Genomic DNA, 60637 nt, shown 5'->3' with positions numbered 1-60637 from the left:
TGTTGAGTCTACAAATCAAATTTGGAACAATTGACATTTTAACAATATTGAGTCTTCCACTCCGTCAGCATGGTATATCTCTCCATTTATTTAGAATTTCTTAGATTTTATTCACCGGTGTTTTGTAGTTTTTAGCCTACATATCTTGGACAAATTTTGTTAAGTTTATATTTAAATACATTTTTTGTTAGTCTGTTAATACAGTGGGGTTTTATGACAGATTTTTAAACATTAGACAAATTTTGTATTCCTGATGAACTCTACTTGCTTATGGTATATTATTTTCTTTAAATAGTGCTAGATTTTTTCTTTTATATTTTTATTGAATCAAATAATGTTAGATTTAATTATAAACATTTGCTTAGGGTTTCTGCACTGACACTCATAAGAGATATTTATCTGTAGTTTTCTTGTAATTTCTTAGTCTAGTTTGGTATTAGATTAATGCTGGCTAGTCTTATAAAATGAGTCGAGAAAATTTTCCTTTTTCTTCTATATTCTGGGAAACATTGTGTAGAATGGTGTTATTTCTTCATTACATATTTGGTAAAATTTTCCAGTGAAGCCACCTGTGCCTAAAATTCTCTTTCTTTTTTTTTTAAATCCTTTTAAATTTTATTTATTTATCTTTAGAGAGGAAGGGAAGGAGAGAAGGAGAGAAACATCAATGTGTGTTTGCCTCTCATGAGTCCCCTGCCAGGAACTGGCCTGCAACCCAGGCATGTGCCCTGACTGGGAATTGAACTGCAATCATGTGGTTCGCAGGGCCGTGCTCAACCCACTGAGCTATACCAGCCAGGGCTTAAAATTCTCTTTCTAAGGGAAATTTTAAATTATAAAGTAAATTTATTTAACAGATACAGGAGTTTGACATTATTTTTTCTTGAATGAGTTTTGATAGTTTATGCCTGTCAAGAAATTTATTTCCTCCATCAAATTATAGAATTTATGGACATGAAACTGTCTGTAATATCCCTTATTATCCTTTCAATGCCTGTGATGTCCCCTCTGTTATTTGCGATATTGGTAATTTGTGTCTTCTATTTTTTTCTTGGTTCATATGGCTATGGGATTATCGATTTTATTGACTTTTTCAAATAATTGGCCTTTAGTTTCATCAATTCTTCTTAGCTGTTTCTCTGTTTTCAATTGTATTGATTCCTGCTTTAATACCTGTAATTTTATTCCTTTTACACACTTTGGGTTTAATTTTATCTTCTTTTTCTAGTTTCTTAAAGTGGAAGATGAAATTATTAATATAAGACTTTTTAAATATATAAGTATTTAGCTGTAAATTTCCCTCAGTTACTGCTTTAGCAATTTTCTACAAATTTTTATATGTTACGTTTTCATTTTCATTCCATTCAAAATATATTTTTAATTTCTGTTGAGACTTCCTAATTGAACCATGGCTGATTTAGAGTATTTTGTTTAATTTCAAAATATTTGGAGGAGTTTCCCAACATCTTTCTGTTACTGTTTTTTAGTTTAATTACATTATGGTCTGAGAATATAGTTCTATGATTTGTACTCTTTTAAAACTTTTGAGGTTTATTTAATGGCTTAGAATGTGCTCAATCTTGGTGAATGTTCCGTGTACACTTGAAAATGTTATGTGGAGTGTTCTATTATGTCATTAGGTCTAGTTGTTTGATAGTGCTGTTTAGCCTCCCTCTCCTAACTGATTTTCCATCTACTTGTTCTGTAAATTATTGAGAAGGGGATAATTGAAGTCTCCAACTATAATTGCATACTTGTCTATTTTTCCCTCAGTTTAATCAGTTTTGCCTCATTTACTTGGAAGCTCTAGTGGTAGGAGCAGATATATTTAGAATTGTTATGTTTTCTTGAACAATTGAACCCTTTGTGATTATGTCATGTTCCTCTTTACCCCTTATACTCTCTTTTGTTCTGAAACCTGCCTTTCTGGATATTAATCTAACTATTCTTTTCAGCGATCTCATGAGTTTTCAGCAGAGGTACTAAGAATCTTCACTGAGGAACAAAAGTCTTTTTAAGAAATGGTGCTGGAACAACTGGATGGACACTGTCATTTCCTTAATGGCCAATGCTGCAGAACTTTATGAAAAATAAACTCTTGGGATGTGGCAACAGGCACCTTTCTTCCCTAAAATTTATTTGCACATTGTAACCCCCTCACCTTTGCATTATAGCCAGAGCTCCCACAGTGCCCCCCTAAGAATAAAAATTACACATTTATTGGGGAGGTGCAGTTGGGATAACAGAGTAGGATATGTTTCAGACAAGTTGAAAGTGTCAAGTGTTCTCAATTCCTCTAACTGTTCTTGGATATCCACATTCCAACTGTCAGATTGCTAGTTACAAAATTAGCACTGACCATAAAACACACTGCCTTTGGGGAAATGCACTCAGGCTGCAGTTGGACAATGTTCTGGACTGGTCATCGTTCTCCTGTTATAGCATTTCATGACAGGTCTATAGTTTCTTATTTACTTCCAGATGATCAGTATAGTACTGGAGTTTTCAATTGCACTTGGTGAAAAATAATCAACCCCCACCTCTCTGGATGCATTCTTTATTCCCCTGAAATTGTTCTAGGCAATAGTTATTGGGTTCATCAAAGGTTTGCCTTTGCTTGGTAGAAATATAATTCCAAAGACTGTAGGCAATAGCCAAATAGGGTACCTCATCACCACTTCCTCTTAGCTTATTGGCAATTTATCCCTGGATTTTCATTAACTCTATCCATGGCCAGTCAATAACCCAGATCAAATGCACCCCTAACTTCTTTATTTTGCCTCCTTTTTCTCTAGTTTAAAAGATATAGTTTTTAAAAATCAACTTATTAAGATAAAATATTTAAATAATAGAATGCACCTACTTTAAGTATACAATTTGATGAGTTCTAACAAATGTATATATCCTTGGACCCAGCACCACAACCAAGAAATAATCTATCTTCATCAACCCCAAAATTCACTTCTGCCCATTTCCAGTCATTCCCTCGTCCCATCTCTAGCTCCGGGCAACATCTGATCTGATTTCTATTGCTATAGATTAAATTTATCTTTTTAGAATTTGGGGGAGATCCAAGATGGTGGAGTAGGTAGAATTTACACTAACCTTCTCCCAAGACCAAACTAGAATTATAACTAAAATACAGAACAATCAACCTGAAAACTAACTGAAGACCAGCTGAACAGAAGTCTTATAACCAAGGATTTCCAAAAGAAGCTACATGGAGACTGGTAAGAATGGCAGAGCCCTGAAAAGGGCTGGCCTCCCACCCATGTGCAGTAGTTGAGAACCTGAAGGAAAAGCTCAGCTGCAAAGGTCCCCACCAAAGAGTATGGGGCCTCAACTCCAGGCTGGGCTCCCCAGCCCAGAGCACCACAGCTGGGAAGAGGAGCCCATGTAACATCTGGCTGTGAAAATTAGCAGGGATTCTGTCAACTAGGGAGAGATGAGAGTCTGGTAGAAACCCAGGCACCCTCTGAAAGGACCAGTGCACAAAATCTCATTTGCAGCCACTCACTCTGGGCTCCCTGGCAGAGGGAAGGTGGCTTGGAGTGGACTACAGTAATGGGTTGTATGGCTCCACGGAGAAAGCTGAAAGAACAACTTACAGGGTCCCTGTGCTGTGTCCCTCTCCCACATCATCATTCTTGGGTCAAGAACTCCCCTCCATACTGCATCAGCCTTGGGGAATGCAATAGCCCCACCTTCCCAACTCAATGTAGCCCCACCCTACTGAGCTCACACTGTCAGGAGTCAGCCGTTGGGCCCTCGGTGTACAGGTCCTTGGTATATCATGCTATCTGATATCAGACTATCCTACAAGGCCATAGTAATCAAAACAGCATGGTACTAGCATAAAAAGACACACAGATCAATGGAACAGAATAGGGAGCCCAAAAATACAGTGGAACCTTGGTTCTCAAACTTAATTCATTCTGGAAAACTGTTTGAGAAGTGATTTGTTCAAAAACCGAATCTCCTTTGTTCGTCACCTGAGAGACCCCTGACTGATCATACAGGTATCATCATGAAAGTGTTGTTGAGTCAAGAATCAAGACCTGAAATTTTGTCAGACAATCAAGACATTTTTGGTCAAGAACAAAATTGTTCAAGAACCAAGATGTTTGAGAACCGAGGTTTGACTGTAAACTCATACCCATATGGTCAATTAATATATGACAAAGGAAGCAAGAACACAAATTTGGTAAAGACAGGCTATTCAGTAAATAGTGTTGGGAAAATCAGACAAATGCCTGTCAAAAAAAAAGAAACTAGACCACCTCCTTACATCATATACAAGAATGAAATAGAAATGGATTAAAGACTTAAATGTAAGACTTGAAACCATAAAATTTCTACAAAAAAAACATAGGCAGTAAACTCTCTGACATCTGTCTTAGCAATATTTTCTCTGATATATCTCCTTGGGCAAGGAAAACAAAAAAATTAAAAATAAATGAATGGGACTATATCAAACTAAAAAGGTTTTGTGCAACAAAGGAAATGGTCAACAAAACAAAAAGACAACCTACTGAATGGGGGAAGATGTTCACCAATGATACATTGGATAAAGGGTTATTATTCAAAATTTATAAAGGACTCATATAACTCAACACCAAAAATTAAAAAATAAATAAATAAATAAATAAATAAATAACCCAATCTAATTCAAAATGGGCAAAGGACCTGAATAGGCACTTTTTCAAGGAGGACATACAGATGTCCAATAGACATATGAAAAGATGCACATCACTTATTGCTAGAGAAATGCAAATTAAAATCACAATGAGATTATCATCTCACACTTGTCAGAATGACTATCATCAATAAATTAACAAACAACAAATGTTGGTGAGGATGTGGATAAAAGGGAACACTTATGCATTGTTGATGGGAAAGCAGATTGGTGCAACCACTGTGGAAAACAGTATGGAGGGTCCTAAAATGTTAAAAATGGAACTGCCTTATGACCCAGTGACTCCACTTCTGGGTATGTATCCACAGAAACCCAAAACACTAATTCAAAAGAATATATGCATCCTTATGTTGATAGCAGCATTATATACAATTGCCAAGAAATAGAAGCAACTTAAGTGCCCATTAATAAACAAGTGGATAAAAGAGCAGTGGTACATATGTACAATGAAATATTACTTGGCCATAAAAAGGATTTGCAACAGCTTGGATGGACCTAGAGGGTACTAAGCTAAGTGAAGTAAGTCAGCCAGAGTAAGACAAATATCATATGATTTTACTTATATGTGGAATCTAGAGAACAAAGTATACAAACAAAACAGAAACAGACTCATAGATACGGAGAACAGACTGATGTTTGCCAGGACAGAGGCAGGTTGTAGCAATGGGTGAAAAGGGTGAAGGTGCTGAGAAGTAGAAATTGATAGTTACAAAATGAGGGTGAAAAGTACAGCATGGGAAATATAGTCAATAATATTGTAATGACTGTGGGTAGTGCCAGGTGGGTACTGGAAACATCAAAGAAAACACTTGGTAAAGTACCTAATTGTCTAACCACTATGCTGTGGGCCTAAAACTAATACAAAATATTATTGAATATAAACTATAATTTTTTTAAAATTAACAACATTGTGGTGATTCCAGGGTTTAGGGGACTCTAAAGGGCCTAAATGGTAATGGAAAAAGAAAGAGAAAAATTACAATAAATAAAATTATTCAAAAAATTTAAACCCAATTAAAAAAAGAGTTTCATGTAAGTGGAATCATAGTGTATGTGCTCTTTTGTGTCTGGATTCTGCTCAGTGTGTTTTTAACATCACCAGTCCCATTGCATGTATCAGTGCCTCATGCTTTTTAGTACAGGAATTATTTCATTGTATGGACATACATATTCATGTACTGGTTGATGGACATTTGGATTTTTCCAGTTTGGGACTATGGTAAATAAAGTTTACAAGAACAGTTTTATGTATGCATATGTGTGGAAATAAACTTTCATTTATGTTGGGAAATACCAGGGAGTGGAATTTCTGGGTCATTTGGTAGGTGTCCTTCACTGAAAAGTAACTCCGTCACTGCTTTCACAGCATAGCACTTGTACAAGCCCCATATTATCATTCAGATGCCCACGTGTTCACCATCACTTGGCATTATCAGTCTTTTTAATTCTAGCCATTCTAGTGAATGTGCAGTCATAGATCATTATGGTTTTCTTTGTACTTCCATGATAACTAATGATGCCAGGCGTCTTTCTAGGTGGCCATGGACCATTCATAGAGTATCATGTTTTCATAGTGTCTATTCAAATTTTCCTATTTTTTAAAAATATGTTTTTATTAATGAGTTATAGAATATATATATATACATATGTATACTACACACACACACATACATGCATGCTATTTTCTCCCAGTTTTTGGCTTCCCTTTACATTTTCTTAGTGATGTCATTTGAAGAGTTTTTAATTTTGATAAAGCCTAATTATCTTTATTTTCCTATTATGCATTGTGCTCTGCAGTTCTTAAGAACTCTTTGCCTACCTCAAGTTTTCAAAGATACACTTCATGTTTTCTTCTGGAACTTTTATTTTTATTATTTTTAAGTATTTTTTAAAGATTTTATTTATTTATCTTTAGAGGGGAAAGGAAGGAGATAGGGGGAGAAATATCAATGTATGGTTGCCTCTCATGTGTCCCCTGCTGGGAACTGGCCCGCAGGGAACTGGCCTGCAACCCAGGCATGTGCCCTGACTGGGAAACGAACCACGATACTCTGACTCGCAGGCCTGTGCTCAGTCCACTGAGCTACACCAGCCAGGGCTTCTTCTGGAACTTTTATAGTTTTAGTTTTTAATATTTAGGTTTATGATGCATTTTAAATTAATTTTTGTACATGGTCTGAGCTGAAGATCAAGTTTTACTTTTTTCTATATGAGTATCTGGAAAACCACATAGCATATGTCCTTCCAATTTTCCTCTTTTTAAAATCGTTCTGGCTCTTCCATGTCCTTTCCATTTCCATATAAATTTAGAATCAGCACTGCAGTTTCTACAGAAAATATCTGCTTGTATTTGATAGAGACTGCACTGATTCCATAGAGCAATTTGGGCACAGTGGACCTCTAAACCATGTTGAATCTTTCAACCATGGTTATGATTTCTCTCTCCATTTATTCAAGTCTCCTTTAACTTTTCTCAGCACTGTTTTATAGTTTGAGCATGTCTTGCATATAGTTTATTAAATTTATCACCAATTACTTTTTTTGATGCCATTACAAATGACATTTTAAAAATCTTTTAATTTCCAATGTTTACTTATTTTTGTATACAGAAGTAAAATAGATATTTTGTACAATGATTTTAAATATTGTTATCTTGCTAAACTCACTTATTAATTCTAGTAGCAATTTTAGGTTCCTTAGGATTTTTGACATATATGATCATACCATTTATGAATGACTTTTATCTATTCCTTTCCCAGATTCGTGCCTTTTCTTTCTTTTCTTGCCTTTTTCAGCTGGCTAGGATGTTCAGCATAACACTGAACAAAAGTGGTGAGAGAAGATAGGCCGCCTGCTTCCTCATCTTAAAGTAAGTAAAAGACATTCAGTTTTACACCATTAAATATGTTAGCTGCAGATTTCTCATAGATGACCTTTACCAAGCTGAGGATGTTATTTTCAATTTCCCATTTTGCGGAGAGACTTTAACATGAACTCTATTTTTGTGGAGTGTTTTGGTGAGTATAAAATTCTAGGCTAGGAAGATTTCTCTGTTAGCACCGCTAAGAAGTCGTCCCATAGTCTGTTGGCTTCCATAACTCCCACTGAAAAGACAGCTGTCAGTCCTATTGTTGCTACATTAAAAGAAAAATTTCTTACTTTGTGTGGCAATGTTTTAGTTTTTCCCTTTAACATTTGGTTTTCAGAAGTCTATCTCTGATGCAATGTGGATGTTTTTGTTTTTTGGTTTGGGATTTGCTGAGCTTCTTAAATCTGTAGGTTGACTGGTTTCGAAGATTTCTCAAACATTATCTCTGTACAAACAGTTTCTGCATCAATTCTTTTTCTCTTCTAGTTCTGGGACTTTATTTGCATGCATGTTAGAGCTTTTGAATGGGTATCACAATTACTTGTGCTCTTTTTAATTTCTAATTATTTTTCCTCTGTGATTCACTTTGGTTATTTTCTAAATCTGCCTTCCTTTCATTTATCTTTTCCTATTTGTACCCATCCAAAAAGTTCTTAAGTTCATGTACTATATTTTTCAGTTCTGAAATGTTCATTTGTTTTTTTATAGATTCCAGTTTCCTCGTGAAATTCTTCATTTCTTATATTTTGTCTATCTAGTCTGCTACTGGGGGAAGGGAGACTATATTCATCACAGTTAATTTAAGATCCCTGTCTGCTAATTGTGATATCTGAGTGATCCATGTCTCTGTTTCTACTCTTTTATTCCCTCCTCATTTGGTCTTACTTACCTTTTTAAACTTGGCCTCATACTTTTTAATTGGGTACTGGACATTGAAGATGAAAAAATTTCAAATTTCTCAATTATTTATCTTCCTCCAAGAAGGGCTGTATTCTTCTAGCAAACTGAATACCAGTGGACCATCCTTGTTGTGGCTTGGATGTAGGCTACATTATGCCTCATCTCCTCTTATTTGGTTCTTACATTTAGGGTTTAGCCGTTACTCCTTAGATCCTGGTATCTCCAGTGTCTCAACAGAAGTCCTAGGGGACTTATCAAGGTCCATCCACTTAGGTAGGGCCTGGATTCCAACCTCTGACTCTCCAGCATCATGTGGCTGCTCAAACCAGCAGCTCCGTAGCCTCCCAGTTGTTCTATTCTTCTAGGTTCTCCAAGTCTTTCCCCACACATGTACACTTAAGAGTTGGTCAATGACTTGAAGGAAACTTGTACACAGATTGTAAGGTTCTTTCTCTGCAATACTTCTCTCCAGGATTTTCCCTCTCAAGTGCCAGTCACCTTGGTTACCCAAAATTCCAGCCTCATATCTCCTCAGCCTAGGAAGACTTCTCTAATTCAGCTCTATTCTCCAGGCTTTCAAATTGGGAAATGCCCTCAAGTCAAAAGCCGGAATCCTGTGGAACTGACCTAACGAGCCTTCTTCCTCTCAGGACTGCAGTTCTTCAAGACCTGCCACTGGTTGCTCTCTGAAGCCTTCAAATGATGCTTTATATTTTGGCCAGCTTTTATATAGCTGTTTTCAGAGGGAAGTTTAGTTCCATCCTAGCTATTCTGTCACAGCCAAAACTTTAAAGTCCTCTGTGAATTTTTAAGGTAACATATCCCAGTAATAGAAGAATCACAGTGCTGGTGCTAGAAACTTCGAGTGCACCTATGCTTTTTCTGTAGACAACTGTTCTTCTTTTGAGAAGTAGTTCCTGGTCCTGGTGCAGACTGAATGCTTGGCCAGGGAACAGTTAGTGATTACGGCTCCTAAGCTATCCCTTATCTGTAGGGCATTAATTTGAACAAATAAAATATAAAATTGGATATGTACAGAAGTATCCCATCATCCATTGCAAGTAATAAGTGTTATATTAGGTCAAGCAGACCCTGAAGGCATAAGCACACTGCACGAGCAGTTGGCTCAGACTCCCCGGACACATGATCTTGCTACACTGACACTTTTCCATCAGCTCTAACATACATCCTCATGGGAAGTGTCCTATAACCAACTCCCTCAAGAAGAAAAAAATTACAAATAGTTTTTCAAAATATGCTGAGATCACCCAAAGTGGACTGCTGCTACTTTGCAGCCCCATTCAGGAAGGCCCTGTACAGCCAACAAGAAGGAAAATCTTGTCAGTGGGCAGAATCTTGGGCAGCGCATCTGGCTTTTGCCTGGTAGGTGCAGAAGGCAAAATGAAAGGAGGTATGAATCTACAGAGCTTATGGGCAACAGCTAATGATTTTGCTGGAATATGAAGGAACTTGGAGAGATCAAGCTAAGAGGATTGGTAAAGAAGAGAGATCTAGAGAAAAGTTAAGGTGTGAGATCTCTCAGAATGGGCACAAATTATAAGGACATTTGTGTCCCATGTAACTATTTCCCAGAGGGTATCCATGGTAGAAAAAACTCTCCCAAATCATCAAGAATAGGCAAAGTCAGTAGACAAGATGATCTGTCCCATGGGTATCAGTCAAATTCATAATGAGAATGAAGGCTACACCATTGGAGGAAAGTTCTGACCTCGTGAGGGCTGTTAATGATGCTCTCCTCATTTTCAGCAAAGCCTAGGGACATCCTCCTTCCCCCTTCACCTAAATGTACTCGCTTCAAGATGCCAGGGAGTTGAACCCTGGGGGGTGGGTGCAGTGCCCCATGGGAGCACCATCTTGAGAAAAATACCCCAGGAGGCCTCCCTGAAAGGAGATGTGGAAGGTTTAATGGGCCATGACTCAGCCTTCAACAAGGCCTTGCACAGAGACACCACAGGAAACACCAGCGTGGTCGAGGCTTAACAAGTAAGAAGGGCAAGGGATGGAGTGCCCAGAGATAGGCAGAGAAAGCTGGGGTAGGGGGACAGGGGCAGGGAGGCCAGAGCCTATAAAGCAGGGATCAAGGTGATGTACTGGGTGTGCACAAGACGCAGGCAACCAGGATCCAGGTGGGCTGTGCTTACATGGGCTGCGAGACCTCAGACCACTTATCCCAGCAAGTCATGGTAAGGAAGTGTACTCACAGGTAGGATTCAAATTGCCTTGGCCAAAGGCTTCCCACAGGAAAGCAAGGCTGATGACAATAGTAACCATTGGAAATGCTAGCAAACTTTGCACTCTTAACATGTTGCAGGTTCCTGTGTAAGCTTTGTCCAGCATTCTCTCTGTCCAGCAAGACTCACAAGACTCACTCACCCAGGAGGTGACAACAAGGGAAAAGAGCTCAAAGAGGGAAAAGTGACTTGCTCAAGATCACACAGCTGAAGGTAGGAGCTGGGATTGCAATCCAGTCCTTTCTGTCTCACAAGTCCACATGCTTAACCACTAAGGTCCACATAACATAATGTAAATAACCTGGCCGGCAGCAGGTGAGCACTAGGTGGGCTTTTCCTCTAAGCTCCTCCCTGAACTAATGGGAAAACCAAGGCTCAGGGGCCCAAAGTCACAGCAGCAAGTGGCAGAACTGGCCCAGGAGCCAGGATGTTCAGCTACCAGATGGAGCTCAGTCCCTTCCCTTACAGCAGGTCGGCTACAGAACAACCTCTGCTCTCACATCTCACCAGCCATGGCCTTGGACAACTGCCTGCCATTCTCTGATCCCCACTTTTCCATTTGTTGAAGGGGCATAGCCTCTCCTGGTAGGGCTGGGATACGAAATGATGATGGACCTAAAATATACAAAGTGGACATTTGGGTGATGGGTTTTTCTATCCTTCTCTGTCCCTACCAGCACTATAACTGGTTCACAGACAGTCCTGACAAGGAGGACCTTCTGGGGCCAGTTCTGTGCCCTGAGAAATAGCATGTTCCAGGACCTAAGCATAGGGCTGCCTCACTTGGGAGTAGTACATAATTCAAAATGCAACAAGAATGGTGCTTTCAAATATGAAATGTGAAATTCTTATAGGAAGTGTTTTTGGTGCCGCTGGCTTGTGGTGACTCAGCACATGCCTGGTCTACCTGGGTAGTCCAGCACCACCTGGCAGTGAAAAGCATGTGCCACCTCTCCAGCAGGGTCTCAGCATTGGGACACTGAGGCAGGAGAGGGGCAGCTGGACTTGATGGCCCCTAGGACTCCTCTGGCTTTGGGCCTCTGCATTTCTGCCCCTCAGATCCCTGACTCTGCCTCACCTGGGACCATCAGCTATGATTGCCTCTCTGAGAGCAGAAATGTCCAGGGCAGTGCAGTTTGAGCCCCTTCAGGTGTAAGTAAAACCTAGTGACTGAACTTTTTGGATGGGGTTTGGTTAGCTAAAGGATAACCCTCTCAATATGGGACAAAGCAGGTTTGCTCTTTTGCTAGGTCCTGGGGGCTGACTTCTGGATCATTATTTCAAATAAGCATTTCATTGCCAGGTACCAATTCCTAATGTAGTACTTACCTATACAGACTCAGATAAAAATCTGAAATATAGATTTGTCTCATGTTAGTAATGAAAAAAACAGAAAGGAAAATAGATAATCCAGATCCTAATATTTTCTCCCCTATAAACTTGAACTTCTGGATTCTCTAGGAATCATGGCATAGAAAAAAGAGTCCTGTCCTGAGAACAAAAGACCTGAGTTGGTGGTGACTCCACAACCAATGCCTGTGGCACCTGAGAAAGCCTCTGCTTGGTCTCTGGCCTTCAGGGGGAAACTAGTTGGCCTTGAAAATAAAAGCTTTTTCTAGTTTTTACATTGGTGGTTTTATGCATAAGGGATGTTGTGAGAAGAGAAAAAAATTAGAGGTGACTCTGGGGCATTCACAGGGACACTGCTCATGATGCCATCAGGATCAATGAGACAGTCCTACTGGTCTCAACATGAACTTGCCAGAGGGTGGGGGTAGGCAGGTCGCTTAGTCTGAGGGACAAGTCCAAAGTGGAGGGCACATCAGTACTTCCCCGAGCACAAACCCTCCCAGGTCACATGACAACTCTGACCAGGGACTAGGGGAGCCTGCTGGGTAGTGAGCACCCAATGGTTCAACAGAAGTACCTGCGAAGCTGCGGCAACCAGTAGGGGGGGGCGAGTTCCCTGGAGCAGCACAGACACTGTCTCAGATTCTTTGCTGCTGCCCAGCTGTGGGAGAATCCATATCTGTTCAGACTCCAGTCAGGAATGACTTCCCACCAAAAGCATGTCCAGTGCCACACCCTCCACTGTAACAAGACAAAGAGCCCCACACCCAGAGACAGGACGTGGAGTATTCAGTGTAGAGGGAGACAAGCAGAACCACAGCACCAAGCAAATAAGAGAAAGGAACCATTTTCTGACTAATAATTTCAGTGGGAAGACAACATGTTGCTATAAATCTTGGAGAAGTCAGCCCTCCCTGGCAACATGGTGACAAAGATGTCACTTTTTAAAGAACTTAAAGCAAATGCCAAAAGAGAAAGGCGTTTAGAGGCCTGGTTTAAGAAATCTGGTATCCCGGAAAGGGTCCTATGTGGAAGAGGAGCAGTGAACGTCCTTCCATCACACTTAACACAATTGCAATTAAATAATTATGTGATTTATTGCTTAATGTCTCTCTCTACCACTAAAATTTCAGCTCTGTGTGGTTGAAGACCTTCTCTGTCTTGTTCAGCGTGTCTGCTACATACCATGTATTATAGATAGTGTTATATATGTTTTGTATATCATAGGTATTTTGTCCATACTTGATTAAAAAAGGAAAGGGAATTCTGGAATAGGATAAAGACAGGGTTCGTCATCTTTCTTTTAAGGTCACAAATAAATGTGGTTACACTCACTATACAGTGATCATTATTTAATTCTCATTCCAGAATCACTGATTATTCTGGTCCCCAGATGTGCCTGGTTCCCACGTTTTCACTACTCACCTCCTGGGCATCCAGGTTAGCCCACCATGCAGCCTACAGCCTGTAATGGATCAGCGGATTCCTCGACCACCTTCTACCTTTTGGGCATCCCCTCTCTGCCAAAACCCCTCTTCCTTTCTATCTTCTTTGTCTTTCTCCTCCTCTACCTGCTCATCTTGGTGGGTAACACCCTGATCCTGGTGGCTGTGGTGGCAGAGCCCAGCCTCCACAAGCCCATGTATTTCTTCCTGATCAACCTCTCTGCTCTGGACATCCTTTTCACCACAACCACTGTCCCCAAGATGCTGTCCCTATTCCTGCTTGGGGACCACTTTCTCAGCTTCCCTGCCTGCTTCCTGCAGATGTACCTCTTCCAAAGCTTCACATGCTCTGAAGCCTTCATCCTGGTGGTCATGGCCTATGACCGCTATGTGGCCATCTGCCGCCCACTGCACTACCCTGTCCACATGACCCCACAGACCAATGTGACCCTGGCAGCCAGTGCCTGGCTCTCTGCCCTCCTCCTGCCCATCCCACCAGTGGTGCAGACATCTTACATGGCTTTTGATTCTGTGGCCCATGTCTACCACTGCTTCTGTGACCACTTGGCTGTGGTCCAGGCCTCCTGCTCTGACACCACACCCCAAACCCTCATGGGCTTCTGCATTGCCATGGTGGTGTCCTTCCTGCCCCTTCTCCTGGTGCTTCTCTCCTATGCCCACATCCTGGCCTCAGTGCTTCGCATCAGGTCCCGGGAAGGACGCTCAAAAGCCTTCTCCACTTGCAGCTCCCACCTCCTGGTGGTTGGTACCTACTACTCCTCCATTGCTCTAGCCTATGTGTCTTACAGGGCTGACCTGCCCCTGGACTTCCATGTCATGGGCAATGTGGTGTATGCTATCCTCACACCTGTCCTCAACCCTCTCATCTACACACTGAGGAACAAGGATGTCAAAGCAGCCATCACCAAAATGTCGTGTCCCCAGGGCCCAAAGGATTCTGGGAAACTCTGATTCAGATATATAACTTAATCTACTCCCAAATGCCAATAACAATAAAGGGGAAAGTGGACAATTCAAGCAGCCAGAAAGTTACAACAGTAATTCTCAAAATACAGTTTTAAGTATTCCTCCATTGTAATAAAATAATGACTTTCTTTCCTTAACTCACAGACAAAATGGAGTTTTCTGTTTAATTTTTTAAGCTGTGAATCCCCAATTGCACAAGAGTGTGAATACAATTATGATTGCATTTTCATTAATTCAAACTATTTTGAATCCAAGAGATTTCAAGTATTTGACCAGCAATAAATTTAGTCTTTTCCCTTGTATCCCTTCTTCCAGTATTTCTAAATGTCCCAGGATTGTTGGCACATGAATGTGAATCAGTCTTGCCCTTATTGCCAGAACAGTAACTTAGAAACTGCCTTCTAAGTTAGGGATAAAGCCTGACACTGCTACCATTTCAATTCTTATTGCCTAAAAATTCACTGCCACCAGTCACACAGGAAACCTACTTCTGGTATCTAGACCCTCGTGGAGTCATTGAAGAGCCTGCTCTTCCCCTAGCTTATGCTTAGGCAAGTGGATTCCCCTACCAAGCCTGTATGGGCACCAAGGCATTACAGTTCTCAGGCACACCAGCATTTCCCACCCATGACAACCAGGAGCTAAGTAGAGAAGTTTCTCCTTATCAGTAGGATCCTGTGTCCAGGACCTCTACTCTTTCTCAAACTACAGCCCTAAGAATTCCTCCTTCTGGCCTTAGTGGCCAGCCCAGGCTTCTATTCACTTCCCCTCTGCCATGTTTCCTCTTGAAGAACTGTCTGGTTTGTCTCTCCAGGGACATATAGAACATACATATAGTTAAAAGAATTTATGGGGGACCTGGGTGACAGATATCCTCATCTCGGACTCATTACAGATATTCCTATTCCAATTCCTAGGGTCCAAGTTTTTGCCAATCAAAGAATTAACTTTAACCATCTTCCCAATGCATGAACCCAATGTCAGTGAAAATTCAATTGATGGTGCAATTCAGCAAAGGGTAGGATTTGTGCCTGGACTCAGTTTTCAGCAGGCTTGGAGATCCTGCTGTGTTCAGAAAGGGCTTCCTAAAGCAGAATGACAGAAAGCCTCTAAGTTTTCTTGAGTACTGACCCTGGGCAACTGGAACTGGGACTCATGTTCTTCTATCCAAACCTTATTTAATCTGCAGCACTTCTAGTCTTCAATCCTTGAAGCTGACATGTAGACCTTAGTAGGACCACAATCCTCAAGGTCTAAAGGAGACCCTAATGAATTGCCTGTCTCTGGGTTCCTGAGCTACTAGAATTTAACCCAAGGACTTGAAGAGGAAATTTTTTGCTCTCTACTCCACTACCACCCAAGAAACAACTCCAAAAATTACCCCCGTGTTACCAAGTTCTGTTTTCTGTGACTTTTCTTTTGGTGTCAATTTCTGTTTCAGTTCAGGACTTTGGTTCCCTGTGTCCCTGGATGAGCTTCATGACATCCTTTTGTGTTCAGTTCCCCTTCTAGATGGAACAATGAATTAATCCCATGGAGAGTGGGTCATGGCAATATGGAATCCCAGACTAGTTCTACCCCCATCCACTATTCCCTTGTGGTTCCTCCTACACATTTCTCATGAGTGGACATGAAATAACAACAACAATAATGATGTTTTGCACCTGTAGCTTTACCTAATTGGCTCAGTCTCCCGTACTTCCTTACTAAAAAATAGTTTCAGCTTTCATGCATCAAAGGACACTATCAAGGGAGTGAGAAGAAACCACACAGAGTGGGAGAAAATATATCTGATATGTTTTCTTGTAAGCCATATATCTGATGAGGGATTATTATCCAGAATATATAAAGAACTCCTACAACTCAACAACAAGAATAACAAACAACCTGATTCCGAAAACGGGCAAAAGAATTGAATAGATATTTCTATGAAGAAGATACCCAAATGGCAAATAAGCACATGAAAAGATGCTCAACATCACTAGCCATCAGGAAAATCAAAACCATAAAGAGATACGACTTTACACCCATTAGAGTGGCTATTATAGAAAACATGAAGTAATGAGCATTGGTGAGGATGTGGAGAAATTGAAACCCTTGAAAAAATGGTGCAGCCACTGTGGAAAACAATATGGTGATTCCTCAAAAAATTAAATATCGAAATACCAAACGATCCATCAATTCCTCTTCCAGTATATATTCAAAAGAATTAAAAGCAGGATCCTAAGAGATATCTGTGCACCTATGTTTCTAGCAGCACTATTTACAATAGCCAAAAGGTGAAACAACCCAAATGCCCATCAACAAATGAACAAAATGTGGTATATCCACACTTGCTACAACATGGATAAATCACAGACACCATGCTAAATAAAATAAACCAGATACAAAAGGACAATATATGATTCCACTTAAGTGAGGTATGTGGAATAGTCAAATCATAAAGACAGAAAGGGCTCAGTGAGTTGGGCGTCATTCCGTAAAGCGAAAAGACAGAAAAGAAAACAATGGTTACCAGGGGTTGGGGGTGGAGAGGGAAAGGGGGAGTGATTGTTTTATGTGCAGAGTTTCTCTTTGGAACAATGACACACTTCTGGAAACAAACAGTGGCGAAGGCTGCATGACATTGCAAAGGGACTTAATGCCACTGTATGTTACACTTAAAATGGTTAATATGGTAAATTCTATATTATGTACATTTTGACACAATAAAAATATATTTTAAAAAGGGTTTCAGCAGGCCCTAGGTCACAGGTCCCTGAGTAGCCAAGGGCCTGGCTGGCCTTTTGTCAGATGCCCACCTCTGATCATTAAGCTGTGGCCAGAAGGAGATGCAGTATGTTGTTCAATCACATGGTTTCACACGGACACGAAAATCAGTGGAGCAGTTTGCCTTAAAAAGTGGGGAGGAGGGCAGGCATTTGACACCTGGTACACTGAGGGGAGTCCTCTTCCCATCTGTATCAGGTGATTGTTGTGAAGATTTGAGCAAGAGCAGGTAACTTTACGCCCCACATATCTGGAGACGACATCCACTCCTCTGCGTCCCCACTTCATCAACCCTGGTGCAGGTGGTACCGCCTTCTTTGTCCCGAATGAGCGCAGGAGTCTCCTCATGGGTCCTTCTGCGTGTGTGTCCAGCCTCCATCCCAGAAATGAGCAGAAAGGGCTCTCCGACATATAAATCTGGTGGCCTTGCCATCCTTAGCATAACTCAAAAGCTCTCTCTGATCTGGCCCAAAATGATCTCTCTGACCTCAAATCCCACATTGCTTCTCATGGCAATTCTGAACTTCCTTCAGTTTCTCAAACACCCAAGTTCTCATTCTCACCAATAACTCACTCTTCTCTCTTCCCAAAGCCCTCTTGCTCTTTGTCTATGTCAGCTGAAATCTTAACTCAGGCTCCTCTTGCAACACTCTCTTCTCGGAGGAGCCTGCCCTGACGCCCACCCTGAAACGTGAGGTGGACGCCAGTCACATACTCTCCCTCAGCACTTTATCATTCCCTCATCGAGGCACGTTTTTATGTTGGGGCCTTAGGAGAACAGAGCTCCAAGCATGTTGTACTAATTAGACTATGTACACTCCTCGCTTAATTTATTCATCTTCCTCCTTACCTCCAACCCCTCAATTCTCATTCTATTCCCCTTTTCCCACTTAAGCATTCATTCTGTTGTATTGGATATATGTCCATAAATATATCTTTATAAAATATGTAATGTTGTTTTATGTATGTATGTAGACTTTTAATTTATATAAAAAGAATTCTGTCACACATCTCAGTTTATTTCATACATTTGTATTCAGTTCTATGCTTTAGATCTATCTGTGTTGCTATTTACACATCTAGTTTCATTGGTTCCAACTGATGTATAATGTTCCATTGTATGATCACATCTTGTCTCACTTTCCTCCTAGTGGGGGTACCTAGATTACCTCCAACTCCTTGCTACCACAATGTCTTCATAAATGTCCTTGTGTGTCAGGAGCCAACCAACAGCTGTCCCTTGACACAGTCAGAACAGATGAGATACATCTGCACAGCAGAGGCAACTGTGGCTGGATTTCCTATCTATATCTCCCTGCATGTTTGTCTTTGTGATTAATAGGTGGTGGGATTTTTAGACACCTGCATTTCAGGCCCAATGATCTGCAGAATTCCAATGAAGTTGTACAAAATAATTTCTTGGTCAGAGAACAAAGTCCCCCCTATTCAGGGGCTACTGCCCCCCTATTCAGGAGCTACTGCCCCTGAATATCTAAAAGTTGATGGAGTAACAGCCCCTCCTCTACCTTGGACAGGAATATGTATTAGTTAGAAGTAGACAAGCAAAGAAACAGGAGAAGCTGGTTAGCTACTACAAACTAAGCACGTAGAAACAATTACCAAGGAGTTAGAGTCCATATTACATGAAGAAACATTTTAGACAGAAAGATAGATAGCTAAGTTAGACATCACAAAGGCCTTATAATGAATTTCCTAACCTCTGCTCGGTCTAGCGTACCCTTTTGCCCCATGTCAAATTCTAAGACCTTTAATAAACAATAAGACATTCAGACTTCCGCCAAGATGGCGGCATAGGTGGAGACACCGTGCTTCCTCACACAACCATGTTTAGAGACAACTAAATAATAGCAACAGAAAACACAGCCAGAACAGAGAAAATTGAACTTTTCGGAAGTCTGATAACAACAAATTCTTCAGCCTGACCGGTAAGAGGGGCGAAAGCAGCAGCTGGCAGAGTGGGGTAGCACAGGAAAACTCGGTCAGACGGACTCAGGCACGCGGAATCCAGGCGCAGGGTTGGACCTGGTGGGCAACTCAGCAAGCAATTGCAGGGAAACAGCGAGGGAGCAGGGCTGTGGGTTGACTGTGGTCGTGCATTCGTGTGTGGCTAGACAAGCAAGGGAGTGGGCAATTGGACGAGAGCCAGCAGCCCCAGCAGCAAGGGGCAGCGGAGGGCACCACCATTTCCCCGCTCTGACCCCGCCTCCACATACAGTGTCATAACCCAGCGACCTAAGTGGCCCCGCCCAGGTGAACCACCTAAGCCTCTGCTCCTCACACAGCTGCAAGAAACAGCAGAGGGGGCCGCCATTTCCCCACTCTGACCACGCCCCCACATACAGCGTCACAACCCAGTGACCTGGGAGTCCAAGGCTCCGCTCCTCAGACTTAACGGGAGCAAACAGACCAAAAATGGCTCAAGAAGATCTCAAAGCCCCAGAGCCTATAAATCTAAGTGATGAAGAAATAGCAAAACTCTCAGATGCACAGTTTAAAACACTGGTGATCAGGATCCTCACAGAACTGCTTGATTATAGCCACAAATTAGACAAACATATGAAGGCAAAACTAATTGAAATGAATGGAATTGCACAGGAAACCAATAGCGATGAAAAGGAAACTGGGACTCAAATCAATGGAGTGGACCAGAAGAAAGCAAATAATGGCCAAACAGAAAAGAGTGAAGAAGCAAGAATTCAAAAAAATGAGGAGAGTCTTAGGAACCTCCAGGACATCTTTAAACGCTCCAACATCCGAATTATAGGGGTACCAGAAGGGGGAAAGGAACAGCCACCAGTGGAAAACTTATTTGAACAAGTAATAAAGGAGAATTTCCCCAATCTGGCAAAGGAAATAGACTTCCAGGAAATCTAGGAAGCTCAGAGAGTCCCAAAGAAGTTGGACCCAAAAAGGAACACACCAAGGCACATCATAATTACATTAGCCAAGATTAAAATGAAGAAGAGAATCCTAGAAGCACCTACAAAGGAGTTCCCATCAGACTGTCAGCAGATCTCTCAAAAGAGACCTTATAGGCAAGAAGGGGATGGAAAGAGGTATTCCAAGTCATGAAATCCAAAGACCTACAACCAAGATTGCTCTATCCAGCAAAACTTTAATTTAGAATGGAAGGACAGATAAAGTGCTTCTCAGATAAGATCAAATTCAAGGAGTTCATCATCACCAAGCCCTTATTATATGAAATGTTAAAGGGATTTACCTAAGAAAAAGAAGTTAAAAAAACATGAACAGTGAAAGGACAACAAACTCACAGTTATTAACAACCACACCTAAAACAAAAGCAAACTAAAAGGACAGCTAGATCAGGAGTGGAAACATAGAAATGAAGATCACACGGAGGGTTAGCAACAGGGGAGTGGGAGGAGGAGAAGGGGAGAGAAGGTACAGAAAATAAGTAGCATAGACAGTAGATAGAAAATAGATGGGGGGGGGCAAGAATAGCATGGGAAATATAGAATCTAAAGAACTTGAGACACATGGTCATAAACTAAAGGGGGGGTAATGGTGGGAACGGGGGGTAGGGTTGAGGGGAATGAAGGGGGGGAATAGAACAACTGTAACAGCATAATCAATAAAAAAATAAATTAAAAAAAATAAGACATTCAAACTCCATACATAGAGCTATTTCAAATTATCTGATTAATGGCTCTCCTGGTCAAAATAACTTCTGTTTAACATAACTGAAACTATGGAAATTCTTGTACTTTTCCTGGTTACCTCTGTATTGTTTTTTTTTTTTCTGCTTAACCGATCACGCCATGCACCTGTTCCTTTAATGTTATACAACAATCTCTATAAAAATAAAGCCTAAATCAAACTCTATGAGTTTGGTCAGTCCCACAGAGGCTGTCTGTTCTCTGGCATCCAATCAGATGTCTGACTCTTCATTCATCACCTGCACTGTCCATCCTTTAGGGACCCTGAACCCTGCCGAGGCTGGACCCCAGCACTTGTGTGTGTCCTTCTATGGACCATGGAGAATTTTCCCTGGAACATATAACAAGGAGGCAGGTTAGTCATGGGGTATGCACAAACTTTAGATAAACTTAGTTTTTTCTTATTATTAGCAGATTGTGCATTTGTAAATTGACTTACTAACCCCAAAAGTATACTCATGGCACTTTCAGGGTTACTCATGGACATGCCCAGGGTGGCAAAATATTGGAGTCACCTGTACATCTGCTCCCAGTTGAGGTGTAACAAGGCAACACTCTGCTTTCTTGTTTCAGCTTGTACTGCATTCAAGTATCCTTTTCATGGTCTATTTATGGCCATGGTTTTGCTTTGTTTTGTTTTGTTTTGCTTTGCTTTGCATTTTTGTGCTTTTGGGGAGTGGGGTAATATTGCTGTTTAAAACGGTACCCAAGCATAGTGCTGAAGTGCTGTCTAGGACTCCTAAGCCCCCCAAATGGTTAGATAAGTTTCATTCAGGCATGAGTTACAGTGCTATTGGCCAAGTTCAACATTAATGAATCAACAATATGTATATTTAATAAGGTACTTTTAAATAGAAACAGACATAAAACACGGTGTGTATTTGATCAGTTGATGAAGATGTTGTGACCAGAAGCTCACAAGAAACGAACCCTATATTTTCCCTAGAAGAATGATTCACTCTTCGCTAACTCAGTGTTTGCAGCTACTTTATAAAACATGAACTGCCACAAATGAGAATTGACTGTACTTTAATATTGTTTCCTAGAATAGTTGTGCCATTTACACTCCCAGCAGTAATTCCTATCTCTGTAGTTCCTATCTCCCCACACACTCACTAACAGTGGTATTATCCACCTTTCTAATTTTTTGTCGTCATTGTCAGGCTAACTGATACCTCATTCTGTTTAATCCACATCTCTCTGATTACTAAACTAATGCAGCATCGCTGTAAATACTTGTTGGCAACTAGCGTTTACCCTTACGTGAATTGCTTATTGAGAACATTTGCTCATTTTCTTTGGACTTCCTGTATTATTTTGTTGCTTTCAGGATTTCTCTATGTTTTTTTCCTTGGCAACTTTAAATATTACAACTATATTTTCAATTTTATGATCTGTCCTTCATGTACCAGAAATTCTTAATTTTGATATACTCGAGTCCATTACATTTTTTTCTTATTGGTTTGTGAGTTTTTAGCCTTTTCTTGCCACTATTTCACCAAGGTTTTCCTCCAGTATTTTCTTTCATCAGTCCCCTAGCTTTATCTTTCACACGTACATCTTGAATCCATGTGGATTCCTCTCTGCGTAACATGCAAAGTAGGAATTTGATGTTTTTCTTTCATGTTGAAAGCTTTGTTCCCCCTTAAATCTGTGTAAAAAAATCTGCTCTTCCTCATCGTTTTATAGTGCCACCTTTATGAATTTCAGATTCCTACATACTTTGTCTTCTCTTCTGAACTACCTATTTAATTATACTATCAATTTGCCTATGGCTATGGCAGCACCATATTATTTTATTATTATAGATTGGCAGTATATCATTTGCCTATCTTATTCATATATATTAATTTAATCATACACATGATTCATATATATATATACATATAACCACACATATATGTATACATATAATTTGACTTACCAATTTTTTTGTCTTTATTCTTCCATTTAAATTTTGGAATATGTTTGTAAGCTCACTCAAAAACTTAGCAATATCCATGGCTGGTGTGACTCAGTGGACTGAGTACTGGCCTGCAAACCAAAAGGTCACTGGTTCAATTCCCAGTCAGGGCATATGCCTGGGTCCCCAGGTGGGGGTGTGTGAGAGGCAGCAGATCATATGTCTCTCCCATATTGATGTTTCTCTCCCTCTCTTCCCCGCTCCCTTGCTCTCTCTCTAAAAAATAAATAAAAATAAAATATTAAAAAACTTAGCAATACATTTTTTGAGATTGCATTTATGTTACCCCCCACTAATTTGATATAGCTCCTCATTTATTTAATTTTTTTATGTCTTTCATTTAAGTTTTTTTATAACTATAGCTTAACTTTAAAAAGTTATCCTTTTTTAAAAAGGTTTTATTTATCTTTAGAGGGGAAGGAGAGAGGGAGAGAAACATCAACGTATGGTTGCTTCTAGTGCGTCCCCTGCTGGGAACTGGCCTGCAACCCAGGCATGTGCCCTGACTGGGGATCGAACCGTGATCCTCTAGTTCACAGACCTGCTCTCAATCGACTGAGCTACACCAGCCAGGACTCATTTACGTTTTTAAAGACATTTTTCTTTTCCTTTTTAGATTTTATTTATTTGTTTGCTTGTTTGTTTGTTTGTTTTAAGAAAGAGGGGAAGGGAAGGAGGGAGAGAAACATTGATGTGTGAGAGGAACATCCATCAGTTGCCTCTCCCACACTCCCTACTGGGGACCTGGTCTGCAACCCAGGCATGTGCCCTGACAGGGAATCAAACTGGTGTCCTTTCTGTTGGCAGGTCAGCACTCAATCCACTGAGCCACACCCATAAGGGCCCATTTAAATTTTTTAAATGTTTCAACAAACATGATAGTCATTTTTTAGTGTATAACTTCATTTGTGTTACTATTATAAAAGGCGTTAAAATTTTTGTTCTAGTTGATATGCTAGAAAAAGAACAACAGTTTCCTGCAAATATGAGGTTCCCAATCATAACCCTTATCACACTGAATTATAGTTCCTTGTTATTACTTGCATGTATTCTTCATAGAGACCAAGCAATGTGAGGATTAGCACTGGGTCTGCCTTTTTTATTTATGAATGCCCAGCGCCTCTCAGAGGGCCTGGCACACAGCAGTGGCTTAATAAGTAGTTCAGCTCTTGACATGTGGTGTCATTCAGCATTAGCTGCCTCCCACTCTCTGAACGATCAATCATCTCATCAGATGCCCATTGTAGAGATGGATGTCCTTACACCCAGAGACAGAGGATGTATCTCCCAAGGACCCGGAGTAAATTAAAGAAAAACTGCAGCTACAGTCCAGGTCTCCTGGCTGAGATCCATTTCATCTCCATCTAGCTGTCTCCGCTCATTAAATGCCTTTCTTCTTAACCTCATGGGAAGAACAGATACAGATTCTTTTAGCGATGGAGCAAAGAGACCAAAGTTATAGCTTGAATGCCTGGATCAGCCTTATTAGAAGCCAAACTATACCCTCGGATTTCCCAGCTCAATGAACAAGCAGATCCCATGTTTTACACAAGCTAGTGTGTTGGGTGTCTGCCATTAAGTTGGACAGCAGGAGGCCAGGGTTCAATCATACTTCATGGCAGCCTTGCTGTGTGTCCCTCACCAACTCCTAACCTGTCTCTTTTCTCTCTGTAAGATGAGGGGCTTGGACCAAGGCATCCTTCAGTGCCCTTCTAAATCAGACCCTCTAAGATGCTAGAAGTTGCTTATAGTTTAGGGGATCTCATTGCTTTAGAAGGGGGACATTCTGAATGAACTATGTTCCCCACTACCTTTTCCTTTGAATCAAATTGATAACATTCCTTCATTCAAAAACCACCTATAAAGAAAAAACTGTAGCTCAGCATAGGAAATAGAAAGATGAACAAGAGAAAATTTCTTGTGTAGTTTACATTCAAGTGAGTATACAGATAAATAAATAAATAAATAAATAAATAAATAAATAAATAAATAAATAAAATTACAGTTTCTATAGTGCTATTAATGAATTAAACCACCAGGTACATAGGTGGCACATCTAGCTAACAGTGTGACTTCAAGTAAGTTGCTTTCCCATCAGAGGCTTCATTTCCTTCCCTGGTAGGGGGATAATAATTTTGGGGGCAGGGGAAGAGATGAGCACAGGGCGATGCAAGGCCATGGCAGTGACAGACCCAGAGTTGTTGGAGGGAAACGCCCACGCTGTGGTTAAGGAGAGCAGACTCAGGCCCCACAGAGGGAAGGGAGAGTGGGTGGGGAAGGGAGGAGAGATGGAGACAGAACCAATAGCCTCTGTCACTGAGCACTTGCTCGGGGCCATGTGGTATGTCTGAGGCTTTAGGTCATCGTTTCTAAGTGTCACAACAAACCAGCCATTAAGTATTGCTGTCCTCATTTTACAGAGGAGGAAACTGAGGTTCTGAGAGATGATGTGACCTTACGAAGTAGCCAAAGGAGGAGTCAAGAAGGATGGTTTCTCTGATGCCAAATGAGAGACAAAGATGTATAATACTGAGACTTTGCATTCTGTGGGAAGGGAAGAGAAGAGATGTGTGAGGGCTGCCGGTTAGTAAAGTCTGGCTGGAGCAGATGGATTGACAGCTGGGCCTCAAACACATGTGAGTGTGTTTGAGGTAAAAAAAAAAAAAGACAACAGAAGAAAGAGCATAGGGCATTGGACCGAGACCTGGGCAATGGACTGAGACCTGGACACTGGATCGAGTTAGGGGCACGTAAAGGTGGTTCAGGAAGGATGAGGCTGGATGTGTGAATGGGCCCAATAAAGAGCCTGGGGTGCCTTGTTGAGGGGCACGGTCTTGGTTCCTGGGCATTTAGGAGCTGCAGGAGGTGTGCAAATAGGCGAGAGACATAATACAGGAGAGTAGATTTGAAGTCAAAAAACCGAGAGTGGAGTCCTGATTCTCCCACTTATTAGCTACGCGGCCTTCGCCAGTTTACTTCATTTCTCTGGGCCTCCAACCCCTCCTCTCAAACAGGCCTGACTTAGAGAGCCGTATTCATCCTTGTATCTGCAAGCCCCAGAATCCCTCATTTAGAAGGTGTTCCATAGACATTTATTAAATGAACTAGGATTAAAAACTGCCTATCCTAAAGATCTAAACATAGAGCTAAAAGTGTAAAACTTTTAGAAGGAAACAGAAGAAAAGCTTCACGACACCAGATCCGGTAATGACTTTCTGGATACGACACTGAAAGCATAGGCGACAAAAGGAAAACGCAGGTAAACTGGGCTTCATCGCAATGGAAATCGTTTGTTTATCATAGGTCACTATCAAAGGTGTAAAAAAAGGCAACCCACAGAATGGCAGAGAAACATCTGATTTGGGATTAATTCCCAGAATATATAAAGGGCTCAACAACAACCAAACAGCCCCATTTAAAAATGGGCAAAAGGCTTGAATGCCCATCTCCCCAAAGAAAATACACAAAGGGCCAATCAGCGCAAGAAATTCTGCTCAAAATCACTGCTTATTAGGGAGACATAAATCAAACCACAAAGAAACACCACTTCACACCCACTAGCAGGGCTACTATAAAAAACTAAGACCAACAAGCGTTGGTGAGGATGTGCACAATTGGAGCCCTGCGCGTTGCTGGTGGGATGTGAATGTAAAGGACCGGCCTGGGGCTTGGCCCCTGGTGAGTGCCCATTGCAGGACGGTACTGTGGAGGGGAGGGTGACTTCTGTGATGAGGATGACGCACTTCTTAACTGTTCTTAGATGATGAAACAGTTCTGTGATTATCTTCACACTTGTACTTTACCTCTAGGTGGACAGGTGCCCCTGAGGCCTACTCCGCACCCAGAGGGACCCAGCCCCGCAGAGTACAGATGCACCTGCCTCAAGCATGGCTACCTCTGCTCCCCCCGACCCAAGCTTTCAGAGACCCTAATTGGCCTCCAGAGGGGCAGCAGATCTCATTGAAAGGCCTTAATTAATCCCTAGGAATCTGCGTCCCCACTTTCTCTGCTAGTGGCACTCCAATTCCCCGGTTACGTGTTTCAGACAAGGAAGGAACTTCGCAGACTCCCCAGGGAAAGAGAGGGCCTCCTGCGTGGTCTGCGCTGGCTGTCATAATGAGGCCCCAGGAGAACCTGCCTCATCGAGGCAGACCCGGAACTTGAAAAGTGAATACTAGGCCCCTTCCCAGCACCCGTTCTGGCTGCATCCCCGCATGTGCCTTCGCCCCGAGTCATAGACACATGTGTTCTCACCTGGCCTCTCTGGGGGCAGCTAATCTGAGCATCTCCGTCCACACAGCTCCTTCCAGTGCACAGTTCTGGGTGGATGGTCACTGTCACTGCTCCTGCAGGGTGTCACCACTGCCTCGGCCGCGAGGCAGTCAACGGGGTCCGCCGATATACCTGTAACGGATGAAGGGGGATGGGACAGGAGGCGCGAAGAATGGCAGCAAGACAAAGGATTCTGATCAAGCTGCAAATTTTATTTCAAAATGGAGGGAGTTGTATAGAGGAGGGCAGTGGAGGAAGTGCAGTGGATAGGTGGCTTCAAAGCGTGCTCTAGCCTGCGATTGGCCGGGGGGTGCATGGCGGGCGCGTGATCAAGGCACTGATTGGTGTGCCACCCGCATGTCCAGGAGGGGGAGTTCTATGGCTCCTAACCGCAGCATCCTGTTATTCAGGCGCAACCTTCAGGTCGGATTGTATCAGCCTGTTTCAGGCTTATCCCAGCCCCCAACACACCACTGGACACCTGTCCTCACGAGAGCTATTTCTGCTCATCCTTCAAGGCCCAGAGCAAACACTCCTCTGTGAAGTGTTAGCCGAGTGCCAAACAGGACCACCTCATCTTCCCTGGAGCACCCACTGATTCTGGCTCCCGGCAGAGCTCACAGCACTGGGCCCTGGAGCAGAACGGTTGTTTGCATATCATTTACTCTAGCCAGACCCCAGATCCGCAGTGAGTGGAAGCTGGGTCTGAGGCAGAGGGGGCCTCGGTCTCGGTTCTACCCTGCTATTGTCTTCACTCCAGTGTAGACGTCTGCACTGTGATCATGGCTGTTATTTATCTGTAGTCAAATAACATTAGGAAACAAGACGTAAAGGTTTACTTAATGCAGGACTCCTCGGAGCCTTTACTACGTAGCTGTCCACTGTGCATCTCCAGCAAGGTTATGGGATACGACAGTCCCCACACTGTTTTTTTGACAACAGATCATTTTGACCGGTGAGCATCTTATGGGACAGGTGTTCCATAGATTCACACTGGAAAATGCTGACCTAGATCACACTTCACATGTACTCAGTACAACTAGGGGGAAATCATTTTAGAGCTTTGCCTTATATCATAGGCATAAGCAAATCCTAAGTGAGTTAAAGAATTAAATGTGAAAATGAAATGATAAAAACTAAAGGAAGTGTGAGTGTGGGCTGTGGGCGCCCCGCCTGGCACTGAGTCTTGCCCACAGTGCTCTCATCACTTGAGGACAAACACAGGGTGACAGTGACGGTGTCACGCACAGACATGCTGTGCAGGGAACATTTGATCTTGCATCTGGTACAGGCTGCTTCAGCCGTTAGACTGACGAGGTTCCTCTCTGGCCGCGCTCTTCCTGTGAAATTACATCTAGGAAACTAATAATTCATACTTGGAAAAGCTCCCTAATGATGTCATTTAACTCAACCATTGGGCCTGCGTAGAATGGCCTTTCATTCAAAGCAGTGGCTTCAGCCCCAAGGCAGTGGTGCCCTGGAAGGTGGAGAGGGACCCAGGGAGAACCTCGTGGCCAGCTTCGAGAAAGCCCGGACTTGGTGTCAGCTGAAGAGAGGACAGGGACGGGAGTGGGAGGACGGCTTGAGCAAAGATGTGGAGGGGAGAAGTGAGAAGGCCAGTCTGAAAGGTGTGGACAGTTGGGGACAAAAGGGCAAGACAGGGCCGGGTCACGCGGACCTTAAATACCAATCTGAGGAGCTCGACAGAGGACAGTGGGTCACTGAGGAAGGGTTTGGCACAGCGAAGGGGCAGCATGGTCAGACGCATGCTTTAGGAAGGTCGCTCTGACCAGAGTATGGAGAGCGGTGGGTGGAGCTATGTGACCTGCGAAGAGGCTGCCGGCCTGGCCCCGGACGAGAGGAGTACCGAGGTAAGGCATGGCCATCCTGGGGTAGGGGGGATGATTTGGGGGACACTCAGAGTGAGAAACTACAGAACTTGGTCACTGACTGGTCCATAGCGACCCTAACTGTCTCACAGATCCCATGCAGAAATCTTACAGTCGTGGACACCGAGACCTGGAGACAGCCCTGTCCAAAGTCGCACAGCAAGGCAGAGGCGAGACTAGTGCAGACCCAGGCGTCCTGGCCCCCAGCCCCAGCCCCTTCCCCACAGTGGCACAGACAGCAGCAGGACCACGCAGGGTTCACAGAGCCCTGAATGCCAAGTGTGGGCATTTGGACCATTCCTATGAGCAATTGGGAGCCACGGCAGGCTCTTATTATTTGGCAGCCTTTCTTATTCCTTTGCCTTCCTTCCCCCAACAGGAGCCTTGCAGTGCTGTTGCTAAAATGCACAGCCTGCCTGCGTGTGGGCCAACCCAACTCCCTCAGTCTCCACATAGAAGAAAGAGTCATTCTTTCCTCTTTACAAGGAGAAAGCACAAAGCTCAAAGAGCTAAAGAAATTCAACTTAAAGCCACACAGTAAGTTAGTAGTCCAGATTTCCCCAAATCCCAATACAGCTCTCCCATAACCTAGTTTAAAAAAGAAAAAAAAAAGCAGAAACCTGACATTATGAGCTTACAGAAGGAAGTGTCTGACTCAAGGTCATCACAAGTGGGTGGCGGAAGCAGGGTCTTGGGTCTGGGTCAGCCCCTGGGGCCAGTGCACAGCCGGCTACCTGCCTGCCCCCCTCTAGCTTTTCCTCCCCGGCTGCAGTCCTGTGCGGCAGGCTGTGTCCTGACTCCCTCCCTCAGTCATTGCGTCCCCATCTGTCTTGCTGGGGGCCAGTGCTGGGACATCTCCAGGCTGCCTTCAATTATGAGCCAATAAATATGAGATGTGCTGGGCCATGAGCAGTCCTACCCCCACCCCCACCACACCCCTGCCAGCCTTTGCACCAAGGAAGATTGGATTTTGTGTCGTTCATTTTTTATCTCTAGTCCATGTCGGATGGGAAGATACAGGACGTGGGCAGTGAATAATTTCATCCTTCCTCCTCTTATCAGGCACAGCCCTGAGATGAGGCATGCAGCGTCCTCAGGTCGCCTGCCACCCCCCTCTGGAGAGGTCCTCCTCCCTGAGCTACCACCCCTGGGCTGCTACTCTGCTGGGAGGAAAGAGTCCTGGGCAGGAAGACTTGGATCCGAGCCTTGGCCCCGCCGCTCACTCACTGTGAGACCATGGGCAAGTGTCTGCGGACATTCTGGGAGGCCCTGCTCTGTGCCAAGCCCAGTACAGCCAGGCAGGGGCCACAGAGAAGAATCCGTCCTGCTCCTGCTGTCCAGGAGCTGGTGGCCAACCCCAAACAAACACATCCCGTGGAGGCAGGGGTGGCAGCCGGTGGCCTTGGGCATGAAGGGTGAGGATTTTCTGTCTTTCTTTTTTAAATTGATTTTATAGAGAAAGGGAGGAAGAGAGAAACATCAATAGGTTTCCTCCCATACGTGCCCCGACCGGGGATTGAACCCACAACTTTTGATGCCCAGGAGGACCCTTCAGCAAACTGAGCCACCCAGCCAGAGTGAAGGGTGAGAATTTTCCAGGTGGTATGTGAGGAAATGAAGGGAAAGGAAACATTCTGGCAGAGGCACAGGTAGTTACTTGAATAAAACATGGCAGAAGGCAGTGAGCGGCAGCTGCTTAGAGGCCTGAGAGAGTGGCATAGGGCAGATGGAAGGGGGGAGAGATGAGTTTTAGGCAGGTCAGTGTCATGATCATATTTGCATCTTCAAAAAAGAACTCTCTTCAACTACTGTCTGAAAAGCAGGTTTGGGGACAGTGGTGGAGAATGAAGGCAGAGGTTCAGTGAGGAGGCTGATGCAATGGTCCAGGAGAGAGAGGAGGACTCTCTCCTGGAGCAATCGGTGAATCCAGCAATCATCATCATCATCATGAGGAAGGCTATTATTGTTACTATGGGACAGGCACAGCAGTAGGTGTTTGCGTCATTGCTCCTAACCCTCACAGCCACTATTCAAAGTGGTTATGACCTCCATTTTGTATATAAAAAGACTAAGCCCCGGGTAAATTAAGAGAGTCGCCAGAAGTCATGTAGGCAGTAAGTGGCAGGGCAGGATTTCCAGCCAAGTCTGCCTGACCCTAAAGGCCCTATTCTTTCTACTGTGTTCTTCCTAGAAAGGGAGGCAGTTTCCAGAGAGTCTACAAGAGTATGGAATCCCTCTGATTTCTGCTGTTATTTGGATGTAGAAAGCAAGGACAGAGAAGATTCAAGGAAGCCATGCAGGCTTCTGGCCAGGGAGGCTGGGTGAAGAGGGAGCACAGGAGGAGGAGCAGGTTCAAGAGCAGCAGATGGGTCACTGAATATCTGTGTGTGGGGCCAAGACCTCGCCTGGAGACAGATTTGGAAATCATCAACAAACAGGTACATCATGTGAGTGGATTAGGTCAACCGAGGGAGTGTGCACAGTGAATGGAAGGTTGAGGCTGGAACTTCAGAGAATTCCAACCCTTAGAGGTTGCACAGCAGGAGGATGGATAGGGAATTAGAGTCATGCAGTGTGATGTCAGCTCAGGAGGAATGGAACTGCCTCAGGAAGGTCAGAGTAAGTGGTCCCTGGTGCTGCCAAGTGGTCAGTAACATGAAAGTTAAAAACTGGATTTAGGGACCAGCAGGCAGCCGTGCAGGGAGTGCTCCATGAAGGTTGCATTGGGAACCTTGGCAAAGTAGTCTTCAAGGGCACAGTGTAACCAAATGGTTGGAGGGGCCTACACATACCCTACCCATGGCCTAGAATGATCTCTCTGCACTAGGTTTTGGGCAGGGAAGGGGTGTCTTTTGACTCTGGCACACTAGTGACTCCTACCCAACTCTCCCAGAAATCCCAGACCAGGAGAGGAAAGTAGCAGTGTTATAAAGGGGGATAGAGACGTGAAGGAAAGAAAACAAAAAAGATTGTAGGAGGAAGAGAAAAAGCTTGAGAAAGGCATAAAGACAGGGAGATATGGTAACTGAGAAACCACAAAGGAAACATAAAGGAGACTTTATTTTGGTACTATTTTCTAATAATTATAGTTACCAAGAAAGAAGCCACAATCCAGCATGGCTGAATGTTAAATAAGTGAAGAAAAGTAAGAACCATGTGTACCCAGGGGAATACAACAGTGCAAGTGTCAGTTCTGCTGCTTTTAAAGACTCTTGGACTGTTGTCTTTGCACTTGAATGACACATTGGCTGGGTATAATATTACAGTGCACATGAGCAGAAGAGCAAAACTTGAACTGGAAGGAGAAGGTGAACTCTGGTGTCATCATCAGTTGGGTTATGCCAAAGTATTCAGTGTTTGCCTTTGCAACTTTTTCTAATCTCGATGAAAATTTTGTCTAGAGCTATAATGTATGTTATACTTTACATAGCTGATTTCATGTCTGATTGACAGTTTTTTTAGGCTGATGATGAGCATACAGTTTTTTTCCCCCTCTGGAAAGGTGAGGGCACAATTTCCATGCACTCAGCATGGAGTTTAGGAGGAATGGGAGGAGTGGAAACCAGTGTGAAGAGAAGTGAGGAAGTACAGAGAACATATAGAAAAACCCAAGAAAAAGGAGCTGTGCTGTGGTAGTGAGGCAAGAGGAGTGGCTGTAGAGTTACATGGATTGCAGGGCATTTCTGAGATGAGAAAGCCATAAATATGTTGAGTGCTAGGGAGCCAGTGGAGAGAGAGCTTAAAGAGGGGAGGTGATGATTGGTGGAATCAGTTCCTGGAGAAAGTGGGCAGGAAATGGGCTCCAGGACACTAAACTAGAGTGGGGACAGCTCTGTGGCCACTCCGCTACATAGCACCGTGAGTAAGAGCTTGGAGTCTATAGTGAGATGGTTTGGCTTTGAAACCTGGCTCCATCAGGGTGGCATGGCTTTGGTCAAGGTACTTAACTTAAGGCTGAGGTGTCGGTTCCTCATTTCCAAAATGGGGTGACTGCCAGCACCTATCCCCCAGAATTATTATACAGATCAAATGAATCGACACGTGTAAAGTGTTTAGAACAGCGCACAGCACATATAAGTGCTTGATAAAAGTTAGCTGTTAGTGGTGAACAAAAATTAGCTGTTAGCAAACTCATCTTGTAAAGCAAGAGAGAAGGGGAACTATCAGAGGGCCTGTGGAAACTCCACTTGGAAGGGAGGGATACTGACAGCTCACTCCAATAGCTTCACTCTTGAGCCAGGTTTGGAGCTGGAGCTGGGCTCCCCTCCCTTTACCACACGAAACCTCAGCTCTCTCATCTGGACAAAGCTCCATCTGGAGGGGGACTCTGAAGGCAAGGCTTAATGAATGGGAGCTACTTGCAATAATCACCTACTTCCTTCCCAGTGACATAGACCTTGGCAGGAGGTCCTCTGAGAGGGACAGCAGAGCTGGGGTTTGGAGCTTTAAGTGTGAGAAGGTTTGCCCTGACTGGTGTGGCTCAGTGGGTTGGGTGTTGTCCCATAAAATGAAAGGTCACCAGTTCAATTCCTGGTCAGGGCACATGCCTGGCTTGCATGTTCGTTCCCGATCAGGGCATATACGAGGGGCAACCAATCAGTGTTTCTCTCTCACATCAATGTTCTCTCTCCCTCTCTTTCTCCCCTGCTTCCCCTCTCTCTAAAAATAAATAAGTAAAATCTTTTTATAAAAAGTGCAAGAAGGCTTGCTGGGGTGCTGAGTGCTGCAGAGGGCCTGGATGGGACAACTTCCAGGCTTCCCAGAGAGGAAAAGAGGCCAAGAAAAGTTTCAGAGGTGAGGGGATCCAAAGCTGGAGGCCTTCATGAAGGTGAAGGCAAGAGGAAGGGGCCAGGAGAAAGGTCTGGTGTGAGAGGAGGACTGCTGAGTTTCATTCAGGCAAATTTTCGAGCGCTTACAGTATTCAGGGAGCCATGTACGGTGCTTTACATACAAGAAGTCACCCAGCCCCGCCCCACCCCCATCTGGTTTGAAGCATGTCAGCAAGCCCAGGGGCCGGTCCCTCCCACAGATCTATAAGGGCCTTGTGACCTCCTCATCAGAATTGGGTCGGTTGGGCATCTGGCAGTAAGAAGTGAGAACTGCAAGGTGGCCCAGCGGGGGGGGGAACCATGGAGTTGAGTCATAGCCATAAGAGGTCATGTGTAAACAAAGGCTGTGGGAGCACAGGACCTCTGAGCAAGGAGAAGCTGCAAGACAGAGAGGAGAGGAAAGGAATCAGCCAATGAGTGGTAGAAGGAGCTAAGCAGACAGCGACAGAGACCACTGACAAAGAGGCAGGAAGAGGCGCCACCTCCCAAGTAGCCTTGGTTCTTCTCAGTGTTTCCATCCAGTCCCAGTCCCCAGAGTTGGCTCCTTCCCTCACTCCCCTTTGTCTACATAGACTCAAGTGACTGTCTGTTCTTTGCAACTAAAGAAATCCCCTTTTTTACTTGCAGATAAAGTAAATCCCACTTTGCAGATAAGAAAACTAAGACTGAGATAGGAAGAGTTGTGAAGTCACACACAGCTAAGAGCTAGAATTAGAAACCAAGAGCCTTCTTTCTGCAGAGCCCCCTCCTACCCCTTCCTTAGCCCCATCACCCAGGCCCCTTCTCTTCATCTCCAGCTCTTACCCTCAAACCCTGTCACCCCTGAAAGAGGAGGGTGACAAACCCCTTGAAACCCCGTCAGAGTTCTGCCACATAAGAGGCCAGCAAGCAGCCCTCCTAGCTGGCAGGGTGGCTGGACTCAGGACTGATTTATTCTTCAAATCCGCCTTGGCTCAGGGCCTATTCTTGAGATCCCCCCCCCCCACACCCTTTTGGGTTTTCCCATCCCACCGAGGACACTGCCATTCACGCAGAAAGTGCCCCCAGTGGCTGAGCACCACAGTTTAGGGTTCTGGGGAGGAGGTGAGGGGCTTGCAGGATGCAGGCAGGGGGACAGAGCCAGACCTGACCAGTGGGGGTGAGAATATGTTTCCCCAAAGTGGGTTCCAGGTCTGCACAGGGCCCAACCAACTCCTTGGATCCTCAGTGCTTCCTGGTAAAGTCAGCACCATCATCCCCATTTAAAAGCTCGAAAATTTGAGGTTCAGAGATATTAAGTCACCTTCCTAAGGCTACATAGCCAGCAAGAGACAAAGCTGGGTCTTCCTCTCTGGCCTCAGGACTCCATATCCACGTCCAGCACTCCCTGCCCCTGCCCCGCTGCTGTAGCTGCCCATCTTTCCCAGGAACTGGCACACTCAGGAAAGAGCTCTCGCCCAGCTCTGCTGTGGAGCAGCTTGGCCCTGGGCCAGTCACCTCCCTCTCTGGGTCCAACTCGAGTGGGGAGGGGTCCCTTGATTTCTGAGGTCTGCCCCCTGCTCTCCAGATGGGTGACAGTCTCCACTGCCCTCATCAGCCAGGCCACTCCCTCTCCTTCCTCGCAGTTAATCTACAGCCAACAGCCCCAACGGCAGCGCTTTCACCATCCAATTACCGTACTTGCCGGCACAATAAATCTTGGTCACACAAATGCAGGCGAATCTGGATCTATTTTCACAGCCATTACTGTGCATAGGACATTGGGACTCAGGTCATTCGCCTTTTTGACGTGGATTCTTGCCCTCCAACCTCCATCTTCCCTGCCTTCGGTCACTTCTCACTGGTAGCTTCTCCACCCCCCCTCCCCCACCCCCCCACTCTATCCTTCCTCCTCCCTTCCCCTCTCTTCTCTGTAGGCAGTGGGGCCAAGATCGGAAGACTCTGTGACCTTGGCCAAGTCAATTCCCCTCTCTGAGTTTCTATTTCTTCACCTAAAATGAAAATAACATTACTCACCTCACGGGGTTTTGCAAAACTTAGATAACCCGTGTGGTATACACCTCAATGGTGGTACACAGGGTGTTTGTTGGTGGTCTCTGCTATTTTTAAAATAACTATATATATTATTTTAATGTGTTTGAGGAAAAATATAACTAAGATATCAAACCACTGATCTCATGAGTATTATTACATAACAGACAATGAAATTGGATACATTTATAATTTATCTATGTTTAAGAAAAATATGAAGAATACATGGATTTAGAAAAAATCATGGAGAAGGAATGAGACTGAGAAAAGCTCAGAAACTTGAAATAATGGCCATGTGGTGCTTACCTTAATGGATATTTGTCGTGTTCTCCACCCTCATTCCTGTGGAGGGCAGTGTGGGGAGCTATGGAGGGAGGGGAGCCCTTTCTGCCCTGAGAGGGGACCGGACCTAATCTGGGTGTCGGGGTCACCTCAGGGAGCTTCATTCATGTGAGAAGCCTTCCCCGATGCCTGCTCACGCAGGCCCTCTGATGAATGCTGGGGACATGGAGTTCAAAGGGCGGGTCCCTGCCCCACTGAGAGGCCCCCAGTCTCCCTCATTTCTGAATGGAACCCTTTCAGCATCCACTGAGGTCGCTGTTATGACCTGCACTTGACAGGAGATGGAGTAGGACTTCCATGGAGGCTTCTGATTTGTGGAATAGCAGTAAAGCCCTCAAGCTGAGGACAAGAGGCTCTAAGACCATGCTCTGTAGAGACACACAAAGGAGAACTCCCATGCACGTGAGCACACACACGGAAGACTCATGTGGGAAAGGGGAGAAGTCGGCCACAGTCTCGCGAGGAGAGCCCTGCTCAAGCCAGGAAGGCACTGCCATGGCCAAGAGGGAAGAGTGCCAGAGCTCCTCACAGACACTGGGCGTGCCAGCCAGGAGACCCTCACCCACCTCCTCCACGCAGAAAGCTTGCCGAGCTGGGAACCCACCGGCTTGCCCCAGGACTGCCACAGAGCAGCACAGAGCCCAGGGCTGTTTCCGGGAGAGCTAGCCAGTGGCAGGACTCCCACCGGCAGCGTGGGGGTGTCCATTTCTGCCGGGATCAACGAAAGGAGCATGGTGAGGTGTTCCAGGGAGAATTCAGAAGACCCCCTCCCAGTTTTTCCGGGGTGTGGGCAGGCTTACAAGAAGATCACAGCAGTTCCCATGCTCCACACACAGAACACGCAGGAAAACAAACACAAAGGACAACCCACCTGCCACCTCTGAGCAGGGCCTTGTCCACATAGGGGGCAGAGGGGAAGAACACTGTGCCAAGAAAATCATGCCCATCACCTCTCTGCTAACCGGCGGTCAGCAGGTCCACCAGTCTCAAGTGGAACCAGACTGAAGCAGATCGTGTGCTCAGGCACACAGCACTCTCTCCTCTGGAGACCCATGGCCTCCACTGGCATCGGTTTCTCCTTGGGGACAGCGGAATTAATAAGTGATGCCTCAGGCCGTATTGAAAGACTGACAGAGATTGCTGCTCTGTCACCCACTCCGGTCACTGCTGTTTAAGCCTCCAGGTTGTCCGTGGCCAGACGGGAGTTGGGGGAGATGGCCACCTGGTGGTCAATGTTGGCAGTGCCACAGAGCAACAGGCAGAAACCCTCGTCTGGGAGCCCTCAGGCTCAGAGCCAGGCCTGACTTCAATTCAATGAACTTGGGCAAGTCACTGCCACTCTGTGAGCCTCACTTTTCTCATCTCAGATGTGGGACAATTATGCTGGCTGCGCAGAGCCATAGTGAGCGTTAAACTAAACAACCACACTGAGGTACCTGTCTGTCTTGGGCAGGCCCTCTGAGTTCCAGCAGGCCTGAGAGGAAGGACCAGCCCCAGAAGACGGAGGGGTGGGAGGCACTCGCAGGGATCCCTGCTCCTCAGCTTTCTCTCACTGGCCACATCCAGGACTGTCATTCTGTGTGCGGAAAACTGTTCTTAACCCGCACACCCGGACACCTGCTGGGTTCTGGGAGTGCAGAAAACTGAGAGAGACCGTCTCCAGAGGGTCTCTCTCAACCACCTGGTTCCAGCTTCGGTCCACCTCTAAGTTGCTGTTCGACCTTCAGTAAGACACCGGGTCGGTGTCTAAGGCTCTCCTTCCTCCCCTGTACGCAGCGGGCGACCACTCCTGTCCTGGGGGAGCAGTGAGGAGTGACCCGGCAACCCCAACAAGGCACGGTGCAGCCCACCACCTCTGGCGCCAGGCGCCCCCTCGGGGAGACAGAGGACAATCTCGCCCGGCTCTGTCCCTCTGTGTCACATCCGCACACTGAACACTCATGGTGCTGTGTCTGCTTTACAGAGAACAAAGGCAGCTCAAGAGTTTAATACATTTCTCAAGGTCTCACTCAGCTGTTGTTTTATTGTTGTTGTTTTTTTAACTTAGAAAGGAAGGAAGGAGGGAGGTAAGGGACAATGGGCTAAAAAGGAAAGAGCTAGCATCTAATTATGACTAAGGCTCTTTACTTGTGTTCCACACTGCCTCTTGATTCCCAGTGTAACCCTAATCTCCTTTCAATGAATTACCTTCTCCAAAATGTCACATAAGTGTTACTCACCCTACTTACTTCTCAGTGTTCAGAGGGACCCACAAGTCAGAGGTCACATTGTCGAGTACAAAGTCCTCTTTTCTTTTCTTGAAATTTAACAGGGATCTGAGGTTTTTTCCATTATTTTTTTATTGGTGTTCAACTACATTTGTCCCCATTTTCTCCCCACCACTTTCCCCTGCCCCACCCACCTCCCACCCTCAATCTTACCACCCCCACTGGCTTTGTCCATGGGTCCTTTATACATGTTCCTTGACCACCCTTCTCCTTCTCTCCTCCATTATGCTCCTCCCCAAAGGCCTCTTTCAAGAGTGGTCTAGAGTGACCGGCATTTAGATGCAAGGCAGGAATAGCGCAGGCCAGTGTCAACCTTGCCATGTCAAACAAAGCGAGGAGGAGAACCAGCCCTTGGCCCCAAGACCTTCCAAAGAAGCCAGGCACAGGGCCGCTGACCAGAGCTTAGCTCCCCTTCAGACATGCAAACCCAGGCTTTCCCACGGTTACCCTGTACTGATTAGGAGATGTGCCTTCTGGGCAGTCGCAGCCTTATACATGTATGGCTTGGGGAGCTCCATGTGGCTGGATTTCAGGGCCCCTAGCCCTTGGCCAGGCACTTCTGTATGGTAACCTAAACAGTGGCCTCCTCCAAACACATCATCCACCTCCTGAATGCAGAACCCATTGCCCCTAGCTGGCGGGATCAGCCTCAGCTCCCCAGCAAGTGTGAGTGTATTTGCAGCTGCGGATCCTGGTCAGGCCCCACTGGCTCAGGAAGGCCTGATGAGGACCTGCCCCACCCCCAATTGCAGCTCCGAAGCACAGGGATGCTCACCATCAGCCTGGGAAGCAAGTGTGAAGCCTACCCCTCAAACCATGCCCCTACCCTCCTGAGAGTTACTCTCCTGCAGGGGGGAATCTGCATTTGGGGAGTGGGAGGGAGATGGCACACCAGACTTGACCTCACTTTAAAATTCAACTTGCCCTCTAGGTCTCTTACTAATCCCTGCTGCCACCACCATGATGGCCTTTGGGCGCCTCGCTCCTCACTGCCTGGGCTCCAGGTCAAGTGTGTCCACTCAGCTGTCCCCCAAGGCCGACAGACAGCACAGTGGACACCAGGCTGCAGGCCTTCGGAAAGGAGGAACAACACAGAACACAGTACGCACCTGGACAACTGGAAGGGTAAAGCAGGTGTCCTCAGCTCAAGCCCGGGTCCAGGGTTCACTTTAACTCAAGGGATCATCCTTTGCCATGAGTCTCAAACTAAAGTGAGGTTGGGAAAAGCAGGAGTGTCCTATTGCTCCCGAGCCCCACCTTTGAGTTCCCAATTTTGGAGGATCTCTACTTGTCCATGTGATTGAAACTGGAGTGGCCATCAATTAATTCAACAAATACAGGGAAGGGCAAAAGTAGGTTTACAATTGTCCGTAATGGGTACCATGCAGCTCCACCCTTCTGCTCCCTGAACCTCTCACCTAACTATCAAGCCCACGGGCTTTAGCAATCTCTGGCTTGGCAACTGTCCACCCATAGCTCATGCTGTGCCGACCCTCACTCTCCCCTTAGCAGGTGTAAAAAGCCCCTTTTCACAGAGCTGAGTCTCACGTCCTCTGTCCACTGCCTACCAGTCCTTGGCTGAGCCCAGGAGTCTTGCAAACCTGCTATACAGATGGAAGAGCATCCTGTGCCCGCAGGCCCAGGTCTGCATGCAAGCTGTGGGGTTGCCTTTAATCTCTATGAGATTTGGCAAGAATATCTGTAGGAGTCTCAGGCAATTACCACACCATGAGAAAGCCATGAGTTTCTGACTAGGAAGATACAGCCGACTGGCAGGCTAGAGAACCAAGTTAGACAGCTATTTTGGGTACAGAAACTCGGTCCCACGCAGACAGCAGAAGTCTATGTTCTACCTGCCCCATGGGCTGGCACGAGCCTGAGTGATCAGGGAGGCACTAGAGGGAGAGGTAGGTATGGTGACACAGTGCCTCTCAGAGAGCTGTCCATGGGCCTGCACAGCGGCGTTACTTGTGAGCGTGGGAAATGCAAATTCTCAGGCCCCACCCAGGCCTACTGGAGTGGATTCTTGGGGAGAGAAGCAGGAACCTATTTGTTTTAACCTCTCCAGGTGATGCATATGCACAGGTAAGCTTGAAACGCACTGCTAACACACTGTACTCTTGTGACAGCTGATGTGGTTACTACAGGGAAAAATCGTAACAATTATGGCAGCTCCTGTTTTTGAATTCTATTCTGTGCTGGACACTTTTATCTAAGCTTAAACATGTTATCTCACATAAACTTCACAACAGCCCCGTGAGATACTTTTATTGCCCTAGTTTTTACAGATGAAGAAGTTACAAATAAGGTACTTGCTCAAGTTATTTAACCTTTCCAAGGCTCAGTTTCCTTGTCTGTGGGTTGGAGACAAGAATGTCTTGCTTCCCTGTTGGCTGTGAGGCACAGAGACCAACCACATCGCATGATGAGGTCAGCCCCGGCCACTGGGCGCAGCTCAGGAAATGGGTCCACAGTGTGGATGGGCAGAGGCAGCACCACTACCCCGACTTGTGGCTCACTCAGAGACCTGCCAGAGCCTGCAGGCCCTGACCTTGTCACCTAGCACTAAGTCAGCTTCACATACTGTCACGGTCTGTGTTTACCCCTCAAGGGAATACATGTTCTCATTCCTGACTCTATTCCTAGTTGATGACACCAAATCTACGTTTAGGATAACTGGATCTCAAAATGAGATGCTCTGAAGCTTGGGGGTACTGGAAAGTAATCTCCAGCTAGATCTTGGCTTCCAAGACAGAGAAACTCTCTCTCTTGGATGAATAGAAGGGGAAGATCTTTGCTTTGAGAGACCACCCAGTACAGCTGAGAGACATATCCCTATAGAGATCATCACCAGCCGCCAAATACCCACCATGTGTCAGGGACTTAAGAGGCACTAACTGCCTCACATCGGTCTGCAAGGCATCACCCCCCAGTTCTGACTCTTGGTTGACATATGACAAAAATCTAGGTTTGGAATCAGATCTAACTTGATCACTTACAGGTAGGTGTGTGACACTGGGAACACGTCATGTAAGCTTGTTGAGTCTCAACTTTCCTATCTCTAAAATGAGTTGTTGAATTAAATAAAAGTACATATAACTCAAAATACATAGTAGGTACTTTAAAATGTTACTCCCCTTGCATCCTTCTTTTCTACACTGTGCTATGCATGGCTTAGAACACAGAACAGAGATGACTATGACCAAGTCCCTTCCTGCTTGGGGCTAAGATTTCCCTCTTTTATACCCAGGCTGGGTCATTCCTCATAGTAAGGAAGCAAAAGGTCTGGGGCAGAGTCAGAGGCTGAGCAAAATCCTAAGGCCTGCAGTTTGCTAAGGCTGTGATGGAGGTGAGGCAAGGCGGCTGTCCAGACTTGGCGTGCCCACCCCGTGGATGCTGCCTTCCTCCTCTATCCATCACCCTCATTTTCAGCATTCGACTGTCAAACGTTGCCAATATGGATGGATCTTGCCAATATGAATGGAGATCAGTGGGTGAAAGGTAATTTATCTGCTGTTTACACTGCACTGAACTGTTTCCCAAACCCTTTTGAGGACTCACTAGTCCATCAGATCCACCGCACTCCCTGGTGAGTGGCAGGGCAAGGAGCTCCTGCTATCGCTGAACAAGTGGGTTCCCAGAGAGGGCCAGTGACTGGCACAAAGTCACCCAGTACATCGGTGGCAAACTCTCAAGCGAGGACCCTGGACTCCTAACTCTTCCAAGTCCGGTCCTTTCTCCATTTTATCTCAATGTCTCTCCTGTCCATGTGCCCTCTAATACTGTTGATCGACTGTAGTAGACTGAATTAAAAATTAATTTCTGATGGGTGTAGTGGTGCTCCACCATGACTGACAGATTGTAGTATTAACTAATCAAATTTTCTGTAAAAATGTGTATCTTTTGGTTTAAGCTATATACATCCAACCCAACCAGCTTAAGAAATAAAAATTCAACGGAGATTGGTGTTAGTAGGTTCCCGTAACAGGGAGGCCCCAGTGGCCAGCGTAAGGACTGTTTCCACCAGCTCCACGCTTCAGGCCTCTATGCAGACAGGTGTTCCCCTTGGCCGAGGGGGAGGACATGGCTGCCTTGGTCCTAGGCCTCCGACCTCTCGGTTTAACACTCCAGTGGAAAGAGAGCTTGTCTGCAATGGTGTTCTTTTCCTTTGGATCTGTTATTGCTAAGTCCCCGTAAGGGCGAAACAGAAAACCTGGTCAAGTTACTAACACGCCAAAGGGGTTTAAAAGTCCGAAGTCCCAAAAAGTGCAATGATGAGGAACAGTTAAATTCATGGCATCAACTTCTTTGTACACCATTTTGGTAACAGGCTGTGTTTTATAATCACGGGTTTTATCTACTATGTAGGGTGTCTGAACTGTTCAAAAGGTCAGCTATACTAAATCTGTAACTGGTATAATGTTTAAGACAGTTTAATTAATCAAGTATTATTGTTTAAACATTTGAGCACTAAAATTTACATTGTAGTGCATATTCCCCTCAAACCCAGAGTCCCTCAGACGTCAAACAATCTAACAAAAGACTCGAAAACAAAATAGATATTGGATTTTTTAACTATATAATTATTATAAAAGTATTTTAGAGGTAAATTAGTTCTCTAAATTGCATTTATTCTTTCATCATTATATGACTCAGTGTTACAACAAAACATATTTCTATTTGAAACTTTTTCAAGTCAATTTATTAAAAAAAAAAAAGGACACTGACCTACCGGAACTGGAGGAGTTATGTGGACACAGCTGGTGGGACCAGTGGTACCTTAAGCAACCCAAGGGAACAGAGAGAAAAGTCAGGCAATCCCCCCACTTCATTGACATAAATATTTGTGGTCACTTCAACTGCAATGTAAGAGTAATCTCAAGGCATTTTTGAAAAAAGAACCAAGACATGCAGTGACACGCACGGGGGCAGATGTCAGGCGGGGGGGACTCTGCACCCCAGAGCCTCCGCTTGACATCTGTGTGATGTGCGGTCCAACCAGGCAAGGTCACCTCTGCCCTGCTTCCCTCAACAGGTAACTATGCTCAAGTAACAATGTGTAAAAGTGCAAAGGATTATTTTTAATAATGTTTTTCTGAAAGTAAAAGTTCTTGTGAAAAGCAAGAAACTGCCTCAAATCTAGAAGTTGGGTACAGACTAGATGGAAGTATTGCAATGATTATGAACTCAATTTCCTTAACAACAACACCAGTCGTTACCAGGATTACGCTCTTTATTCACCTTCCTTGTTTCAAAGTCGTGGAAGGTTTTAGTCTTTACGGTACAGCACAGTGTTTGTCGCACCTGGTGCCACAGAACCAAGCCATGCACAGAAAATGCTGAGTGAGTGCCAGCATCTCCCTGCGTCCTGGAGGAGGGGCAGTTACAGAAAACCCAATTACAGAGGGGGATACCAGTAAACTGAGAAGCCCAAATCAAGGCTTCACTTTGGGCTTGCACTGTGATCCTGGGGAGGCAGGACCAAACTCAAGCCTGAGAAAAGCTCACTCTCAGGAAACACTGCACCTGACCTGGAAGCAGGTCAGCACCCAGAAGACTTGGGGTGAGCGTGCAGCAGGCTGAGGACTGTGAACCCACAGACAGGTGCGGCGTGCTCCGCCCCAAGAAGGAACTCGCCCCAGCCTTCTCAATTAGCTCCAGAAGGCCAGGGGCCTCCTTAAGTCAGCATGACTTCACTGCTGTCTGTCCTGGGCCAGGCCCTGCACTGGGTGCAGAGGACAAAGGGAGGACTCAAAGTCCTTGTCTTCAGGAAATTCAAAGTAGGATGGAAAAAAAAGCATTTATTTGTAAAGTCATTGTGATTTAAGGTGAAAGGGATACATGAGGCGTCGGACTCAGCCGTCACACAGTTCACTGCCCAGCAGAGGCCTAGAGGACACACCACACAGGTGACAGTGACACAGGGTAGCCTGTGGTAAGGACCAGAGGCTCCAAGTGCGCGCTGTGGCAGCTCAGGGAAGGATGACCTGGCACCTACTGAATAATGCAGTGGGGAAAACTCATAGCCTACTGAAGACGACTGTGCAACTTAACCTGGCCCACGTGGAAGTACTGAACCCCAGGCTCCTGGGGAGGAGGCTGTGCAGCCTCAGGGTTGCCTCTGTGGGTCCCTACCCAACAGGCAGGCTGCAAGATCTCTTACCTATGGCTCCAGTTACAAGATACCCTGTATGTATGTGAGGGCAGACTGGTGACCAGGAAAAACAGACCCAAATAACAAAGGCCTGAGGTAAATATTAGGAGCCTAGGAGTCAGGAGCACGAGCAGGACCAGCAGGCTTGAGTGGACGGGAGGCTGGTCTGGGTGCATACCCGCAGCAGGCCACTTCCTGTGCTTTCTTGCACTTCCAGTGGTGGGCCGCGTTGTTAGGTGGGTCCACTAAGGGTCCATAAACAGGGCAGACCATCTGGAAGCACAGGACCACAGCCTATATAGACCTTTCTTTATGACCCTAGAACAGGAGCGTCAAATTCATTTTCACCAGGGGGCCCTATCAGCCTCGCAGTTGCCTCAAAGGGTTGAATATAACTTTAGGACTGTATAAATGTAACTATTCCCTAACAGTTAAGCTAGAGCTCAGTGCTGCCACTGGGTAGAAACAAGGTGCCGGGCAGGATAAAACAAGGTAGGGGGCTAGATTCGGTCCGCGGGCCTTGTGTTTGCCACCTGTGCTCTAGAATATAGGCCTTCGGCCTAGTTTCTTTCACAGCCACCATCACCTGCCCTATCTTTTCCATTCTACTAACCTGGAAGTGGCTGAAACAGAGTTAGTTAGGATACCAATATCATGGTATAGATCCTCAGGCCCTGAAGGTCTTAGGTAATTCGTGCACAGCGTGGAGTGGCACAGCTGCTTCTGTGGGTCTCCTGGAGCACAGACAAGCTGCGCCAGCTTCAAGTTGCAGGCTTGGGTAGGAGCTTCCCTGCAGCCTAACCTGCTGCCCTGAGCAGGGCTCCTTCTGTTCGCACGTGTTTTGGGGAACAGCTCCAGCCTGGTATCATTTGTTCCTCACAGCAACCACCACCTGCATCACCTGTCCAGCCGAGGCCTCAGGTCTGTACCACTTTCTCTCTTCCTAAAGGTGCCAGGACATCTGTCTGCTGTTCTTTTCTTCAAAGCTGCCAGTCCCTCTCTCTTATCCTTATTCTGGATTAAGCCTGTCCCTAACCCTCTTTTCTTGCTATTCCTGAAATGTGCACGTAGGCCCTTTACCTATTAAGGGAATTTATTGCCTACTCAGGAGTTTCTCACTAAGAGAAGCAAACCCAAGGCAAAGGGGAAGGATGACGAAGAGCGCAGTTGAGGGGTGGTTGAGACATCCTGTGAGTACTGAATTAACCATCTGTGGTCCACACCTGCCTGCCACTGAAGTCCCTTCTTCAATGCCCTTCTTGGATGGTCCCAAAGAAGTTCTGAGAGTCTCGTTCTCTCCACCCTTTAGCCCGATGGCAGAGCTCAGCCATCCACCCTCACTATCCCTATCTGTTCGGAATATAGTGCTCAGGAACGATTTGCTGAACAAGAAGTTTCTACTACTCAGGAGGGGAATGCCCTCTCAACCCTCTTCCCTGCACCACCACTCTGCCCACCCCCAACCCTCTAGCTCCCTCCACCTGCCAACTTGACAGAGGTCTTCATTGACAATGGGCTTCATATTAAGAAGTAGAGATAAACAATCATTATTTCACCCAACAACTGAAGGTCCCACATGCCATGCTAAATGTAAATACCTTTTAACTGGCAATGAGGAGCCACAAATTATTTTCAACCAGGGAATGGCACCAGAACCTTACATGATGGGTGGACACTCAAGAAATACTTACATAAATGCATACAGAAGTGAATGAATGATCACAACTGATTTCTGGGAAGATGACAGCAAATTTATGAGAGGCCATACTAAGACACAGGCTTAAGCCACATGCTAAAGTGAGTGAATCTAACCTCCACTTCCCACCTGTAGGACTGTCCCCCACCTGACAGGTGCATCCTAGGCTGTGCTCTACTACTGCAGGTCTCACTGCTTAGTGTCACAGATTTGGAGTGGGGCAGAGCAAGTTTATTATTGTACTGTTTTCCATGCGAACAACTGCACACCTACTCTCCCTCCACCTTGTATTTAGCTGATATCCCAGCTTAAGGGGGACAAAAAAAGAAATCTCTCATGATAGAATTTCTCTTGCAATAACAAGACTATGGGGGAAACAATCTAAAGTAAGAGCAACCAATCCGGTATCATCCACGAGATCCATTACTAGCAAAGTTCAGCCCCAAAACTACTAGGTAAATGCTATCCCCACTTCACGAATGCTGATTTCAGCAGGTCCAAACAAACAGACCAGATTCAGCAGTTTGGGGGTATCCACAGACCTTCCTAAGTTTGGAGACTTTCTCCACCGGCCAATGAAGTGGCTGGGCCAGGACAGTGTTCTAAGAAAAAAGAACTTAGGGGAAACCCAGCAGCCTGGATAAGTGCTGGGGCAGACTCCAGGCGCAACAAAGCTGCAACAAGGACAATGAGCTACCAACACACCAACTGAGTGCCAACATCTACAAACTATCCTACCCACTGTATTTCTTCATATTTTTAATTTTCTCCCTCTTCTGGCCTCATAAACTGTGAGCTCCTTGAGGGCAGAGACTATGGGAAGTTTTGCCAATGCTTTAAAGCTGTAAGCCATGCCTTTTTCCCATCAGGAGCCATCCTAATACATGAACTTCAGGTTCATCTCTCACAGGAGTAAGGCCATCATTTTCTCCCTAGGAAATAACTAACACCTTCTGGATGAGGAAGGGCAGGCTGAGCAGAGCTGCACAGCTGAAGGAGGCAGGTGAGGTCGTCATTCTGCCATTTTGCCCAGTTCCTCTAGGACAGCCTGTAGAGCTCTGAGAACGATTAGAAGGGTGTGGGTGTTTCTGTTATTAAAAACTGAACAAACAGTCCACATCCTTCTTTATGGCATGGCACCTGCTTATAACCTCACAGCTGGATTTGAAAGATGAGACCTGTGATTTCCACTTTGAGATCAGAGTCCAACAGGCAGCCAGCACTTGCTGATCAGGGAGTAAGCAGGCGCTCTGCCTTCCCAAGGGGTAGAGGGGAGAGAAATCACATAACAAATCACCTCATTTTACACATGAAGCCCCGAGGCCTGGAGAGTTCAAGGTCCCAGAGCCAGCCAGTGGCACGCCCAGGATCACATCATGGTCTCCTAATTCACATAATTCAGTGCTATTTCCACTGCAGTAGCTATGGCAAATTTTTCATTTTACTCTTTGGAGAGGTAAAAAAGAGTAGAGCGCAGAATATTAAGTTTTGGGATTCCCCGTAGCGTCAGTAACCTCTTGTTATCCTGGCCTCCATTACCCTGGCTGTGTCTGCCTTCTACTGGTTTCCCTGCTGTGGGAAGTTGGGTCCTAAACCAATTAGTTTTGAACTACCAGGGCTGGTGCAGTCAGCTTGCACATGGCTTAGGATCTCTCGTTCTGTAAACAGGCGGAAGGCAATCTGCTCACACTCCCTCTTGGTCCCACACTCAAACAAACAGGCAAACAAGCCGTCCTCCAGAGCAGCCAAATCAGAGTAGCCACAGGGCCCGCAGTGCAAGATCCACGGGAGGGACCAGCAGGCAGCCTCTAAGGGGGTCTGGTTGAGGTAGATGCCAAGGTTAGCCCTCCGTTTCTTACTGGTCGGGTGTGAGTACAAGAGCCATGATTCTGACGGCGCTCCAGCTTCCTGTTCTGGCCTCAGAGAACTGTCCAGCAGAGGGCTCTGAACAGTGGGGGCATCTTTGCCAGTAGGGCCCTGGCACCCACGTGGGATCTCCAGGGGTCGGAAGCTCACCACACTGCCTTGGCAGCCATGCGGGGGCTCACAGAGCTGGCGGCTCAGGGCCGGCCTCTGAAAGCATTCACCGTGGTCAGTGCTGAGAGCCTCTGCTCGGCACTTGTTTGGTGTCCGGGCACTGCAATACAGCACAGGGCGACCAGCCCTCCCGATCACCTCTGCCACTTCACACTCCACTGTCACCAAGGGCTTAATGAACCTGCCATGGTGCCACGTGGCCCCCAGGTCATCACTGTAGATCATCAGGGAATGAGGCCTGGCTTTACACGGTAGTGGGAAGCAAAAGAACCAGTAAGGGATGTAGTAGGCGTATGCAGGGATGATCAGCCTCCCCGACCGCAGCTGGACGCCATGGCCTGGGCCCACAGCAAACGTGGCCCAATGCTTCACTTCTGGGCCAATGACCTCCTCCGTCAGGTCCCTCACGTCGCTCCATGAATAGCCAGAATCCCAACTGCAGATGAAGCAGAGGCGGGCAGCATTCCTGCCCGACACAATCTGCTGGCGCTCAGTGACATGGCCCTGCACACAAATGAAGAACAGGTACACACAGCCACTCTTCTGCTCCCACACGGGACAGGGGTTCATGGTCCGATGCCCAGGCAACATGGCTTCAGTCAGTGGCGTGAGTGGTCCCCACTAGACAAGAGTAAGGGAGAGAGGGAGGAGTGAGAGACTAATAGGAAGACATAAGGCTCAGTAAACGCATTAGAACTTTTCAGAGAAAAGAAATGAATGGTATTGAAATCTGTAAAATTGTGAATGCCCAAGTATTCACTGAATTCTCATGCTGTCCCCTCAATCTGAAACATTCTTCCTTACTTTGTCTAGATGCCCAATTCACCCCCCAAAATCCAACTCAGACTCACCTCCTCTAGGAGGCCTTCCATGACACTCTCTCCCCTCCTCTACCAAAGGCTTCCTCTTTGTCCATACAGGGGAGTTACAGCAATTATTATATAACATTATACTTTTTATTGTGACTGGCTCCCTCCCTAAACTATGAATCTTTTGAGGGTAGAAACCAAATTATTCTAATTTTGTATCTCCGGTGCTCAGTACATGAGAGGAGCTACATAATATTTTTAAAAGGAAGGTCGCCTCCAAAAAAAATACGAAGGAAAGGAAGAAAAGGAATTAACACAGAGCAAGGCAGACAAACATGGATGATTTAGGCATATAAAGGGAAATTTAAGACAAGGATTTTTTTTAATCTTTCCTTCCTCTACTACCCTGGGAAGGCGATGCGTAACACTGTCATTAAAAATTCAGGCATGGAATCAGAGATACCCAGTTCAAACCCTGGTTTCATCACTTATGGTGTGACCTTGGACAAGTTATTTAATCTTCTGTTACTTCAGCTTCTTCCCCAGTTAAGTGGAGGATGCAATAACATGCTCAGAGAGGAGCTGTGGTGAGGGTAAAACGAGACAGCACTAACCAGACACATCACAAACGAAAAGAGGCCTAATCTCATTGGTATATTTTAAAAACAATGTTGGCCTGGCATTTCAAGTCTCTTTTCCTATCAAAGTATCTCTGTAATTCTAAAAGAGGTAACTGACAGGCTGAGAAACTGAGCGATTCCTGACACACATATGGGACTAGGAGGACAAAACAAATGAAAGCCCTGGTAAACCGCCGTGCTTGGAGTTGGAAGCCTACAGGGCTGAATCCCAGGAGTAAGGGTGAAATGGAGGCCGACCTGCCTTCGCAACCACCGCCCTGGAAACCTGGCTGGCGTTATCGACGGCAGTGGGACATCCACGTATCCTAGAACCTAGTCATTCCACTCCTAGACAGAAACCCACCAAAAGTACATGCACACGGTACTGAAAACACGGAGGAGAGTACTCAGCACAGCATTGCCAACACACAGAATCGCTAACCGAAATATGCAACAACAGTAGAATGGGTCAATTAATTGTCATACAGTCATACAATGAAATACTTTGAAACAATGAAAATGAACAAATCACAGCTGCACACCTAATTTAGGTAAACCTCAAGAATATAATACTGAACAAATGAAGCCAAACATAAAGAATACAGAGTATATGACTGTCTAACCGCTATGCTGTACATCTGAAATACAAAATAATATTGAATGTAAGCTGTAATTAAAAAATACAGAGATTAAAAACAAACAAAACCAAATTCAAGAGCTAAAAGTCAGAATAGTAATTACCTCTGGGAAGGAGGGGGAGACATATGAGAAGCTTCTAAGTTGCTGCCAACATTCTATTTTTGAGTTGAGTGGTGAATTCACAAGTGTTGGCGCTGTCAATTCAGAACTGACATTTATGTTTGGTGCATTTGACATTTACGTTATGTCTTATGTTTTCTGTACATGTGTTATCGCTTCACATTAAAATGTTGTAAAAGGGAGTACCAAGGACACATGCCTGCATGTCTCTGTTTCCGAGTGAAGCAGCACTGGAAGGGCACATAAGAAACCACCGGCTGCGAGAGGACGTACAAGACTGGGAAGGGGAGGGCACCTTTTTACACTGTTTTTATTTCTCAGCCATGTAAATGTATCAACTAGACAAAACAAAAGAAGTTTTAAAATTTTAATTCTTATATGAAATGAGCAAAAACCATTGTTAAGCAAAATTCAGATCATTGATTCTCCGAATCATAAGGACTCAGTGCCAACTCCCACCTTACAGAAGATTCTCTTCCAAGTTTTCTGCCTGAAGACCAGTCTGTCCTTGAACTAGTCTAAGGACAAGGAACCCACCATCTCTAGAGCAGCCCGTTCCATAGCAGAGTGCCTTGTGCACTATAAACACTCCAAACATATGTGCCAGAGTCAACATAATTATTGGATAGAAGCCCGCCTTTCCCCACAAGGCTCTCTCAGATTGCTAACTAATTGAAAGCTGTTTCCTAAATCCTCCCAAATGGCACTGTTACTCTCTGGAAACCGTCATTGCAAAGAAATGCACTTCACTGTCTGATTGCATTTTAAACCCCTAGAGGCAGGACCTAAGTTCTCTGTGACTCTCTGGACTCAAGGTCCAGAAGGCCAGCAGTGGGAGGGGCAGCCAGGCCTGCCACCAGGCCTGCCTTGAGGACAGGAAAAGCACCCACAGAGCAAACTCCAGGGCCTCACGGAAGCCATTAGAGAGAGGAGATAAAGCACTGTGGATGTCAGAGAAGGAAAAGACCATTTCTGGCTGTGGAGAATCCAGGGAGAAACCTTTGATTCCGCTCACTGTTGACCCACTCACTTCAAGAATCAGCTTAAATGGTGTGGCCCACACAACAGCTTCTCTGATCCTCAAATGCATTTGAACTCCTTCTTCTAAGGAAATAGCCCACAAGGGACTGAACCCGCCTTGTGATACTTCGTGGATTCTGTACGGGAGATTCGGACACTTACATCTATGCACAGCTCTACTTTCTCTCTCCAATTTGGCTGTGCAATTTCTTTGCAAAGAGAGGCCAAAATCTGTCAACTTTTTTATCACCTCCCTCCACACATCCCCCTTGATTTAATGCCTAGTACATAGTAGGTGCTCAATAAATGTCTGTTGAAGAAAGGAGGAAAAAAAAGAGAAAGGAAGAAGGGAGACAGGAACGGAAGAGAGGGAAGAAGAAAGAAGGGAACGAGGGAGGGAAGAAGGAAAGGGAAGAGTGAACGGAAGGGTTACAGAAGTGCTCTCGGGTAGAAACAATGTTCTATAAACAATGTCCACAGGCTCCTCTCCCTCTCAAGTGCCAAGAAGAGGCCTAGAGAGTAGATTTAATATCCTACTGTCGCTCTGGGGATAGAGCCCTTATCTCCTCAGCATCCTGTGTGGAAACCAACACTTTATGGGTAGCACTGAATGGGTGGGCGTTTCCAATGAGAAGTAACTCTGCTGCAAACTCATTGGGATGATTACGACTGCTCAGATCAGGAACCTTGAGCAGGATGCAGCACAACATACGAAGTCCATCAGCACTGCCACTGCCTTTAGGAACAGGGGGCGGGGAAGTACTGGGCAGGTTAGTCAGGGAAATTAGAAGCTCAGCCATCCTTAGTAACTGAAAGGAGAAAATGACTTGGGCCTGCTATGTCTAAAATAAAGTTTACATGAAACTATAAGAAACAGTAAACTAAAGATGAAAGCATTAGAATCCAAATAATCTCAACCAGTTGCAGCAATGAAACATAAACAAGCTGAGGATTAACACAGATAAAACAAGTCTTGGGCTTAAAAATCAGGATGGAGAAACATGATTAAAGAACAACAAATGCAGCTCTGGCTAATGTAGCTCAGTTGGTTGGTGCTGCCCTGCAAACTGAAAGGTTGCTGGTTCAACACCTAGTCAGGGAACATGCCTGGGTTGTGGGTTCAGTCCCCAGTTGGGGCACATGCAAGAGGCAACTGATCAGTGTTTCTCCCTCACATCAATGAATCTCTCCCTTTCAATTTCCCTTCCCTCCCCTCTCTCTAGAACCAATAAATGGGGGGGGGGGGGATAACAAATGTAATAGCCAACAAGTGTAAAAAAATACTCAATGTTGTTAATAATGAGGGAAGTTTTTGATATCACCTCTTACCCATTAGGATGACCACTGTCAAGAAACACAGAAGAAGTGCTGTCAAGGACAGAGAAACTGAAACACTTATTTGATGGGATAAGAAAACAGTGTGCTCACTGTAGAAAACAGTATGGAGGCTCCTCAAGAAATTAAAAACAGAATCACTACACGCCCAGCAGTTCCATGTCTAGGTGTAGAGTCAAAAAACTGAAAGCACCATCTCAAAGGGATGGTGAGACACAGACATTTTCCCAGCACGTTCACAGAGCACTAGTCACAAGAGCCAAAAGGTGCAGCCCAAGTCTGCACTTACAGAAGAACGGATAAACCTATATGCAAATCAACACACAATGGAATATTATTCAGCCTTTAAAAAGAATATCCTGCCATACACTACAACATGAACCTTGAGGATATTATTCTAAATCAGCAATTTTCAACCTTTTTCATCTTGCGGCGCACATAAGCCAATTACTAAAATTCTGCGGCACACTGAAAAATATATTTTTTTACCAATCTAACAAAATAGGTATAATTCTGATTCACTCACACTGGGTAGCTATTGTTGTGTTGGCTATTGTCATTTTTTTTATTTAACAATCTAAGGGGAAAGAGGCAAGTGCCCCTGAACAGTCAGGTTTGCATGTTTTAAAAAGTCTTGTGTCACACCGTTGAAAACTGCTGTTCCAAATGAAATAAGCCGATCACAAAAAGACAAACACTGCATGAGTCTACTGAGATACCTAAAGTAATCAATCTCATAGAAACAAAGCAGAATAGTAGTTTCTACAGACCGAGGAAGGGGGAAATGAGGAGCCGTTCAGTGTGTACAGAACCGTAGTCATGTGCAATGACAAAGTTCTAAAAAGATGTGCATACAGTTAACAATACCATAATGTACACTTGAAATAATTAAAGATGGAAAATTCCCTTAGGTGTATTTTACCACAAAAGGTTTTTTTTAAAAAAAGAACAATAAATGCAAAAAAGACTTGGATGTTTTAGCTATCATCCTAATATTAGTTAACAGTGTTATGCAGGATCAAAAAAGTACATACTACTTTCCCCTGGGATACGTGAAAAGGATACAAGGTGGGAGAGCCGCCTCACTGCTGGGGTGGCCCCATCCTTGGGGTCCAAGTTCAATTCTGAGCACCATTCTTTGAAAAAGGACACTAACATCCCAGACCAGATCCCAAGGAGGATCATCATAGTTTTCAAGGGCCTGGAAACCTGATCCAGACTGTGGCCAAGAAAGAAAGACTCTAAAAGAACTAGAATTGTCAAGTCCCCAAAAACAGAGGACTCAGAGGGTATGAACACCATTCGCAGGTACGTGGAAGAGATGTCTCAGCAAAAGGGACTTCATTACGTATAAACTCACTGCCCCAGAAGGCGATACAAGACCCACAGGTAATTGTAGAGGAGTGCAGATCATCTCATGCCTCCAAAATAACAGGTGCCACAGAATTTGAGGAGCTGTGTAAGCAGGCCCTTTATAGAAGATGACTAAAGTGGAGTTCCTACTATGTATTATAATTGCTATTATTACATTTTGTAGGTGATGAAACAGAACAGAGGCAAGTATCCAAGGTCACACAGCCAATAAATGGTTAGATCTTCCCTGACTTCAAAGCCAGGCTCTTAACCAATGAGCTATTAGTAGCTACCAATAGATCACACAAGATTTCTATACTGAGAAAGAAATTGGACTGATGATTCTTCTAATTTCAAGATTCTATAATTGAGTAAATCAGAGACAAAAGCGAATAAAGCATGAGGTAGGAAGAAGAGCAGCAGCAGGAGACTGTTGTTATCCCACAACCCCTCACCTGCTAGTTGTGGCCTTGAACAAGCTACCTACCTCTCAGAGCACCAGGATCCCTCATCAGCAACCCTGGGCTAACAGTGTTTACTTTCCTGGGTGACTTATGAAGATGAAAGAGAATGTACATGAAAAGGACACAGGAACCATGGAGGCTTCTGAAATCAGAGACCAAGTCTGAAGCCTACTTCTACTCCTTTATCATAACTGTGTGACCTTGAGCAAGTGGCAAGCTCTCTGAGCCTCAGTTTTCCCATCTGTAAAATGTGATAGACAATTCCTATGTGTCGGAGTGGCTGAGAAGATCCGTACGCCTTGGCACACGGTAAGTACTCAGTAAGTGAGAGGCAACGCTGTTATTGTTTCTCCCCCTCAAATCCCACATAGGGCTCTTCCTGCACTGATAGGAAAAGGCACAGACTCTGGGTGCTCTGAGCAAATGTGGAGAGAAACTGAGGCCCAGGCCCAGATCGAGGATAAGGAGTCACCTGTACTGAGTGTCCAGTCCTCAACCCTCGCCTCAGCACCAGGTGGAGAGCATCCTCATCCCTGCTTGTAGAGCGCTTCTCTGCAAAGGCCAGGAAGGTGTGGGTGGGGGGCACGTAGATCAGGGCTGGGATCCGGTAGGTGATCCCTCTCTTGTCTTCCTGCTGGAACAGAGGGGTGTTGAAGGAGCAGGACGTCACTTCTTCCATGACCTCTGCAAGGATAGGAGGCAGCTAAATGTGTATCCATATCCAAATGCTGGCCTGTATATAAATTCTGTTCTATCACTCCATTTCTGGAGGTCACCAAGAGGCAAAGATCTACTCAAATGTTTACCTTTTTTTAATACGAAAATAACACCATGTTGTCAACAGCACAAAGCCAGCAATATGCATTTTTATTTGACAAATCTATCCTCCAGGCTGCGGGAATCCTATGCAGCCTGTGTCAAGCAGGTTTCTCCAGAGGTTCTGCATATGCTTCTGCCAATCATCCAGGGGTATTACCAGCCCAGAAAGCTTCTAATGCCAAGTGACATTTCTTCACTTGGAGGCCATTCAGGTGACATAAATATAAACCCAAATCCATACAAGCAAAATGCCTGTGTTTAAGAACTCTCTGAGGAAACTTTTCCCCTCTACTGGAGCCTAGGATAAAAGGCAATCTTCTTTGTCATCTCTGCATCTGTAGCAAGACTTTTTTTTTCCTAGTCCACCCCACCAGAAGGTGCAGGCTTTCAAGGGACTTCATGCAAGGATCTCAGTTCCAACCAGAGTCTCTGACCCCTGCAGGCCCATAGTTTCATGCACTCTCTATTAAAGCCCAAGCTTCTAGTAAGTAAGGCCAGCAAACAAACAGGGCAGCTGGGGTCAGGTAAAGGGGCTAACTATAACTTCTCTGGTTTTCAGGTTACTGTTGGTTTTTAGGCCCCTAGGGAGTTCTCTAACTTTCTGGCAAATTCAGCTTAAAGGGCTTTGTTATATTTTATACCCCATTTTACAGGTTAGATACCCAGCCATAATCCTGAAAATGGAAGTCTCTAGGTACATTTCTCAAAGAAAATCAGGTGTTCTACTTCCTGGAGGCCCAAAAGGGAATCAAGCTAGCCAGCCAGAACCAGGCTTAAAATTTCTTTTTTTTTTTTTTAACCTCTCTCACCTGTCATCCAAACCCTATCTTACATTTGTAAAAATTATCAGGCTGTAAGAATGAGGCCCATAAGATCATAATCATTTATTTAATCAATATTTCTGGGTGCCTTCCAAGTCAGGCCATAAGATAGGTGCTTAGGAGACAGAAATCAGAGGCCCCTGCCATCAAGAAACCTATATCCTGGGGAGGGAAAGAGACACAGGCAGGGACAATTACAACACCGTGTAGTTAGTGCTACTTCAGAGGTGAACCATGAGAGCATGCGGGAAAACAGAAAAGGGCAGCTGTCCAGGTCGAGGCAGCAGAGGATTTCTGGAGACATGACAAATGAACCAAGGGCGCTCCTGTCTTACATATCCTTATTCTCTGGGTCTGGAATATTCTTTCAGGTAGCCACAGACCTCACTGCCTCACCTCCTTGTACTCCGTTCAAACATTATCCAATCGGCAAGGCCTTCCCTGATAACTCCCCTGAGCTCCTTAGCCCCTTTCCCTGCTCTCTTCTCCATGCATTACGCTGACCCATACATTATACTTGTTAAACATATACTAAAAAACAGACACTCTATACGGGGAAGGGATATGTCTGTGCTATTCTGTTACACCTCTATACCTAGAACCATGCTTGGTAATTGATAGACATTTGACTAATATTTGATGAATGGGTGAGCTAGATCTTAAACTGGGTAAGCCAACTGAAGGGTAAAAAAGAGAAGGGGAGGGTGGATGTGAAAAGGCTACAGGTGAGAGAAAATACAATGAGCCGTGGGGATCCTCAGCAGTCCAGTATGACCGTCCTGGTCAAAAGCTGTGAGCAGACATGGGCCTGAAAGGCGTCAGTAGAGTCCAGATCCTGGGAGGCTTTGATGCCTTATTAAGGTGTTTATCCCACAGATGGGAGCCACTCAAGAGTTTCTGGCAAAGGAGTGGCATGACCAAGTCTGCATTCAGTCTCTCAGGTAGCCTTGTGGACAATGAACTGATGGGAAAGCTACACTGCCTGTGGCTGCATCCTCCCGGTGTCAATAAAGACCAACTTTCATCAGCGGCATATGGCTATCATTTAGTCACTATTTTTCACTTAGAACCACAGCTCACTATCATGAGGGGTATGAGGAGGTGGTCTCCTGAGTCCAGAAGAAAAGCCTCCCCTCACCCCCATTTTGGGCTCTCAACAGCAGAACTGAAAGGCATGGTGAACTGCCTTCTTTGCACAAATGTAGAGCGTCACTCCCTCCCCCCAATTCAGGCTCCCCTGCCCAGGAGGAGCAGACGTTCTTTTAAGTAAAAATCAGTCCCTGAGCCCAACTGGTATAAAGGTTGGGAACACAGAATTTGACCCAGGCCAGGACAGCAGGACTCTGGGCATGTTACTTAACTTCTCTGTGCTTCAGGATCCTCATTTATAAAAGTCAATAGAGTGGTTAAGAGAATTAAGTGAAAAAATTGAAGTGGCTGTTACAGGGCCCATCCCATAGTCTGAGCTCCATTTATGACAGTTATTATTGTTAGACTGTCAATCCCTGCATATTCTTCTACTTGCATTCCTTGAAATCTGTGGAGGAGGAAGATGATTGTAACAATAATCACAACTTCCCTTCTTAAAAGCATTTAAATCCTTCTGCATCTCTGGAAATTCTATTTTAAACTCTTATAAGCTAACACTTTGATTATAAGTTAATAATATCAATGCTATTAATCATTAGCTGTCAAATGATCACTAGTTGACACTGAAATAAGACGAATAAAGCACAGGATAAGCATCAAGTGGGGAGAAGGGACTAGGAACAAGGAAAGGCAGAGGAAGTGGAAAGAGCACCCAAGAACAACTGGCCATATGGGACCAGACTGGGGCCCCAGCTCTATAACTTTATTGTGTGACTTTGTGCTAGTCACTTGATCTCTCAAGGTCTTGGACTCCTTGCCTGTAAAGTGTGGATAACAATAACACCTACCTAAGATGATCGGTACAAAGAACCACTGTAAACTGCTTCCTAAGCTTTAAAGCACCATGAATAAAGGTCTTTACTATAAATTTTGATGTCCTCACTATAAATCTTGATATCTTCACAATTTCATTTATGGCTTTGCTATCCCTACAACAATTACAGTCACTATCATTAGTTTTCATCATGATTATGCTGATCATGTTGATGACAGTGGTAGCACAGGTGGTGGTGACTCTGGCACTGACACCCAAACTATTTCACACAAACCATACACTGGGAACTAGGGATAGAGAAGACTCTGATACGTTTCTGCTTTAGAGTTGTTCATTTTAGCAGAGAACTCATATTATTAATTGCTACTTTATATAATCACCTTTCAATGAAATCCTCTCTGCTCTCTTACTGGGAGAGAGGATAAATGTATCAACAGCATGGACTTTGAAGCGTGACTTGGCTTTTATACTTACTAGCAAATTGCTTTATTTCTGAGCCCATTTCCTCACTTATAATGGAAATAATGCTACCTATTTCTCAGGCCGTAAGAACAACGTAATTCCATAGATTCCCAGTTGAACACGCAGAAAAGCTCCCAAAATCATTTATTCACTCCTAAACAACTACTGTTTAACGAGCACCCATAATATGTCAGGCTTTTGGAGATCCTGTAGACCAAACCCTTCTCGTGGTTACCACCCATGGCAAAACTGAGGCTCATGGAGATAAATAAACTTATGTGAGGCCACTCAATGAGTCGGTAGCAAAACCTGGATTAAGACCATGGTCTCCCTTTAAGTTCCAGGTCAGGGGTCTCTGCGGCCCACACACCTCTCTCTAATAAGAAAGGTTGTCCGGTCTCTGTTCCCTTTCATCTCTAAAATGATCATTCTCAGCTTTAAGTTTGGCTTCTGTGGAAGGAAAACAAAAACAGAACTAGCCAAAATTAGTCTTCTGGCTAGGTCCAAGATGCTAACCGACTGGGGTGGTTCTGACTCAATATTCTCTCAAAACTGTTCTCTCGTAATCCCAGGTGATGCTGCAAAACTAGTCCCCCTAGTCACATTGCCCCACTTTTCGGGCAATCTCCCCAGTCTCCCAAACCCGCTCACCTGCGCAGGAAGGACCGAGGTTCCTCCGCCTCTCACGGTAGAGCTGGCGCGCATCAGCTTGTGGACAGCAATGCCTGGGAGACTGACCAAGGCTGGGGAGATGGAAGCAGGAGAAAGAGACTACGGACACAAAAGCCAACCACCAAAAGCGAAGAAAGTGGGAGACACACACACCGAGAGGCAGTGAGGCAGTGAGGCACAGAAGCAGACATAACCATAACACGGAGAGGAAGTGGAGGCGGGTCGCTCGGAAGCAAGAGCCGGCTGACAGTAGAAAGCAACTGCTGGCCGAGGCTCGGCCCCTTGCGTACAGGCGCAGCAGAGGCCCCGCCCCCTCGCTGTGCAGCCTCAGATGGCGCAAGGTACCTGCCCCTTCCTCTGTGGCCACCACCCCCTCAACCCACCCAATTTCAGTTCAGAGCCTAGACCTACCACAGTTCCCCTCCGCTGTGCAGCTCCCTGGCTCCGCCCCCAGCCTTCCATTTTCTCCCCCTCCACCCTCCCCTCAGCCCTGTATTTCCACACTCTATTGGTTGCCAGTTTGTAGATAGGTTTGACCGCTTAAAATCTCCCCGGACAGCCTGAGTCAAGCAAAGGTTCTGAACTTCAGAGGGGACTCCACAAAAAGGTTCAGGGAGCCAGATAATTGGACCACCCTACTAAAAAAAAAATATTGTAATAATGTTATATATGTGTGTGTGCATGTAATATATTGCATAAAAATAAGATTAGGTTATAACTCACTGAATAAAACTTGAGTCAAGATTTATATGAATAATTGAATAAAGAAGTAAATGGGGAAAAGGACAGCTCTTCCTGTAGAATTCCAATTCATAAGTGTAGACTTACGTGCATACTGTTTGGACACAGTATGGTTTATGCTGAACCTTTTTCCTTCTGGGATTCTGGAAATTTGGTTTGTACTAATCAGAGAGTGCCCGCATGACCAGCCCCCAATAAAAACTGAGGGTGCTGAGTCTCTAAAAGGTTCATTAGGCAGAAACATGGCACACACGCTACATTTTCATTGCCAGGGGCAAGTGTGGTTAGTGTGTTCCCCGAGGAGAGTGAGAGAATATAAGAAAGCCTGCACATGGATGTCTCCATGCTTCACCTGTGCCTTCTCCTTTTATGATCTGATGTGTGTCTTTACTTCATTGCTGTGATAAACTTTA

The 60637-nt window shown here is 45.0% G+C and overlaps 2 protein-coding genes across 2 annotated transcripts; one reads left to right on the top strand and one right to left on the bottom strand.

Moving 5' to 3' along the window:
• The first annotated feature begins 13518 nt into the window (after positions 1-13518).
• Positions 13519-14484, top strand: LOC119051750 (olfactory receptor 2AT4-like). Its single transcript, XM_037148704.2, has one exon. The coding sequence runs from the start codon at positions 13519-13521 to the stop codon at positions 14482-14484; it is 966 nt and encodes a 321-aa protein (XP_037004599.2).
• A 27155-nt stretch (positions 14485-41639) lies between these two features.
• Positions 41640-59786, bottom strand: NEU3 (neuraminidase 3). Its single transcript, XM_037148667.2, has 3 exons — positions 59463-59786; positions 55258-55469; positions 41640-49046 (listed from the first exon to the last, which is right to left on the bottom strand). Exons 2-3 carry the CDS (start codon positions 55462-55464, stop codon positions 47946-47948), a joined length of 1308 nt encoding a protein of 435 aa, XP_037004562.2. The 5' UTR covers positions 55465-55469; positions 59463-59786; the 3' UTR covers positions 41640-47945.
• Between the last annotated feature and the right edge of the window lie 851 nt (positions 59787-60637).

This window comes from Artibeus jamaicensis, unplaced genomic scaffold (assembly GCF_021234435.1).
Source record: "Artibeus jamaicensis isolate MK-2021 breed Jamaican fruit bat unplaced genomic scaffold, CSHL_Jam_final contig_64, whole genome shotgun sequence".
Lineage (NCBI taxonomy): Eukaryota > Metazoa > Chordata > Mammalia > Chiroptera > Phyllostomidae > Artibeus > Artibeus jamaicensis.
This window is presented reverse-complemented; position numbering and strand designations above follow the sequence as displayed.

Bases quoted from the DNA above. Each gene is read 5' to 3' on its own strand.
- LOC119051750 (XM_037148704.2), top strand. From the start codon at position 13,519: ATGCAGCCTACAGCCTGTAATGGATCAGCGGATTCCTCGACCACCTTC.
- NEU3 (XM_037148667.2), bottom strand. From the start codon at position 55,464: ATGGAAGAAGTGACGTCCTGCTCCTTCAACACCCCTCTGTTCCAGCAG. The intron at 49,047-55,257 runs GTGACTCCTTAT...ACTCTTGTCTAG, and splicing joins GGACTGGACACTCAGTACAG to TGGGGACCACTCACGCCACT.